The 72089-nt window shown below is 41.3% G+C and overlaps 1 long non-coding RNA gene and 1 pseudogene across 1 annotated transcript; both read right to left on the bottom strand.

Annotated features, from left to right (window-relative positions):
- Positions 1 to 57944: 57944 nt before the first annotated feature.
- On the bottom strand, positions 57945 to 58652 carry LOC145165028 (secreted RxLR effector protein 161 pseudogene; annotated as a pseudogene).
- A 2841-nt stretch (positions 58653 to 61493) lies between these two features.
- Positions 61494 to 61978, bottom strand: LOC145163202 (uncharacterized). The gene is made up of 3 exons (XR_013739637.1): positions 61835 to 61978; positions 61695 to 61744; positions 61494 to 61612 (listed from the first exon to the last, which is right to left on the bottom strand). It is a non-coding gene; the product is annotated as an uncharacterized LOC145163202 (long non-coding RNA).
- Positions 61979 to 72089: the final 10111 nt, after the last annotated feature.

Here is a 72089-nt window from a genome sequence, read left to right as displayed (position 1 = left end):
GAGGCAGAGGATAACGATTTTTGACGGTCAGTTTGTTGAGCTCCCTATAGTCGATACACATACGAAACTATCCGTCTTTCTTCTTGACGAACAAGACTGGAGCTCCCCAGGGTGAGAAGCTTGGTCTTATAAAGCCCTTGCTGAGCAGTTCGTTAAGTTGACAGGACAGTTCTTGCATCTCTGTAGGTGGTAGTGTTGGATTAATGTCTAAGTCCATAACTATAATTGGTAAGACTTGACCCGACCCGGCATGGTCCATTTGGGTTGCATGGCATCATGCATTTGGATAGACTATAATGAGAGAAATAACACTTAAGGTTGGTTAATATATTATAAGTTCTAATATATTAATAAGGTTATTTAATTAGTATTGATCAAGAATTAATTTGGAATTAATTAAGTGATCAAAAGGAGACTAATTAAATATATGGGTTGATTGTGTAAATCATTCATTCTTATATATGTGGGCTTGTGATCCAAGATTCCTTATGTTGGACTAAGTCCATGGGGTGACCCATGGATACTCCATGGAGGTTAAAATCCATGGAGCATAAGGAATGGGTAAAGTTATGAGTTACATGGTGTAACCCTAATAGCCACCTTATAAAAGAATCCCATGGCTCAAGAAATCGTGCACTAATGTGTGAGTGTGAGGGCTAGACGATTTCAAGGAGTGTTCAAGTTTCTCTCAAGTTATTCCAAGTGTATTTGGTGTTGTGTGAACCATTTGAGTTGTCACACTTGGGGAACTAGGAACTCAAGCTTCATGAAGACATTCTACATCAAAGAGGTATGTATTCTATCTTGTTATATTTATTATTTTGTATGCTAGATTAGGATAATACCTTGGATGTTCATAATTGTATGTATAATAGAGAAAGCATAGATCCAAGGTATTTAGGGTTGCATGTACACTTAGGAGTGTTAGAATGCTCATAACCCAACAGTGGTATCAGAACCTAGGCTTGTTTTCTTGTTATACTTGCAAAAGTAGCTGAAAAATCGAGTTGGATGCATATATTCGATTGTTTTGGCTGGAATTGGACTAGGAACATTACCCTAAGATGTTTTTGGACTTATAAACTTGTTTTTGATGTGGTAATGTTCATGCTAATCCAATTTCTAACATAATTGTCATAATTTCAAGATTTGTATTAGTTTGTATGCTCATGCTAATTTCTTGAAGATTGATGATTCGAATTATCTTGTTCTTATGAGGTTCTTAGATTAATAGAAAAGTTGTGTGAAATAGTTGTTTTCAATCCATTTTAATCTAAGAGTTGATTCCAAAGTGTGTTTTTGTAACTTGTCCTCAAGTTATATGAAAAGTCACATTTAAGAATCATAAAACTCATAAAAGTTGGCAAAGGTTACAAAATGAAGAGTCTAGTTCTAATTTAATGGTTTTATGACTCCATAACTTGTCCTCAAGTTATGGAGGTTCAAGAGTCTCTTCATTAAATTAAAAAAAAAGTGTAACCTTAATTAGTTCCATAAGTTACAATAAAAAAAAAGTTATTTTTTTTATTAATTAGTTTAAAGTCTTCCATAACTTATCCTCAAGTTATGGAACTTGAAGAGTTTTTTTTTTTTTTTTAATTAAAACTACTTTAAACTCATAAGTTATGGAATTAATTAGTTTTGAATAGTTTCAAAACTTGCCCTCAAGTTTTGGAATTTGAAAAGTTTTCACTTATGAATACTTTAATTCCAAGTTAGCCCTTAGAATTTTAAAAGTTAAAATTCAACCCTTATACTTTATAATATTATAAGTTAATAATATTTATATATATGTAGAAGAGTAAAGTCAGTCTTACCGTTAGTAGGCCTCATTCACGAAGCCGGTCTATAAGAGGGGTATAAGGTTACTGCCTATAAAATGGCAGTTTAATGGGTGTCCACTCTCACCTACCGCTTCCTTGACTGGTGGAGGGTCGTTAGCCGAACGGGTAGGACAAGGACTATAATTCTCCTTTCATTAAAAGTATTAATGATAAATACTAAGTAACTTAGGAAAATGTGAATTTGGTGCTAACCCATGAAATTACACTTTGCACTTTGCTTAAGTCGTTAGTGGAGCGTGTGTGGTTAACCGGCACACTAACCTGGACTTAACAAGGTAGGCAAAAGGTAACTTAATATTTATCATAGTATCGGTGGAGCGTGTGTGGTTAACCGGCACACTGATTAAGGGGTAAATATTAAGGGTACCAAGTATATTTGCATGGTTATTCACACCTTGTTTTGTGATCCTCGGCATCCCAGTCACAAAACCTGAAGGACACACTCGAGATTGAAACATGCCTTTGAACAGTTCAATGAATCTCAAAGATCTAGGACTTTCAAATCCAATTAAAACCTAATAAATTATTTCGTTTTTCATGGTGGAAATTGGTGAATCGTCATTCACCTACCTTCAAATATTTTATAGCTTGGATTACGGCATCCCTCTTCTAAGTTATAAAATAGTTTGTTGGGTCCTAGCCTTAATATTTCATATTGGGTGTCATATTAAGGACTTTAAATCAACTATCTTGAATATCTCCTAAAAAGATGTTTGGTCTAGACATTTATGATCTTCCCAAATCTCTTGAAACAAGCTTTCCTAAATGAAGATGATGTCCCATGGATATCATACTTCTTTCACCTCCTCCAATTATTCTCCCTAACCCACAAGTTCCTAAAAAGTTTAAGGTCACTCAAGCCCTATTGGCAAGGCAAGGTCTAGGTGTGATAACATCTTGGAGATGTAGTCACATATTGACAAGCTGGGAGAGTTGGGTGTCAAAGTCTTGAGAAAGTTGGTGGCTCAACTACTTTCTAAGTCACATAGTGAGTTCTTTTGGGAATACTATGAAACAGACTAAGACAAGACCCTTAATGATCTTATCTATTTGATAAGATCAACTTCCTAAAACGCTATGGAAATTGACAATGATGACATTGGATATCCAGTAAAGCTCTCTCTTCCCAATGGAAAGGGATCGGCCATAGTCAACTCGGTTGACCCAACGGTAAAGAGAGAGGCGAAGTCTGAGATAGTCCCATTATCAAGGGTCCATAGGTAACTATTGCCAAAGGAAGAGGCATTGGTTACGAAGCTGCCAAATTTACCTAAGGATGTTAAAGTCAATAAGTTTGGCTCTACTTCAGGTAATTTGGCTCAGAACATTGCTGACCAAATGCACCAAATGCGAGTTGCGGTTGCGAGAGCGGAGCAAGAAACGCATGAGGTTATCAGGGATTTTCACATGAGACAGGAGATGTGGGAGGCCCGAATACGGGACGCCGAGCGACAGGTGGCTCGACTTCAAGGTGCATCCACTTCTTCAGCACCACCTCCTGACGCATCTCGTCACGACTAGGATCCGCTCCCTCACCTACTAGTATCTTCATGATTTTCCTTTTTATACGTATGCTACTTTATGTATTATTGACCTTATGTTTAAGTGGTTACACTACTCATAGGGTCGTCATGCTGTCAGATTATATGTTTCCCCATGTACTGTATGCCTTCTGGCAAATTTTCATGTATTAAAAACAATTAGTATTAACGGAAATGCTTTATGTTTTTATGGTGATGTTGTTATCTGCTATGTGTTTTATTTCTTTGTTTTATGTTAATGCATTGAATCACTCAAATGCACACTCGATACGCCGATTCTATGGAATTCTAAACTCGGAATACGATATGTACTCAACATCTTTCCGTTCTTTGACAGAAAGATGCCTCAAAGACCCAACCGTGGAAACAACCCAACCCCGACCCCGCCAGAAATAAACTCAGTGGCATTCCAAGTAGCACTTGCGCATATTCGCAATGGAAACAACGGAGAAGGCAACAGACAGGGAACCAGAAGCACAAATTAAGGAACAAACCACAGAGCCACACGAACCTGCACCTACAAGGACTTCACCAACGTCAAACCTCAAACCTTCAATGGAACAGGAGGCGTAATAGCCTTGAAGCAATGGATTGAGAAGGTGGAATCAATTTTTGAAATTTGCGGGTGTCTGGATGGGTGCAAGGTCAAGTTTGCGGCCTGCACATTCATTGATCAAGTTCTCTCCTAGTGGAATGGCCACGTAGAGGCCATGACACTCCCGGTAGCGAACGCGATGCCATGGCAAGAGCTTAAAAAAATGATGTTGGCTGAATACTGTCCAAGAGGCGAAATTCAGAAGATGGAACAAGAGTTATGGAACCTCATAGTTTAAAACTCCGTTATCGATGCATACATATCCAAGTTTAGTGAGCTATCTCTCTTGTGTCCCGGAATGATCACCTCAGAAGGGAAAAAGATTGAGAGGTTTATCTGGGGATTGACTGCACCTATCCAAGGGAATGTCATTGCGGCAAACCCTGAGACGTTTGATAGTGCCAAGAGGCTGGCCAAGAAATTGTATGATCATGGCAACAAAAGGGGTGCCAAAATAGGAGAAGCGGAAGTTAAGAAAGAAGGTGAGAACAAGAAAGGGAAAAACAACAAGCGAAAGGGAAAGCAAAACCCTGAATCATCAAAGAAACATCAAATTGTGACTGTCCATGCTGCAACTCAAGCTACCACCACACCACATGCTCCAACCTCATCCACGCCAAATGCTCCAAAGCAGTACTCAGGAAATCTCCCCAAATGTAACAAATGCAACTTCCATCATCAGGGGGAATGCAAAGAGATGATTTGCACAAGGTGCAACCGGAAAGGCCATACAACAAAGTACTGTAGGACTCAGCTTCAACAGAACCAGACGCCAAACAATAACAACAACAACAACAATAACAACCATAACAACAACAAAACCAATGTTGGGGCCAATCATACCTGTTACGGATGTGGGAGAACCAGACATTTCAGGAGCAATTGCCCCAATGTTAACAATCAAGGAGCCGGGGGATCGGGAAGAGTTTTGACTTTGGGACAAGGTGAAGTTGTCCAGGACCCTACCATTTTCACTGATAAGTTCCTACTTAACAACACATATGAATGCATCTTATTCGACAATTGAGCAGAGAAAAGTTTCGTTAGTAACAAGTTTAAACATTTACTAAGACAACGACCCCATAAGCTCAATGAAACCTTCACGGTGGAAATGGCTAATGGGATGACTGAATCAACTAAAGATATCTATATATGATGCACGTTAACACTAAACAACCACTCTTTCCAAATAGATTTGATGCCTGTAAATGTTAGGAGTTTTGATGTGATAATTGGCATGGATTGGTTATGCCCCCATCATGCTGATATTATGTGTCACGAGAAGGCCGTTCGCCTTCATCTTCCCAATCACGAAACCCTAATAATTTATGGAGATAAACCCGACACAAATCTTCGCCTTATCTCATGTATCAAGGCACAAAAGTGTCTACACAATAAGAACTACGCATTCCTCGCTCATGTCGTAGATAAAACCAAGGAAGATCTTCAAGGAATACCCCTAGAAAAGCACGTCGAATTTCGAATCGACCTCGTGCCTGGAGCCACTCTGATCGCCAAGTCATCCTATAGGTTGGCTCCCACTTAAATGCAAGAAATATCAAGCCAACTGAGTGAACTCTTGGTTAAAGGATTCATAAGACCAAGCTTCTCTCCATGGGGAGCTCCGGTTCTTTTCGTGAAAAAGAAACACGAATCCTTCAGGATCTGCATTGACTATAGGGAACTTAATTAGCTCACCATCAAAAACTGATATCCCCTTCCACGAATCAATGATCTATTTGACCAGCTTCAAGGGGGCTAGTTACTTTTCGAAGATAGATCTAAGATCCGGTTATTACGGATTTGTCGTGATGCCCTTCGGTCCAACAAATGCCCCTGCTGCATTTATGGACCTCATGAATCGAGTCTGACGCCCATTCCTTGACAATTTCGTGATCGTTTTCATCGATGATATTCTCGTATACTCTCAAAGCGAAGAAGAGCATAGCCAACATCTCCGACAGATCTTAGAGACCCTGCGGGCTGAAAACTTGTATGTGAAACTCTCCAAATGTGAGTTTTGGATCCGCATTGTAAATTTCATGGGTCTTGTTGTCAGCAAGGAAGGAATTCATGTAGATCCTTCCAAGGTCAAAGCCATTGAAGGTTGGGCAATTCCGACAACACCAACAGAAATTCGCCAGTTCTTGGGTCTTGCAGGCTACTATCGAAGGTTCATTCAGAACTTCTCCAAGATAGCCAAACCTCTCACTACATGGACACAAAAAGGCGTACCTTTCAACTAGACTGAGAAGCAAGAGATTGCCTTCCAAACCTTGAAGCAATCCTTACCAGAGGGAACTGAAGACTTCGTAGTCCACTGTGATGCTTCGAATCAAGGTTTAGGTTGTGTCCTTAAGCAACGCGGGAAGGTAATTGCGTATGCGTCCAGGAAACTAAAAACTCATGAAGTAAATTACACCATCCATGACCTCGAGTTGGGAGCTGTGGTCTTCGCCTTGAAAATTTGGAGGCACTACCTTTATGGTACCAAGTGCATCATTTTCACCGATCGTAAAAGCCTCCAGCACATTTTAAATCAAAAGAAACTAAACATGAGGCAGCGGAGATGGGTTGAGCTACTAAATGATTACGAGTGTGAGATTAAGTACCACCCAGGCAAGGTTAACGTGGTAGCCGATGCCCTGAGCCGGAAGGAGTATTCAAGTCGTCGCGTGAAAACTCTATCAATAACCATTCAATCTCACCTAACCTCATAGATCAAGGAAGCCCAATTGGACGCATTGAAACTGGATAATGTCGCTAGTGAATCACTACGGGGAGTGGATAAGGGATTTGAAGTTAAAGAGGAATACCAAAAGCCCTCGGGATTATTGCGCCAAAGTGAAAGTGGAATACCAAAAGCCCTCAGGATTATTGCAACAGCCATCGATACCCAAGTGGAAATGGGAAAGGATTACTATGGACTTCGTGACCAAATTACCAAAGACTACAGACGGGTTGGATGCTATCTGGGTAATTGTCGATAGGTTAACAAAATCCGCTCATTTCCTACCAATAAAAAAATCCTACAAGATGGAAAAGATGACCCGAATTTACATCAAAGATCTCGTGAGACTCCATGGAGTGCCAGTGTCTATTATCTCAGATCGAGATATTAGGTTCACTTCAAGATTCTGGCAATCTCTTCAGAAGGCAATGGGAACACAGCTAGATATGAGCATTGCTTACCACCCTCAGACGGATGGCCAAAGCGAGCGAACCATCCAAACACTCGAAGATATGCTCGACTTCGGCAAGTCATGGGATACCCACTTACCGCTAATCGAGTTCTCATAAAACAACAGTTATCACACAAGCATCAAGGTTGCTCCTTTCGAGGCGTTATATGGTCATAAATGCAGATCGCCTCTATGATGGGCTGAGGTGGGTGACATCCAGCTAGCAAAAGGGCAATCACCGAACAGTACTTTAACAGGGCCATAAATTATTCATGAGACGACAGAGAAGATAATCCAAATCAAAGCTCGACTCCAAGCATCGCGAGACCGATAGAAGAGCTATGCTGACAACCGGCGAAAGCCATTAGAATTTCAAGTCGGGGATCGCGTGTTATTCAAGGTCTCTCCTTGGAAAGGAATGATCCACTTTGGGAAACGGGGAAAACTGAACCCGCGATACATTGGACCGTTCGATATTCTTGCCCGGATTAGTCCAGTGGCTTACAAGCTGCAGCTACCTGCCGAGCTCAGCAACGTACACCCCGTGTTCCACGTCTCGAATCTGAAAAAGTGCCTATGAGACGAAACTCTTGTCATTCCTTTGGAAGAGATCGAGATAAACGAGAATCTTCTGTTCGTCGAAGAACCAGTCGAGATTATGGATAGGGAAGCGAAGCGTACGAAGCAAAGTTGCATTCCAATTGTGAAGGTTCGATGGAACGCTAAGCGTGGACCGAAATTCACATGGGAACGTGAGGACCAAATGAAGAAAAAGTACCCTCACTTATTCTCTCAGTCATAATCCTAGTTTTCAAAATAATTTCGGGACGAAATTCCCTCTAACGGGGGTATGTTGTCACAACTGGCATTTTTGCCAGGAAATTCTGTGATCACGTAAACGTCATCTATGATAATATTTGTAACTCTAACTTGATATCTTGCACTATGTTCATTCTATGAAAACAAACTTAGTTAATATTTACAATTGAAATTCAAAACTCTATGCAAAACATTTCAGAAAGTCAATTAGGAGTTGAAAACCCTAAAAATCCCGGTTCAAGTTCTTTATGGATTAGGATTTTCTTATTGGGCCTAATGGACCAATAAGCATTCAATTCGACTATTTTGGGCTTTGAAGCCCTATTTGGATTCTAAATGGACCCAATTCATAAATCTATAACATTTTGGACCATAAGGGCCTAGACTGATTCATTTAAACCCTAATGGGCCTTAATGGGCCATAAACTCCATATCTTTTATTCAAATGGGCCGTGAACCATCCTAAGGGCTCAATGGGCCGAAAAATAATATTGGGCCTATGAAATTCGATCAAAGCCAAGGATTTGAGCCCAAAGCCAATTCACCTTCATTCATTGAGCCCATTCTCGGCCGAATGGGTTTATAAAACAAAAAAAAAGAAAAGGTTGTGCATGGAGTTAAATGGTGCCACCTCGAGTTTACCTTGTGGTTCTCCATGATAATTACCCACTAAACAAAAATATAAGTTCACATACATCTAAGAACCCATCTTATCTTCACCTCTATCTTCTCTCTCTCTTTTCCTCCATTCGGCCGAGAGCAAGAAACACACACACACACACAATATCCAACTCTCTCCAAATACACTTTCAAGAACATCTCTCCCCTTTCATCAAGAATTTTCGAGATTTAGAGCATTCCAAGGAGGTTTTTCATCCAAAAATCACTTCAAGTTACACTCTAGTGGTAAGATCTCACAAAACTAAGTAACATACTTTCTTTTTAAACTCATTCTCTCTTCTTACCACCCTAATTTTGTGATCATACTCTTAGAAAACCTCATAAGCTCAAGATCTACTCATAGAAAGCTTTCTAGAACAGAAACCTCTCTCTTTTCTTCACCAAACCGAGATCAAAGAAGCAAGGTGAGTTCATACCCCCTTGTTTTTGGTTTTTACATGCTTTTGGGGGAGAATACAAGTGTTCATGTGTAGATCTATGTATTATTGCATGTTGTGTGTGATTTTCTTGGTTTATGTTGTGATTTTGTGATAAATCTTGATGAATCTCGAATACTCTAACAAAAATGGGTGAGATTCATAAACTAAAACACTCTAAACATCATAAGAATGTTATACATGCTTTAGATGTGAAAAACAAAACAAAATTCTTGTATAAGGACCATTTCTGACAAGTAAACAAAAGATTGGGATAATTTTTACCACTCACGGTTTTTGTAAGGATCGAAAGGGTCACATTTGTATAAAAATGAGTTTTTATAGCAACAATACTTTCCAAAAGACCAAAAGTGTAATATTTTGCATTATGGGCCTCAATTTGGGCCTTACGGCTTTTTGGGCCCAATTTGCAAAAATATCAATTTTTGGGGATTAAAATGTTATTTAATCAAAACTTGAGCAAAAAATGAGAATAAACGAAAATAAGGGCAGAAAATGACACTTATTTCAAAATTGGGCCAAAAATGTAGATTTTGTAAAGTTTGGGCCGATAATGTCATTTTATCCAAATAATGGCTGAAAATGTAATTTTCTGCAAAAATGGGCTGAAAATGTCATTATATGTATTTTTGGGCCAAACCCGTCAATTACTAAACATTTGGGGCGAAAATATAAATTTTTATAAATTTATGGACTAAAATGTTATTTTTAATTTAAAATAGACCAAAATGACATTTTATGTAGAAATAAGCCTTTAAATGTTCAAATTAGTTCTTAAGGGACCTAAAGTATTATTTTTAATAAATACGGGTTGAAATGATAGAATTTTGACGTATCAAACTAAAAATATCATTATAACAAACATTGGATTATTTATAACATTATGGATAAATGTTTCAACTAAATGAACTATACTATAGCAAATAAACGAAATACAACAACGGTACGATTATTGGGCCTAGTACTTGCTATACATGCTTATTGGGCCTTCGTGATCCATTTACATGCTTATTGGGCCCAATATATTCATTACATGTCTATTGGGCCTTAGTGACCCAATTACATGCTTAATGGGCCTAAATTAGTCTTTACATGTCATTGGGCCTTATGTAACACCGGGTTCATGGTATGATTTTATTTAAGTTTTATCTTAATTTTGCCACGAACTCGGCGAGTCTGCGTCCCGAGTCGCCGAGTAGCAGCAGGGTGGACACGGGATTTGAGCGGTGAACTCGGCGAGTCGATGTATGGACTCGGCGAGTCCACTTGTCTGGATTAAACTCTATTTTCAGACATTGCACCCTATTTTACCCATTCTAAAACACCCATTTCGTCCTATTCTCTTCCAGAAGAACTGTAGAGCGAAACCCTAGCCCATTTTGATCCTTGTGAGTGATTTTGTCTTGGTGAAGGAAGTTTGAAGCTTAGAAGAAGAAGGAGGAAGTTGGAGGGTGCAAGGAAGTGTGGTAGATCCGAAATCTACCCTGGGAGAAGCTCCTAACCAGGTAAGAAAGCTCTTTCTTGATCCTTAGTAAAATAGATTTCCTTTTGTCCCTTATATGTGGATTGCAAGCCCTTAAACCTCCCAAACTCCGTGTGTTTATGCCCTAGGAGCTTAGATTTATGGTTTGGAACCATTGCATGTCTCAATTTGGCCAGAATGGGTGAAGAGTCGAAGAGTGTGGGCGAGGCCCGTATCTCTATGGGTGTGGGCGAGGCCCGTATCCCTTAGCTATTCATTATATGATTGCATGGTATGTGGCATTATGGGGGAACTCACTAAGCTTCGTGCTTACGTTTTATAGTTTTGTTTTCAGGTATCCCTTCAGCTAGGGGAAAGGAACTGGCGTTGTAGCGGCATATCACACACACTCTTGTTTCCGCACTATGGATTTTCTGGGACGTACTCTGAATATTTTACTATGATGTTACCGGTTTTCAGTCATAAATTAATATTATGAATGTTTTGTAACGATGTTTTTATGTATTAACCTAATTTAAAAATGAAATTTTTAGCTGGTATTTTTAGGATGTTACACATCCAAAGTTGAAGCAATCAGGAATTGGGAAGCACCAAAGAAGCCAACAGAAGTGTGTCAATTCCTAGGACTTGCTGGCTATTACCGTAGATTTCCATGGGGCGAAGGACCCCATTGTGGCCAGACGATGGATCGCAGACATTGAGTCTGCGTAGCTGACCAGCTTCTGCCCCGAGGGGTCGAAGGTGAGGTATGCAGCAGGATGTTTGAGAGACCGAGCTAGGGATTGGTGGGAGTCTGTTGGTGACTCATTGGGAGCATCGGCTGTTGAGGCTATGACGTGGCCGGACTTTGTGACCCGGTTCAGAGCGGAGTTCGCACCTGCAGTGGAACTCCAGCAGTTAGCCAGAGAGTTTTTGGATATGAGACAGACGACGGAGACTGTGGCGGAGATCACCGCCAAGTTCCGTGAGAGGGCGTTACTGGTGCCCCAGTATGCAGGTGATGAGGATATGAGGAGGACCCGCTACCATGACATGCTGCGAGCCAACATTCGGGAGCATGTCAGTTTTTCAGCTTGCCCTACCCTGGATTCTATGATTGCTAGGGCGAGGGAGAAAGAGATAGATCTGGAGCACATCCAGAAGAGGAAGGCAGAGGAGGGACAGACGATATGGGCTTCGGGAAAGAAGCCCAAGGGATCAGATGGTAGGCCGAAAGGCCATTCAAGACCGGGCCGTTGTAGGAAGTGCAGCAAGTCGCATGAGGGAGCGTGTAGATTAGGATCGACAGGCTGCTACAGGTGCGGCAAGACGGGACACTTCAGCAGGGATTGCACTGCCCCTGCTCCGGTTATTCAGACATCTGAGTTGCTGTGTTTCCACTGCAACCAGAGGGGCCACAAGAGGGCCAACTGCCCCCAGTTGACAGCAGCAGCGCCAGTACAGGCGCCAGCTCCAGCGACCCTGCAGATTACAGATGGCCGGCAGGGCAAGGCAGAGGCTCCGGTGGTCAGGAGCCGGGCATTTCAGCTGACAGCCGAGGAGGCACGCGCTGCACCCGATGTGGTGACGGGTATGATTCTTTCCCTCTGACCTATTTATATGAGATTTATGATATTGATATGTGCTCTGTGTATATACGTTTAGGATCGTTCCATGTGAACGGTATTCCAGTCCAGGTGTTGTTTGATTCGGGGGCTACCCGATCCTTTGTTTCTCTTGCACTTAGCAAGAAGTTTCCTGAGTCCTCGGGCATGTTGGATTGCCCTTTAGAGATCGAGATTGCGGACGACCGGTCGGTGCGAGCATCAGAGGTCTTCCGAGATTGTGTGTTAAGGTTGTTCGAAGAGCGGTACTTGGTTGACCTAGTTCCCATTCCATTGCAGGGAAACAAGGTCATTATTGGTATGGATTGGCTGAGTCCCAATGGGGCAGTGATAGATTGCGCGCAACAGTTAGTACGAGTCAGAGCCCCAAGTGGGGGAGAGTTAGTAATTCAGGGTGAGAGATCACAGCGAGGGCCAGCCTTCTGTTCGGCAGCGAGGGCAAGGCGTTACCTTCAGCAGGGTTGCGCAGGATATGTCGCATATGTCATGGACACCCGGGAGGCGGGTAAGGCGACGATGGGCGATGTCCCCGTATTACGAGAGTTCACGGATGTATTCCCCGAGGAGCTGCCTGGGATACCTCCAGAGCGACAGGTGGAGTTCAGGATCGACCTAGTCCCTGGTGCGGCTCCGATAGCCAAGGCACCGTATCGGTTGGCTCCTCCTGAGATGCAGGAGTTGTCTACACAGCTTCAGGAGCTGTTAGACAAGGGTTTCATTAGACCGAGCAGTTCACCATGGGGAGACCCGATTCTGTTTGTGAAAAAGAAGGGCGGGTCGCATCGAATGTGTATCGATTATAGGGAGCTGAATAAGGTAACGGTGAAGAACCGCTACCCACTCCCGAGGATTGACGACCTCTTTGACCAGCTTCAGGGAGCATCTTGGTTCTCCAAGATAGATTTGCGTTCAGGGTATCACCAGGTGAGGGTCGGAGAGGAGGATGTGCAGAAGACGACATTTCGGACACTTTATGGCCACTATGAGTTCGTGGTGATGCCTTTCGGGCTCACCAATGCTCCTGCCGCGTTCATGGACCTCATGAACCGCGTGTGTAGACCGATGTTAGACCGGTCGGTGATAGTATTTATTGATGATATCTTGGTTTACTCCAAGACGCGAGAGCAGCATAAGGAGCATTTGCGGGAGGTTTTGGAGACCTTGAAAAGGGAGAACTTGTATGCTAAGTTCTCCAAGTGTGAGTTCTGGTTGCGTGAGGTGTAGTTTCTTGGGCACCTTGTCAACCAGAAAGGGATTTCGGTGGATCCGGCCAAGGTGGAGGCCGTGATGAGATGGGAGGTTCCGAAGTCTCCATCTGAGATTCGGAGTTTCCTGGGATTAGCTGGCTACTATCGGAGATTCATCCAGGATTTCTCCAAGATAGCATTACCCCTGACCAGGTTAACGAGGAAGGATGTAGTCTTTCGTTGGGGGCCTGAGCAGCAGGCAACATTCGAGACACTGTGACAGAGATTATGCGAGGCGCCAATCTTAGCCTTGCCAGAGGGCATGGAGGATTTTGTTGTATACTGCGATGCGTCCATCTCAGGTTTGGGCGCAGTATTGATGCAGAGAGGGCATGTCATCGCCTACGGGTCGAGGCAGCTGAAGCCTCACGAGGCGAACTACCCGACGCATGATTTGGAGTTGGGGGCTGTTGTGTTCGCCCTCAAGATTTGGCGTCATTACCTCTATGGGGTTCGCTGTACGATTTACACGGACCACAAGAGTTTGAGGTACCTCATGGAGCAGCTAAATCTGAATATGAGGCAGCGTCGGTGGCTTGATGTGGTAAAGGATTATGATTGTGAAATCCTTTATCACCCGGGGAAGGCCAACGTGGTGGCCGATGCGCTTAGCCGCAAGGCGGCGCCGATCAGGGATATTTGCATGCGGATGACAGTGGTGACTCCGCTTTTGGAGCGGATCCGGGAGGCTCAGCAGGAGGCTATAAAGGAGGAACATCGGAAGAGTGAGCGGATTGTGGGACAGGTTTCCTCCTTCGACCATGACAGCAGGGGATTATTGACATTACACCGCAGGGTGTGGGTTCCATACCTCGGAGGCGTGCGCCAGGTTCTGATGGAGGAGGCGCACAAATCCCGATTCTCCATTCATCCAGGGGTAACGAAGATGTATAGGGATCTTCGTCTGGACTATTGGTGGCCCTGCATGAAGCGGGATGTAGCATGGTACGTTGAGCGGTGCCTGACTTGCAGGAAGGTCAAGGCCGAACACCAGAGACCGCACGACAAGATGCAGCCGTTGGATATCCCGCTGTGGAAATGGAAAGACATCACGATGGATTTCATCACCAAGCTTCCCAGGACCACGCAGGGAGTGGATTCGATATGGGTCATCATCGATCGATTGACCAAGAGCGCCCACTTTATTCCGATTCAGGAGAGCATCTCGGCCGAGAAATTGGCCGATATCTACATCAGAGAGGTGGTGGCACGGCATGGGGTGCCAGTTTCAGTGATTTCGGATAGGGATGTGCGGTTCACTTCCAGGTTCTGGAAGAAGTTTCATGACGAGCTGGGTACTCGTCTGCATTTTAGTACAGCCTTTCACCCGCAGACGGATGGCCAGAGCGAGCGGACCATCCAGACTCTGGAGGATATGCTGCGGGCGTGTGTTTTAGACTTCGGTGGTAGCTGGGATACCTATCTTCCTTTAGCCGAGTTTTCATATAACAACAGCTATCACGCGAGTATTGACCGCCTTCCCTTTGAGATATTGTACGGGAGGAAGTGCAGGACCCCGATATGTTGGGGCGAGGTTGGACAGAGAGTCATGGGGAGCACCGAAGTAGTGCTCAAGACGACAGAGAAGATTCAGCAGGTCCGGAGCAGGCTTCAGACTGCTCAGAGTCGGCAGAAGAGTTATGCCGATAGGCGCCGATCATACCTGGAGTTCCAGGTCGGGGATATGGTTCTCCTGAAAGTGTCGCTGTGGAAGGGCGTCATCCGATTCAGGAAACGGGGCAAGTTGGGTCCCAGGTATACTGGACCGTTTAGGGTTGCAGCCCGAGTGGGCAAGGTGGCATATCAGCTGGACCTGCCAGCCGAACTCAGTCAGATCCACAGCACTTTCCACGTCTCCCAGCTGCGGAAGTGCCTGGTGGACGATTCAGCAGTGGTACCTTTGGAGGACATCCAGGTTGATGACAGCCTGAATTATATCGAGTGGCCTGTGGCTATCCTAGACCGGAAGTCGAAGGAACTGAGGAACAAAAGGGTGGAGCTGGTGAAGGTGCAATGGCAGCATCGGAAGGGCTCGGAATGTACTTGGGAGCCCGCAGATGAAATGATGGAGCATTATCCGGAGCTGTTCCGGAAGGGAGCGGCAGACTTCGAGGACGAAGTCTAAAATAAGTGGGGGAGATTTGTAACACCGGGTTCATGGTATGATTTTATTTAAGTTTTATCTTAATTTTGCCACGAACTCGGCGAGTCTGCGTCCCGACTCGCCGAGTAGCAGCAGGGTGGACACGGGATTTGAGCGGTGAACTCGGCGAGTCGATGCATGGACTCGGCGAGTCCACCTGTCTGGATGAAACTCTATTTTCAGATATTGCACCCTATTTTACCCATTCTAAAACACCCATTTGGTCCCATTCTCTTCTAGAAGAACTGTAGAGCGAAACCCTAGCCCATTTTGATCCTTGTGAGTGATTTTGTCTTGGTGAAGGAAGTTTGAAGCTTAGAAGAAGAAGGAGGAAGTTGGAGGGTGCAAGGAAGTGTGGTAGATCTGAAATCTACCCTGGGAGAAGCTCCTAACCAGGTAAGAAAGCTCCTTCTTGATCCTTAGTAAAATAGATTTCCTTTTGTCCCTTATATGTGGATTGTAAGCCCTTAAACCTCCCAAACTCTGTGTGTTTATGCCCTAGGAGCTTAGATTTATGGTTTGGAACCATTGCATGTCTCAATTTGGCCAGAATGGGTGAAGAGTCGAAGGGTACTCGGCGAGTGCCAAAGTGCACTCGGCGAGTTCCATGAAGATGGCCTTAGACTCGGCGAGTTGGATAAACAACTCGGCGAGTCCTATGAAGATTGTCTGGTACTCGGCGAGTCGTTCCTCAAAGACGGCGAGTCCCTTGATTATAGCCTTGAACTCGACGAGTTGTTCTTCCAACTCGGCGAGTCATATGACCAGTCACTAGGATAAGAAGGGTTTAAGTGTAGGAAGTCCAACCCTCCGTAGTCGCACGTGGAATTAGCAATTTAACGTGTAGCTATAGTCCCAGAATCTCCAAATCTCCAAGGTTGATGTTCTGATGGAAGATTGGAGCGATTTGTGAGATCTGTTCGTCGGACTCGACGAGTCACCCCCTTGGACTCGGCGAGTCCAGTCGCGGGTTTGTTAGTTGTCCCCGTCTAGCGAGTCAGGCTGACTCAGTGAGTGGGAACAGGGACCCGATGAGTCAGAGTCGGGCTAGACATAGAAGGACTCGGCGAGTCGCCGTATGGAATCGGCGAGTCCAGTCAATCAGAAGGCTGACTTTGACCAAGAAGTTGACTTTGACCAGTCATTTGACCTTAGGGGTATTTATGAGTACCTAATCCACGTTTACGGATTTATAGCCGGAGGGATTACCGGTGCGGCAGCCGGGCGTAGTTTGAGCGGGTTTTCAGCAGCTACTCTCGAGGTGAGTTTCCTTCCAGTAGGGACGGGTCTAAGGCACCAAGGCCGGCCCGTATAGACGATATGTTAGTATCGGAGTGTGGGCGGAGCCCGTATCTCATAGCTGAGTTTGATTGTGTTATATGCCAGTATGATAGAATTGCTTATACTTGTTGTCTGTGTGATACTTGTATGGTATGGTTTAGTAGTGGAGTATGGGCGAGGCCCGTGTCTCCATGGATAGCAGAGTGTGGGCGAGGCCCGTATCTCTCAGAAAGTAGAGTGTGGGCGAGGCCCGTATCTCTCAGAAAGTAGAGTGTGGGCGAGGCTCATATCTCCTAGCTAGTAGAGTGTGGGCGAGGCCCGTATCTCTATGGGTGTGGGCGAGGCCCGTATCGCTTAGCTATTCATTATATGATTGCATGGTATGTGGCATTATGGGGTAACTCACTAAGTTTCGTGCTTACACTTTATAGTTTTGTTTTCAGGTATCCCTTCAGCTAGGGGAAAGGAGCTGGCGCAGTAGCGGCATATCACACACACTCTTGTTTCCGCACTATGGATTTTCTGGGATGTACTCTGAATATTTTACTATGATGTTACCGGTTTTCAGTCATAAATTAATATTATGAATGTTTTGTAACGATGTTTTTATGTATTAACCTAATTTAAAAATGAAATTTTTAGCTGGTATTTTTAGGATGTTACACCTTAGTGGCCCATTTACATGCTAATTTAGCCTGGAATAATTCATCGTATGTTTAATGGGCTTTAATGTGTCCATGACATACATAACAAGCCTAAAAATAACTTACATGTCTAATGGGCCATAATTGTCATTTCTTCATGTATGTTGGGCCTTATCCCTTCATATTCATGTATCATCTGGTATTTTAAATTCTAAATACATATAACGTATACATATTCATGTGACAATAATTGTAATCTAGTGACACTTGTCGGTTCACTCCATTGAGTGTGAGGCCGTAGCCTGTAGTTATAATCAGAGTCTCCTGGAGGGAGAGCGAGAGTTTGTGTATAGACTAGGCCAGTCTAGGGTGACAAAACCTTGATCAAGACCGGCGTTTGGAAAATGCCAAGACAGGCAAATAGTCACTATCATGCATGGTTATAACGACTCACATAGAGATCCATTATCATCAGTACATTATGGGAATTCAAGTGCTTAAATCATATTAATACGAAACAATTCGTACGATAATGCAAGGACTACCACACTTTTATAAATCAGGAAATATCGGATTTTCTGGGGGAAATACTATTTTTCATTACCTTCTACTTACAACAGATATAATACAAATAATTTTTGGATCGTTTACTTATACATGTTACTACTATGAAATTCACACATGCATCTATACTCGATTTTCACATCATTTTTCAGACTTTTACAGAAAATATCGGATTTTCTGGGTTTTAAAAACAATACAATGAATTTCATTCAAACATGCTTATGAACCCACCAACATTATATATATTGACCGTTTTCAAAATAACTTGTATTTTTAGGTAACTGTTAAGCAGAAGAACCCTCAAGTGTGTAATAATTTGGAATTATGTAACCTAAGACAATGTACTTGATGTGCACAATACCAGTTGTAATATGTAATGTTTGGTGATGATTGTGTTATGTTTCATGTACATTCATTGTGATGATATTTCAATTGATAGTCACACGAGCCCTCGGACGTTTCCGCCGTCTGGTTCGGTGGTGTGACAGAACAAAACAAAAGTATTTAGATGTTGGACACTACTGGTCAAACCTAGACAGTTATGTAATCATATCTGGGATAAATATAGCATGATTAACTATATATATTTGAGATACGAACAACATATGTTTGGGAGTGATAGTGGTATTGCAACAAGTCTGAAACTTACCAACTTTACATACAAAGGAACACTAGAACCAAACATAAAGTTAAAATTCTATAGGAGTATTTTATGATACTATACAATAACAACAAGTATAAAAACTTATCAACTTCATATACCAAGAAACTCTAGAATCAAACATAAAGTTAAAATAATATAAGAGTATTTTAAGGAACTATAAATAACTTATGTGAAAACTAAAATACCCTTACTGGTACATCTATAATTGCTGAGTGTATACGCTAAGGTTATATATGATTAAGATTTTATAGACTTAGAATTTGTGATTTTCGCTCTACTTCTTGTTCCTTGTTTGGTTGTGGTCTTAGAGTAGGATCACTTAGTCGAAGGTCTATTCAATCCTAGTTATATATAACTGTTATGCACTACGTAATTATAGAAGGACCCGATAAGGATCACCCCATTAAAACTATTTTCAATAGAAATGTTTTACTAACCTCATAGATTCTTTAGACACCCCTATTCTCATACAAAGGACACATCTAGACATCACAACCCCACTACGACAGTCAGCAGAAGTGTTGAGGAAGAACCATAAAAGGAGTTCACGAGGTGGATCCCGAGAAGGGATGAGACGAAGAGAAGGGAGATGGATAGATCATTAACGAACCTTACCCTATCAGGAACAAGCTACAGAGCACCTTATGTGTCACACTAATTATTAATAAATTAATATAACCTAGTGAGTTAGTGATTACACTACTCACACTCTGTGCTACGCTTATCGCCTCTTTCGTAGCAACAAATACTACTAAATCAAGTTACAAAATTTCATTTGAGGGTGGTCACTATTAAAAATTCATAAGTCTATTGTACATAGACCTCTGTTATGAATTGTTTTCAAAACACTATAAAAGTCGGAACATGATACACACAAAACTAAGATAACTTAGTTCGAACAACACTCGACTAATAACCACTACTAAGGACTTACCACCATTGCATCTTTGAAAAACCTGATGGTAGAAAGATGCCTCCCCATAGACCTATAAGGCGCGCGCCCTCAACAACACGTCAACAAATCCGCCACTCTACAACATTGTTGTCTTTCAGGCTGCTGTAACAACCGCCATGACTCAAATCCACACAAGTGGTACCAGTGGGTTGGGTAATGGTGCTAACCATCCTAACCACGAAGAAATCCATGGGCACCCATAGTCTATTTTAGTAAGCCTAACACTTGTAAAATACCTACTTCTACTCCCTACCATAAGTACATCTCAGGGATGTTAGCAGGAACATTGAGAAAAGTTCAACAAAATGAAAAATTTATATATTTATACATATAAATAGATAGAATATGACTTGAAACGACCATAGTTACTAACGACCTCGTTTCTCATCATGCAACAGAATCATGCCTTCACAAAGAAGTAACCAGCCAACCAGCGAAACACCGATTTTACAGATAGACTCCGCCACTTTTCAAGCTGCGGTCACGGCCGCCGTGGCAGCCGTCATGGCACAACTCAATGCAAACAACACAAACGAAAATGGAATCGGTGTCGACAATTCCAATCTTAGTAATAAGCAAGGGCACCAAGGAGTTTCTGCCGACAAAGACACTCCAAAACGCAAACCTAAGAACTATAAACGAAAGGCTTGGAGTGTAACACCGTAAATTTACAAACAAAATTTTCAATTTAAAATCACATAATTCTCATAAAACATTTCACAAAATCCCAATTATTTAATTTACAAAACGCAACTCCATAATTGTTTGATTAATAATCCAGGATCCTCGAAACATAACTCTTTCTCTGGTGTGTACAATCGAACCGGCTCCCTCCCGCGATCCTGAGAAGAACCTGAAACACATATCACATAACACGGTAAGCACGAAGCTTAGTGAGTTCCCCAAAATACCACATACACAGATAATAAGCCTCTCATGGCTGTGGCTCGTTGGACCCTCCGCTCAGGTGTCAGTGTGGACCCTCCACTCTGGTCTCCGTGTGGACCCTCCGGTCTCACGGCTCGTTGGACCCTCCGGTCCAGTCTCAGTAACATATAATTTAACATACATATATCACACAGACAAGATGCATAACTCAAGTAAGCACATAAGACCCTCCGGTCACTCATAGATACCACTCATGGTAAGTATAGTGAGAAGACTCACCTCGGATGATGAACAGCCCCTATAAATGATGCTGCTACGCACCGGCCTCTAACTCTGAGCCAAACCCACAATTAACCCAATTAGGAATTAAGTCCAAACTCTCACTCATTATGTCTAAAGGTAGTATATTAACCAGCCCATCAATGACCTAAAACCCATTGGGCCCACCAAGGCCCAATAATCAATGGGCTCTCCTGAGGCCCAACTCTCAAATAGAAATGGCAAGCCCAACTCAAGGGCCCAAAGCACACACACACACACACACACACATATATATATATATATATATATATATATATATATATATATATATATATATATATATATATATATAATCCTCTGCTCCAAGACTCTACTGCAACAAGCCTAAACTCTAGGCCCAACACTCTAGGCCAAAAATGAGACTTCGCCTAAAAATCCACAGTGAGGTTACGCGGGGCATAGCTCTCTTGGTACGCTCAACGTACTCACGAATCTATATTGGCCATCGGGGACACTGGGGCAGTACATGGGGCGTACAGGAATTACGCTCAGCGTACTCCCCAGATTCACTCTTTCTACTCATTTGGTCTTAATCTGTTAAGACATTACCATAAATCCCAGATCTGCACTCCCTAATGGCACTTACTCCATAAAGTCAGTGACTTTAAGCCTTTGCATGGCTGAAAAGGTCACAAACACCCAAAACACTCACTCCCTTCTCTCAAAAATCTCATATCTCATGCATGGCTTGATTCCAACGTCCAAGATTGGATTTTTATGACATAACACCACTAAATACACTCAAAGGGTTGATCATAGTCTTCGGTGCTCAATATCTCATAAAGTCTCCACCTTTTGGGACAAAAACCCTAAAATACTCTAATATGATGCTCAAAACAAAAGAGTGAGAAAGCTTGAAGCTTTATACCTCTATATGAAGCTTCCAACTCAAATATGCTCAGATCCAAGGCCTGGACTATTGGGTTTTGAGCATTCTAACACTCCTATGGTCTACATGCAACCCTAGAAACCTTGGATCTATGTTTTCTCTAAAATAAATGCAAATTTGATTTCCAAAGTTTACAACCTAACTAGAATGTTATGGGGTACTTGTAATATAAAACTTTAAGTAGAATAACATACCTTTCTTTTGTGGTTGATTGCTTGGAGTTTTAGAGCCTAGCACCAATAGTGTGGGCTCAAGTGGTGTCACAAATCACCCAAAAAAATTTAGAAATACTTGAGAGAATATGATGCTTTCTAGAATCGTCCTACTCTTGTTTCTTACACATACTCGTGCCAATTCTAGAACCAAGGCCCTCTTTATATAGTATGGAGGATTAGGATTACACCCTAATACCCATTGACTCTTCATTTACCTAGGATCCATGGGTTAAAATCTCCATGGACTATACATGGACTTCCATATACTCTTAGCCCATCCTAAATAAATCTTAGCCCAATCCATATTATGAAAGAGTCCATATTTAATTAGCCTCTTTTTGATCATTAAATTAATTCCAAAATCAATTGTTGATCAACACTAATTAAATAATATTAATATATTATAACTTACAATATATTAATGGATCATAAACATCTTATTCTCAAAAGTATATCCATACAAACTGTTAGGTGAAGTGCAACCCAAATGGACCATGCCGGGTCGGGTCAAGTTCATACCAAATATAGTTACGGACTTAGAAACCTTATCCAACAGTCTCCCACTTGGATAAGTCTGATAACTATAGTTGAAAGTATAACTTCAGGAACCAACCAGCAATCGTAGCTCTTTAAAACTCTGACGAACTATGAAGCCCCATCTTAAATAAGTGATCATATAATCCTCCGTTCTCAAGATATCAGCCGGAAAAATACATGGAACAATGTCATACTTATTGTCCAGTAGTTGTTTCTCGATCTCTGATTTGTTTGACATAGAATAAAATTGAACACATCAATTAGGTTCTGACTGGGCCCGAGACATAAGCCAAAACCAAATCATCGAGGGGCCCAGATATCGCTTCTATTGCTAGAAGGAACATATAAACTTCGGCTCATATGCTTGTACTAACTACTAGTTGAATTATGCACAAAAGCACGTTTTATGACATCATGTTACTGATGCGTTTTCATACAATCAATGGACAACCAACTGATAGTAAACAACTCATATCTCTAGGTTTGAAGATATATATGATATTACCGTCTCACGATCACTCGAGATAAATTCCATGAAGTGATACAAGTGAGCGTGGGTTTACTCCAATACTCTGACCTTATTAGTACTCATGAATGTTGTAGCAACCATTTCAATGTCTAATTCACCTTATAGAAATCATACAACTCAAATTCATGACAGTCTTAAGTCAATACCTACTTCCAACGTATGCCCGACTGTGGAGAGTTTCGAATAAACTAATTATTCAGGAAGTCAAAACATGCAAAATTGAAACAATAGTAAACGATCAACATAGGATAGTAACACTTTACTCATAAATAATTAACAACTTTTATTTAACCATCAAATGTCAATTACATTTTACAAGTATCAAAACTATCTAATTATTAAAAGTAATATTGTCCCTCAGCTCGATGCTTCGTGCATGCTGCAAATGCCTAACCCTAGTCAGTCCCTTCGTGAGGGGATCTGCAGGATTCTCTTCTGACGATACCCTCTTTACCATGAGGAGTCCTTCCTCTATCTTGTGTCTTATGAAGTGATATTTTCTGTCAATGTGTCTGGATCTGCCATAATCTCTCGGTTCCTTGGCTAAGACAACCGCACTATTGCTGTCACATAAAATCTCCATAGCCTCTTGTATAGCTGGTACAACTCCAAGGTCTCCAATGAAGTTCTTCAGCCATATTGCCTCCTTTTCCGCTTCACTTGCTGCTATGTACTCTGATTCACAAGTAGAATCAGCTTGTGACAACCCGAAATTTCTATCTTGTACAACCATTCACTTCAATAGAAGTCATAACTGTTTCTGCTAACTTTTGAGCTGTGTAGAGTCAGTTTGAGTGTTCTAAAGCCTAGTACTTACAGCCGTAAACTCTAAGGAGTATAAAAGTGACACTTAGTCATTTTTACCACTTTTTCACACTTTCAAGAACTAGAACTCAAATCGTCTCAAGTATCATCCGATTTTCCTTCTTGATCTTCAACTTTTTAAGTGTTTCTTGCCCTAATTAGTTGATATCTTACTTAATCTAGTGATCTTACGTGATTTCATCCGTGAAATCATTCCATTTGTGTAGATCTTCAAGTGTTCTTAGTTTCACCAAGAACACCAAGAACACACACTAGTGTTCTTGGACTTTTAACACCCTTTCAAGCTCCTTTAATGTAAATACTCTTACCCTAGTGTGTTATAAGGCTTGTTACACTTCTTAATCAACTAGTAAACAAAAAGAAACACAAGATCAAAGGTGTTTACGGTCCAACATGTTCTTGGATCGTAAACCCTAATGAAAGGGCCATTGTGTGCCCTAGTCCCTTACCAAGCCTTGGATACTAGTCTAGATCATATCCTTGAAGTGCTTAGGACCTTAAACATCAAAAAGACCATGAACCATTAGAGTTTACGGCCGTAAACTCATGGAGAAATGGTCCATGGGCCGTAAACTCTACAAAGGGGTGAAATGATGCCACAATCACTTCCTAAGGCTTAGACTTGAAGTTAGGATGCTTCCTTATGGCCTTTAAGTCTTCAAAACACAAAATGGTAGAGGTACCATGAGTTTACGGCCGTAAACTCATGGGTTTACGACCGTAAACTCCAAGGGAATTGGTCCCAAAACCTTAAACTCACAAAGAGGTTACCCTTGGACCCTAAACTCAAAAGCCAAGCCCTACAACCCTTAGATGCAATCCTTAGTATTTATAACACTTAAATCAAGTGTTTTTCCTGTCCTATGGTGTCTTAACTTGGTTAATTAGTTTTTTAATGACTAATTGGTTACATATATGTGTTATTATATGTTAACTAGGATCCTTGTGTGTGCTCAAGTCTTCACTTGACACTTAGCATCCTATAACATTCCGTTCATCCAAACCACTCACTACTGGTGAGTTCATACCCCTTAATCAACCTTTTAAATGATTTTATATGCTTTTATGGGGGGGGGTACAAGTTGATCTATTATAGTTATTATATCAATCACATGTGATTAATAACTACCAAACAAGTGGATTTCTTACTTTTCAAACTGTGTTATCAAACAAACTACTTCAAACTGTTTTACAAACTCTTTTACATATCAAATACTTTTACAAACTCTCTTACATGTCAAATACTTTTATTAAACTCTTTGAAACTTATATTCTGTTATATTGTCAAATGCATGCCTATATATGTATAGTTATATAAGTAATGCTTAAAGGACTTAGGACTGCTAACCCGCTTTAATTCCTTTTCCTTGTTTGGATGTGGCCTTAGGGTATAGGTTATTTGACCGAGGGTCGTATAAATATTAGTTATATATTATGTATACCTATATAGACATAAAAGTTCCTTCTTTCTATTCAATACCTTTGGGTAGCAAGGGTATACAAACATGTTCATACATACAAACAACATCACTAGTAAACTATAATAGGCATAGTTTAGGAAGTTACTAATACTATTACTAGAACAATGAAACATAAATTACAATACAGTTAGTATATACTATACATTACAATACAGCTAGTACATACTATACATTACAATACAGCTAGTACATACTATACAATACAATAAAACATACATGCTAGACAGAGAGAACAAACAATACCATACAGAGAGAACAGACTTACATACTAGACAGAGAGAGAACAAACAATATCATACAGAGAGAACATACATACATACTAGACAGAGAGAGAACATACAATACAACTAGTATATTCAATACATACACAAGTACACTAATACAGTTATGTGAGCCACGTAACGGGGCACGACATCACCTGTCATGGCTCGTTTTGTATCCAGAATCTCCTTAAATGGAGAGCATTGAGTTTGTGTATAGATCTATACTGGATTGACTATCCTACACCTTGCTGCTCGCTACAGTCGGACTTGCAAGTCTATGGGTTCCAAACGTCATTCCTTCCGACATCTTACATCGTCGTGTTTATAGTCGGTAGTATGGTACAGGCCGATCACATGGTACTTTAAATAATAATTGGATTAAGGTAGTTAGTACAACAGTAGTTACTTAATACAACACTACAATACTATTTCATTTTCCCATTGCATTCACTTTGTGATCTTCACACAATAAACAGTAATGTAAAAACTATATTTTTGGTTAATGATAGTCAGATTTATGAAAATACATACTCTTACAAGAGACACACACATAGATACTTGATGCCTTCGTAGAAGGCTACTTTTAGTAGAAAAACAAAGGGTTTTCTAAGAGATTCAAACCTTTTACAAACATTCACAAACTTTTACAAACTTACACATCACATACTTACAAACACTTTCATACAAACACAGACACTAAAATACTTATGTTCTCACCAGCTTTAAAGCTGATAAACTCTTTCAAAATAACTTGTATTCTTAGGTCGCCAGTAGACAGGTACCGATGCCAGGTTTTGAGAAGATGGAGCTCGTTCAAGACTCATCTTTTATTTTGATTCATATTTTTGGTGTCTATTAACTTGACAGAACACACTTGTATTAAATTATATTATTAATGCAATGGATGATGTTGTTGCTTGTTTACTACTATAGATTGTTGTGATACTGTACACGACGTCCTCCACCCCCGAACGATTATGCCGTTCCGGTTTTAGGGTGTGACACAGCTACTGTCTCCTGCTTGGAACTTTTCCAAGTAATTGCTCCTCCATTTAGGCTAAAGACCCAGCCTGACTAAGCGCGGAAATTATCCCTATCAGTCTGAAAACTAGCATCGCTATACCCTACTACTCTCAAGTCATCACTCACACCGAGGGTAAGAACCCAATCCTCAGTCCTCCGTAGGTACTTGAGAATATTCTTTACTGCAGTCCAGTGAGCCTTGCCAGGGTTTCCCTGGTATCTGGTGACCATGCTCAAAGCAAATGCCACATCAAGACGAGTACAAGTCATAGTATACATGATTGAGCCAACAGCGGAAGCATATGGTAATTGACTCATCTCAGCTATCTCAGCCTCTGTACTCGGACTCTGAGTTTTACTCAGTCTGGCATTGTGCTGGATCGGTAACTCTCCTTTCTTGGAATTCTCCATGTTGAACCTCTTCAACACTTTATCCAAGTAGGTACTCTGACTATGTCCAATTAGTCTTTTACTCCTGTTTCTCAGTATCCTTATCCCTAGGATATAGGCAGCTTCTCCAAGATCCTTCATAGCGAAACACTTCCCAAGACAGGACTTAACCTCCTGCAGAGTTGGGATGTCATTTCCTATGAGTAGTATGTCATCCACATACAGTACCAAAAAACTAACTATAATCCCACTACCACTAACATATATACAAGACTCATCCTCACTCCTCGAAAAGCCAAACTCGTTGACTTTCTCATCGAAGCAAAGATTCCATCTGCGAGGTGCTTGTTTCAATCGATATATGGATTTCTGAAGCTTACACACCCTATTAGGATATTTAGCATCGACAAAACCCTCTGGTTGATTCATGTAAACATCCTCAGCCAACTTTCCATTAAGGAAAACAGTTTTGACATCTATTTGCCATATTTCATAATCATGAAATGCAGCAATAGCTAGCATAACCCTAAAAGACTTGATCTTTGTTACTGGTGAAAGGTCTCATCATAATCAACTCCCGGAGTTTGAGAAAAGCCCTTTGCAACCAATCACGCCTTATAAGTGTGTACATTACCATCCATGTCGGTCTTCTTCTTGAAGATCTATTTGCACCCAACTGTCTTACGACCTAGTACATTGTCAACCAAGTTCCAAACTTGATTGTCATACATGGAATGTATCTCGCTGTCTATAGCCTCTTTCCATTTAGCAGCCTCAGGGCTGGACATGGCTTCCGTGTAGTTGTTAGGTTCATCCAGACTTACCAGTGTACTATCACTGATAAGCGTATCACATTCTGCAGTAATATGGAAACCATAGTAATGCTCAGGTGCATTCCTAACTCTTGTGGAACGCCTCAGAGGTATGGGCTCATTAGTTGGATCAACAGGAGTTTCCTCTACAGGTTGATTACGATGGTTTGAGGTTCCTTCTCCACTTGACTCTTGAATTTCTTCAAGGTCAATTTGCCTCCCACTGTCTCCTTGGCTTATGAACTCTCTCTCATGAAAGACTCCTCTTCTAGCTACAAAGACCACATTCTCACTGGGTCTGTTGTAGAGGTAACCAAAAGATTTCTATGGGTAGCCGATGAAAATACACCTCTCACTTCGAGGTTCGAGCTTGTCGTGAGACTCGCGCCTCACGAAAGCCTCGCAACCCCAAATCTTGATGTGGTCTAAGTTAGGAACTTTCCCAGTCCACATGTCATGAGGTGTTTTGGCAACCTTTTTGGTAGGGACTAGATTAAGGTTATGGGCGGCAGTCTCTAAGGCATACCCCCAGAATGATATTGGTAACAAAGCTCGACTCATCAAGGAACGAACCATGTCCAACAAGGTTTGATTGTGCCTCTCAGCCGCACCATTCAGCTGTGGTATCCTAGGAGGTGTCAATTGTGAGGTAATCCCACATTCCTTAAGTTGGTCAAGGAACTTAATACTAAGATACTCTCCTCCCCGATCAGATCGGAGCATCTTGATGTTCCTGCCCAGTTGATTATCCACTTCCTGCTTGAACTCTTTGAATTTTTCAAAGGTTTCTGACTTATGCTTGATTAAGTAGATATATCCATATCTAGTATAATCATCAGTAAAAGTCACATAATAGCGATTAGCATCCCTTGTGGCAGTTTTGAAGGGTCCACACACATCTGTGTGTATGAGGTCCAACAACCTGTATCAAGCACTTAAGAATTAGTATTCAATGAGTTATTACACAATATAGTGTAAATACCTGCATGGGTGGGTTTAGCTTTCCCAACCTTTACATCCTGCAAGTATTTAGGGCGACTTCGCTTCCAGTGCCCTTTTTCCTGGCAGTAGAAGCATTTTGCTTCCTTTGGGCTTGAAGAAGGAGGAATCAAACCTTTCTTGGTTCCACTTGAAGAGGAGCCATCAAGGGGCTTTCCCTTGGTACCCGTCGAACGGGGGCAGTAGTAGAAGTAGGAGTAACAACTGATGTACTTTTAAGGCCAATTTCAACGGTCCTTAAAAGTCATTGAAGCTTGTTGAGTGTGACTTCCTCCTTATTCATATGATAAGTCATGTGAAACTGACCATAACTTGGAGGTAAGGAATGAAGAATGATGTCAATCGCCATGTCCTTAGGGAAGTCCACATTAAGCTTCAATAACCGGTCCACGAACCTATGTATTTTCTGCAAGTGGCCGGTGATGGGTTCACTATCCTTCATCCTAGCTGTTATCATCGAGGAAATGACTTCATACCTCTCTTGACGAGCACTCTGATGGTACCTATCCATCAGATCTTGGTGCATCTCAAAAGGGTAGAAATCTTCATAGGATTTCTGGAGTTCTGCTGTCATTGTGGCTAACATGATACAAGACACCTTAGTGGCATCTTTCTCATGGGTAGTGTACTCAACAATCTCCTTAGGAGTAGTAGTTGACTCATCGATAACCTTTAGCTCCTTATCGATGACATACTCTTTGCCCTCATAGCGAGTTGTCATTTTGATGTTCCTAATCCATTCATTGAAATTGGAACCATCAAAAGTGACTTTCCCACACAAGTTCATTAGGGAAAAGGAGCCTATAGGGTTTGAGCCAGTAGCAGTGTTGGAAGACATCTGAAAGAAAGAAAGACAAGTTTTTTAGATAAAGAGTCCTTAATAAGTCACCCAAATGAAATATTAAGGCAAGGACCCAACAACCTATTTATAACTGGAAGAGGGATGTCGTAATCCAAGTTATAAAATAGTTGAAGGTAGGTAAATGACAATTTACCAATTTCCACCATGAAAAAACGAAAAAGATTATTAAGTTTTTTTATTTGGATTTGAAACTCCTAGATCTTTTGAGATACATTGAACTTTCAATGGCATGTTTGAATCTCGATTGTGCCCTCTCAAGTTTGTGACTGGGATGTCGAGGATCACAAACAAGGTGTGAATAACCATGCAAATTGACTTGGTACTCTCAACTTTATCACCTAATCGACGTTCCGGTTAAGCACACGTGCTCCACCGATCTATGATAAAATCAAATTACCCTTTGCCACTCTTACTAGTCCTTGTTAGTGTGCCGGTTAACCACACACGCTCCACTAACGACTTGGTAAGGTACAAAGTGTAATTTTATGCGTTAGCACCTATTTTCATATTTTCCTAAAGTAACTAAGATTGGGAATTAATAAAGGTTTAGTTACTTTATAATTTCATTATACTTTTAATGAGGATTAAGGTCCTATCCTACCCGTTCGGCTAACAACCCTCCACCAGTCAAGGAAGCGGTGGGTGAGAGTGGACACCCATTAAGCTGCCATTTAATAGGCAACAACCTTATACCCCCCTTATAGACCGGCTTCATGAATGAGGCCTACTAACGGTAAGACCGACTTATTCTTATACATATATATAATAATTAAAATTTTAATATTATAGAAGTATAAGGGTTGAATTTTAATCTTTTTAAAAAATAAGGTTCAATTTGGAATTTAAAGTATTAATGTGTGAGACTTTACAAATTCCAAACTTGAGGGCAAGTATTGAAACTATTCAAGACTCTTCATTTCATAACTTATGAGTTTAATGGTCCATTAATGTGAAGACTCTTCACTTTATGTAACCTCTTATTCTTTAACAACACTTTTAAAGAAGTGACTTTTGGTTATCCATAACATGAACATTCATATCAAAATTTCAAGAATCATATTAACACATATAAAACATGGAATTTTGATATTATCCATTGTAAATGGATTAGCATAAGCATTACACCAACTAAAACAAGTTTTAAAACACCAAAACAGTTTAGGGTAATATTTCTAGTCCATTTCCAGTAGCAAAACTCAAAAATCTGCATTGAGGGGTTCCTACTCGTCGAGTGCAAAAACCTACTCGACGAGTAAGATGAATTATCACATGGACTCGTCGAGTCCCGCCATGGACTCTGTGAGTTCATGCATCAGATAGCATATTTTTGAGCTTTTTCAACAAGTTTGCATCAAGTATCAAGAAAACAAGCCTAGGCTCTGATACCACTGTTGGGTTTTGAGCATTCTAACACTCCTATGGTGTACATGCAACCCTAGAAACCTTGGATCTATGTTTTCTCTAAAATACATGCAAATTTGATTTCCAAGGTTTACAACCTAACTAGCATGTTATGGGGTACTTGTAATATAAAACTTTAAGTAGAATAACATACCTTTCTTTTGTGGTTGATTGCTTGGAGTTTTAGAGCCTAGCACCAATAGTGTGGATGCCTCAAGTGGTGTCACAAATCACCCAAAACAATTTAGAAATACTTGAGAGAATATGATGCTTGCTAGAATCGACCCACTCTTGTTTCTTACACACGCTCATGCGAATTCTAGAACCAAGGCCCTCCTTATATAGTATGGAGGATTAGGGTTACACCCTAATACCCATGGCTCTTCATTTACCTAGGATCCATGGGATAAAAGCTCCATGGACTATCCATGGACTTCCATATACTCTTAGCCCATCCTAAATAAATCTTAGCCCAATCCATATTATGAAAGAGTCCATATTTAATTAGCCTCTTTTTGATCATTAAATTAATTCCAAAATCAATTCTTGATCAACACTAATTAAATGATATTAATATATTATAACTTATAATATATTAATGGATCATAAACATCTTATTCTCAAAAGGATATCTATACAAATTGTTAGGTGAAGTGTAACCCAAATGGACCATGCCGGGTCGGGTCAAGTTCGTACCAAATATAGTTACGGACTTAAACACCTTATCCAACATGGAATTCTCACTCCTTCTTCTCCAAAGCTCCTTATTTACTCCAAGAACACACCAATATCACTTAAGGCTCTCAAATGCACTCACAAGCTCCATGAACGAAGGATTAGGTTTTTAGAGGGTTTATTGACTGAGGATGGTGGCCAGGAATGAGTCCATCTCATTCTTTATATAGGGACACATCCAAAGTTAGGGTTTCCACTCTGTGCCTAGTACGCCTAGCATACCCTCTGGTACGCCCATCATACTAGGTGGCTCCGCTTAAAAATGACGCACATGAGTACGCTAAGCGTATACACATGTACGCCCAACGTACTCCGCTGTCACCTTTTTCAGTTAAAGGACATATCCTGCCATAACTTCAAACTTCCATTGCTTCCTCGATATAACTACGTTTCCAATGAATCTCATATCCTCGGAAACATGACGAGATGCCCTATGCTCCTAGTAACTCGTCGCAACCCCGAGACATCCTCATGCCCAGGCTGCGGTCCATGAACCCTAATTACGGGCGATCCAAAACATGATGTTACAACTCTCCCCCACTTGAATTAGATTTCGCCCTCGAAATCTCTCCTTATTACCACATATATCGGACCCAAACCCGAGAAGCACCACCGAAAAGACCCCATATCCTACAACAATCTCATCCAAAAGCACTTGAACCCAACAGGGACTCCTGACCCCGAAGAAGGACAGACCCAACTGTCGCTGCGGTACTCGATGTGACTCTCCAGAACTTGAAAACTGTAGTGGTCTATCTCCCTGCCAGACCACCCTCGCAAATCATCATCCTGCTAATCGCTCATCGACTAACAGACTCTAAGAACACGCTTCCAACTCTGATTCTCTAATCGATCCCGATCGTAACTCAAAGGAACAGAAAAGTCATAATCCCCCTTAAGGACCCACTGCCTGAACAACTATCAGAACTCATCGGAAAGAATGAACCCAAAAACTCTGACATCAAACACAAGAAAAGATCATGCTCGCCTGGAAGTACCCTCTGACCTCTATAGACATTGTTGGGTCGAATAGTGTTGCGTCTTAGGCTCGGTCGTTAGCCCAGTTTTGTTATCCGGTTTGGGCCTGTCCAACCGTGTTTGTTTTATTAGGGTTTAGTATTTAAGGTGCATGCATGCATCCTTTATGGTCAGCGCTTTCATTATGATTCAAAGTATTGTACTACAAACCCTAGCTCGCCTCTACAGTGGAAGTTCTTCATCGAGCTCTGCTGAGGCGTGACTACATTTGAATCATTAAGCATTATTTGATTCTATATTGTGTTTACAGTTTTTGTTTGATTTTATTGTTTAACCTGTTGAAGATCTAATCGATGTAAGAGTTTTTCAACTCATCAGACATAATCCCCAGCTCCCGCTATAAAACCCCTCGGACCTCTGTGGTCTACCAACTATTGATTCCATGCGTCTCGCGGTTCTTCCCATACCCACGAAACTGACTCACTCTGGTCTAAGACATTTGATGGAGAACAATACCCCTCAAATTGAACCCATCTATGAATCTGAAACCTCATCTCGCCTACTCAACACACGAACAAATCTAGACTCAAGCTCGAGAGTCTGATTCAACAGCAGAATTGGAACCACTCAATTCCAATCTGGAACTCAAATCATTACCTAAGATTCGCGAATTTATGAACACATCTTCTCTCAAATTCCTTCCGATTACGATAATCCCTTCTCAACCCGGGATATAACAATTATTGACTGTCACGGAGACCCCAGTCTCGCCCCTGGTTCGACAATCAAGTTCTCGAAGACTCAAGTGGTAAGGCTGCCCAAGCCTATGAACTCCTCTGCGTCATACTCGGACTAGTGAATACTACAGCTCACAGCGGGACAATATTCACCTTTATCGACTACTGAGTGCTACGGTCTCCCTCGTAGTATCACAACACTCTCTCTTTAACCAGTCAATACTACGGCTCCCCGCAGTATCGCGACACTCTCTCGCTGACTAGTAAATACCACGACTCTCTGCAATCACACGATACCCTTTCTCTCACCGACTCATGGTTGTTACGACTCCCCGTAGTGTTACAGCACTCTCTTACTCACTGAGTCGCCATGGGCTCACTCCATGGTTTTTCCCGATAATCCTAAGTAATTACCCCCCACTCGGATCCACTTGCTCTCTCATCACCTCATAATCTCATCATCAAGTGATCACTACACTGAGTTCACTAACTCATGCTCCACAACCAACATAGATAGGTGCACACACCCACTCATCTTATGCACCACCACTCCTGATGTAAATTCTCTTAAGCCAAGGAATTTTCTCAACACATGTACATCCTTAGACAGTCTCGCTCTGGTGACAATTAACCGATGGGTTCCCACTGGAACAATAGTCACTCGATACTCCACTTGGAACTCAAATCTCAAAATATTCCAGAAATTTAGGGCCTCATACTCAGATACCCCGGTACACCATCGTAAAGTCTCACGATGTATTGTCTCATACGCTGATCTTCCACTCACATAGCTCGTAACCTCGAAATACTCCAACTCACAAGTTGAAACCCGGAGGAATCGTCAATGTCAAGAACACGTTGACGACCATCCGATACCCCATCCTCTACAGCTCAAAACCCATGCGAGAATACTCATACCGACTCTGAAGTCGACTGCCAAACAACTGTGGCCCCATCCTGGAGTGCATATAATAACCCATATATTGAACTAGAAATTATCCGTAATCGAAACCGGACCTCAACGAGCCAACCGCCTCGAATCTCAACCACTACAACTTGAAAAGCTACTAACCATGATAAAATCCCTTCCCAACGGCTACTTACTGTGGTTGCATTATCTCACTCTGCACCTCGTCTCATCCACCAATGACTCAAGTTTCATAATTCCCGTACCGCAGATCTCCATAATCAGTTCTTTTACCGTACCTGAACAAATCTCTAATCCTCTTAATAAATTATTCAGTTCTCCCCTACTCACGGTTCGAACCATCACCAATTGGCATACCAACAGTCTACTCCACATATTATTTCACTAGGTACATCACACTTGATTCTTGGATTCGTACAACGTAACACTTGATGATATTCCGATGAAAACAAAACAACTCTAAATTCTCGTAACTCATACAAAAATCTTAGAATCCTCTCGACATGACTGCCTCTAGTCATCCCGAAGCCTCAGACAGACACACCACCAGATACCCTAACTGTTCCGAATTAGTCATGACTCTCCATCTGGAAATAATGCACTATTACGCACCTCGTTTCTGATTCCTCTACCAGCCTCCCATCGCACAAATCATCATCGAAGCAAGAGACCTCACTCTCACAGTTGATACACAATGTAGACGACGAGGGCCACCGCCCCAGTATACTCCTCTTGATCACTTGAAACCGCTGCTGAAAGCATGCCTGAGTCGACTAAGGCATCGCTTTGTCCTCATCTCAGTCTCTTTTAATAGCTCTTTCGTGGTATCAGGAATACCTCACAGCAAACATACTGCCCAAATACTCTGGTGAAAAGGTTGCAACCGTATGCTACCCCACGGGGTTTACCTCCAACTCTGAAACCGAAAGCTCAATATCTCGTTTTGCTTCTCCTGGGAAACGGGAACAGCGCAACTCTTGTCACAGAAAGTAACATCTCAACTATTAGCCAATTGCTCAACTCAGGACGAAATTCTCCATAAAGTCTCATCTCCACTCACCCCTGTGTCTTGCGACTTCAACTGGCATCTCACCAAAGAAAATCTCTCATTCTCCATAAACTCTCATCTCCACTCACCCCTGTGTCTTGCGACTTCAACTGGCATCTCACCAAAGAAAATCTCTCAAAACTAACTCGATTTCCCTCTCCAGGTATGCTCTATCTAAAATCGCTCGACATGGCCCTCTGGCCCCACACTCTATCACATCTAATCTCAGACTGATCAATCATACCGGGATAACTGGTAAACCAGAAACACTAACCGCCACGAATCATGGCACTCGAATCATGTGATCATCTCTCGATCTGCTATGAATCATGGTACTCGAACCATGTTATCTCTCTTCTCAATCTGCTTCTTAGAACCTCTGGAATTCTTCCTGTTTCGAGTATGGGTCCTCTACTTTCAGTAGTATGGGTCCATACTACCTGCCACATCTACCCATACTTTCCACACAGATCGTCCCAGATTTCCTAAGTAGCTGCTCAACCTTCTCGATCACCAATCCTGCTACACATGTTCTCCCTCCAGCGAATACCCTCCTCTATCAGCGTACTCATCTGACTCAAGGCCACTCCTTAGGCTGTTCCTAGGTTCTCTCACTTCTCTGCCATTAGCTGCTGAAGAACTCCTTATGATGCCAGCCATCTACCTCCTGAATATCGTCATATTCACTTAGTAGCTGACTCCCATCATCAAAAGTTCCACAAAGCACAAATCAATCATCATTCGGGCATCGAATAATCTCTACCAACACGTAAAACCACTCTAGGTTACCACTCCACTTGTTCTACTCACACTCAAAAGGTGTCACCGAACTCAAGTAACTCTACCCCACACGGGTATCTAACTACTCTCTCAGTAGGCTCCTCCTCTGCTCATCTAGGTATCTCTCCTAGATTACTCCTATACTCAAAGCTCTCTCTTTCTAAAAGATTCCTGCTGGATATTCTTACTCCGCACATACTCAAAGCACATCACAGATAGCAAAATTCCTAGGCTAAGGCATCACAAATCAGGCAACACTAGCCCTAAGATATGAAATTCCTAGCCTATCTTCTATCATGCATCACTAATATCTAAATAATAACTCACAACACAAATAAGTAAGGGTATTTTGGGAGATCACCGTTCAGGCTCTGGCTTATTGTACACACTGCTCCTTCTCATTTTTCTCTTAGAAACTCTTGCTCATTTTAGAAAAATCATTTCTTTTGAAAATTTTTCTCAAATCCTCAGTTTGAGACCAGATATACCCGAAGGTGCATCCGAATCCCTCAAACCAAGGCTCTGATACCAACTTGTAACACCGTAAATTTTCAAACAAAATTTTCAATTTAAAATCACATAATTCTCATAACACATTTCACAAAATCCCAATTATTTAATTTACAAAACACAACTCCATAAATGTTTGATTAATAATCCAGGATCCTCGAAACATAACTCTTTCTCTGGTATGTACAATCGAACCGGTGCCCTCCCGCGATCATGAGAAGAACCTAAAACACATATCACATAACAGAGTAAGCACGAAGCTTAGTGAGTTCCCCAAAATACCACATACACAAATAATAAACCTCTCATGGATATAGCTCGTTGGACCCTCCGGTCCGGTCTCAGTATGGACCCCCGGTCTCACGGCTCGTTGGACCCTCTAGTCCGGTCTCAGTGTGGACCCTCCGGTCTCACAGCTCGTTGGACCCTCCGATCCGATCTCATTAACATATAATATAGCATACATATATCACACAAACAAGATACATAACTCAAGTAAGCACATAAGACCATCCAGTCACTCATAGATACCACTCATGGTAAGTATAGTGAGAAGACTCACATCCGATGATGAACAGTGCCTATAAATGCTGCTGCTACGCACCCGCCTCTAACTCTGAGCCAAACCCACAATTAACCCAATTAGGAATTAAGTCCAAACTCTCACTCATTAGGTCTAAAGGTAGTCCACTAACCAGCCCATCAATGACCTAAAACCCATTGGGCCCACCAAGGCCCAATAATAAATGGGCTCTCCCGAGGCCCAACTCTCAAATCTAAATGGCAAGCCCAACTCAAGGGCGCAAAGCACACACACACACACACACACACACACACATATATATATATATATATATATATATATATATATATATATATATATATATATATATATAATCCTCTGGTCCAAGACTGTACTACAACAAGCCCAAACTCCAGGCCCAACACTCAAGGCACAAAATGAGACTTAGCCCAAAAGTCCGCAGTGAGGTTACGTGGGGCGTACCTCCCTTGGTACGCTCAGCGTACTCACAAATCCATATTGGCCATCGGGGACACTGGGGCAGTACGCGGGGCATACAGGAATTACGCTCTACGTACTGCCTAGATTCACTCTTTCTACTCATTTGGTTTTAAAAGTTAAGACATTACCTCAAATCCCAAGTCTAGACTCCATAATGGCACTTACTCCATAAAGTTAGTGACTTTAAGCGTTTGCATGGCTGAAAAGGTCACAAACACCCAAAAGACTCACTCCCTTATCTCAAAAAGCTCATATCTCATGCATGGCTTGATTCCAACGTCCAAGATTGCGTTTTTATGACATAACACCACTAAATACACTCAAAGGGGTTGATCATAGTCTCCGGAGCTCAATATCTCATAAAGTCTCCACCTTTTGGGACAAAAACCCTAAAATACTCTAATATGATGCTCAAAACAAAAGAGTGAGAAAGCTTGAAGCTTTATACCTCTATATGAAGCTTCCAACTCAGATATGCTCAGATCCAAGGCCTGGACTTCTCACTCCTTCTCCAAACCTCCTTCTTTACTCCAAGAACACACCAATATCACTTAAGGCACTCAAATGCACTAACAAGCTCCATAAACGAAGGATTAGGTTTTTAGAGGGTTTATTGACTAAGGATGGCGGCCAAGAATGAGGCCATCTCATTCTTTATATATGGACACATCCAAAGTTATGGTTTCCATTCTGTGCATAGTACGCCCAGCGTACCCTCTGGTAGGCCAGCGTACTAGGTGGCTCCGCTTAAAAATCACGCACATGAGTATGCTAAGCGTACACACATGTACGCCCAGCTTACTCCGCTGCCACCTTTTTCAGTTAAAGGACTTATCCTGCCATAACTTCAAACTTCCATTGCTTCCTCGATATAACTCCGTTTGCAACAAATCCCATATCCTCGGAAAGGTGACGAGATGCCCTATGCTCCTAGCAACTCGTCGCAACCCCGAGACTTCCTCATGCCCGGGCTGCAGTCCATGAACCCTAATCACGGACGATCCGAAACAGGGTGTTACATGGAGCAAGAAGAAGGAACAACCAACACAAGAGCCCTGGAAGAGGCAACAGATTACGGCAGTTCATGCTGCCACAATATCCGCCACTCCAGCACCAGCCAGTCGATATGATGGAACACTACCAAAGTGCAACAAGTGTAACTTCCATCACAAGGGAGTCGGCCGGGTGTTGCATTGCAAGAACTGCAACAAGAATGGTCATACTGCTCGCTTCTGTAGGACTCCGGCTCAACGCATCACTTAAACCACCAATGTCGTAGAATGACCAGTATGCCATGCATGCGGTGCAATAGGACATTTCAAGAGAGATTGTCCAACAGAGAGGAATGACGGAGGAGCGGGAGCAGTTTAATGGTAGGACATGTCGAAACAACGAGGAAACCTTCTGGGATTTTTGGTACGTTTCCAAACAATAATCTTTACAGCTTAAATCTTTACTAAGACTGGTACCAATTAAAAAGTAATTAAATTGCTCTCTCGTCCGAACAAATCACAACATTCATATAAAAACTAAGGATCCTTACAGGTGAGCTATGATGGCTTAGTGTAAACATTAGGGTCATACATAGTTAAGATTATGTAGGCTTAGAGTGAGTAATTCCGCTTTATTTCCTGTTTCTTGTTTGATTGTGGATTTAGGGAGAGTTACTCAGTCGACTGTCTTCTCAATCTTAACTATATACGATTTGTTTACACCAAGCGATTACAGAGGGATCTGGTAAAGATCTAATTATGAAATTTCATCACTAAAATTTCGGAGCACTCTTACTACCTGTACTTGCTAAACGTGGTACCGAATGTTCGCAGTAGTAATAACAAGGATAAAAGTAAAATCATTAAAAATGTACACGTAGAATGCATTATCGCTCTGAACAATCACTCTTTCCGAATCGACTTAACACTTGTTACAATAAGAAGTTCCAATGTTAACATTTGACATGGTTTGGCTTGGTCCTCACCATACCAAATTCATGTACAATGAAAACACCATTCGCCTTAACCGACACAGACCTCAAAATCACCTCTCGCTTCAAAACTCAGAAGCACCCACACGAGGGGTACCATGCCTTCCTAACCCATGCAGTAAATGAGAAGCAAGAAGCGAAAAACATCAAGGATGTTCCAAAAATCAGTAAACCCCCCGAAGTCTTCCTAGGAGACCCCCCAGGAATACCAATCGTATAACAAGTCAAGTTCAACATTAGGGACTATAGAGCCATATGGTTTACCTATCACTACTAGGAGTATCGTGAGGGATGTATATAATTAAGATTCTACGAACTTAGGTTGTGTGATTCTGCCTTAACTCCTGTTCCTTGTTTGGTGGTGGGGTTGGGGCAGAATCACTTATCCGACAGTCTTCTCAATCTTAATTATATACGACTTGTATGCACAAAGCAATGATAGATGAACCGAGTATGAGTCGTACTTTGAAGTTCATAACCAAGTCACCCAAGGCAACGGGTGGTCTCAATAACATTTGGGGTGATAGTTGACAGATTGGTAGACTACATGGAGTGACAATATCCATTATCTCTGACAAGGATGGTCAATTGACCTCGCGATTATAGCAGTCACTTCAATACTCCTTGGGAACTAAACTCGACATGAGTACAGCCTACCACCCACGAACCAACAGACAGAGTGATACAAACACTAGAAGACATGCTAAGAGCTCGTGTGATCTATTTTGGTAAAGCATGGGATACCCATTTGCCACTCATCGAATTCTCATACAATAACAGTTATCACACTAGCATCAAGGTTGCTCCATTTGAAGCCCTCTATGGCCAAAAGTGCAGATCATCGTTGTGCTAGGCTGAAGTGGATGACACTCAACTAGCTAAAGGAAAAGTTCCTAACAACACTCTTACCATCCTGGATATCATAAGAGAAACGACCGAGAAGATTGTCCAAATTCATGAACGACTGAGAGCTTTTAGAGACCGACAAAAGAGTTTTGCCGATAAAAGAAGGAAGCCCTTAAAATTCCAGGATGGGGATCAGGTTCTGTTGAAAGTCTCACTCTGGAAAGGAATAATGCGTTTTCGAAAACGTGGTAAATTAAATCCAAAGTATACCAGGCCGTTCGAGATCCTCGCTAGGATTTGCCCGGTAGCGTACAAGCTTCGATTGCCACAGGAACTAAATAACTTACATCCTACCTTTCATGTGTCCAACTTAAAGAAGTGCTTTTACAATGAGACTCTCGTCATCCCTCTTGATGAAATAGAAAACAACGAGAGTCTCCACTTCGTAGAAGAACCGGTAGAAATCAAGGATCGAGAGATCAAAGGAACGAAACAAAGTCGCATCCTTAGGATGAAGGTCCGATGGAACGCTAAACGAGGACCCTAGTTCACCTGGGAACGCGAAGATCAGATGAAACAACAATACCCACATCTTTTCCAAATCCATGAAGTCCCACTCGAAATGCTAATTTCAGGACAAAATTCTTTCAAACTGGGGGATGATGTGACAACCGTCAATTTCTGGTCAAGTCAAAGTCAAACAAAGTCAACAAGTCAAACCGGTTAACCCAACTAGTACTTGTATGTTAGGGCTCACTCTATGTTTACTAATGTAGAACTCTCTATCTTAATATAAAGTATCACTCAGAAGTTTCAAATGTTCAGAAATTCTAAACCCTAAACAGGGTGAGTGATGTGACGACTCTATAAAGAACTATTACATACCCTTCGGGGGCGTATTACACTCATAACTAGGCGTAGTGGAGTTTATAATCCTAGCACAACGGGGCAAAACCCTAGCAAAGTCTACAAGTGAAATCTATCTCAAATCTCTCCCAATCTCTCCCAAACTCTCTCAAACCTCTTGGTAATAAAAATCATATTTTCCATCGTTTATATGAACATCCATACCATCCCGAACCTTCCCTTGGTCGAAAACAGATTAAAACAGAAGAAGGAAGTCAAAAAGAGGCCTGAAGGTTCGCAGGTTACTGTTCACATGTGAACCCTCGCAGGTCCTTGCAAGGCTCTTAGCCATGTTCATTTTCGGGTGAAGGTTTGTTTCTAGCCGGGAAGTTTCACATCTGACCCTCTCACAAGCAAAACCAGGGATTTGCGCATGCTACCGACAAGGTTCGCTTCTAGCTGGCAACGTTCGTTCCTACTCGACAAAACTCGCATTTGTAGCCCTTTCGGACCGAGAGCCATACCTGTGAATCGGGGACTCTCGCAGTGAAGCCTTCTCTCGCATCGGATACTTTCGCTTTTGGTCAGATACGTTCTCATTCGCACGACGAGGTTCTCATCGGACCCCTGCTTTCAGAACAAGCCTCACCATCGCATTTGGTCTGGCTTCTCGCAACGAACCCCACACTCGCATTAGCATCCCTCGCTGCGAACCTCCTCTTAGCGTCTAACCCTCTCAACTTCGCAGATTCGCTTCTCAAGTCCGGTTTTTGACCAGTTTTGCATTTCGAGTCCGTTTTTGATGATTTTGACGTGGGATTTTCACCCAATTCATAATCTTGACATTTTTGACCTTCTAAACTCATATCTTATCCATGTGATGAATATTTATTAATTATAAATTCTATTTTTGTTTAGGATAATATCAAGAGGACATAAAGGCACTCTTTGACTTTTCTCATAAAGTTATGACACAAGCCACCTTTACATCTACTTTATGTCACTCTTCGCACCCCACCTAGTCAAATCATTGTCCTTTTATGTTTCTCCCAACACTCCATCAGATTTCTTTAAACAAATCTAACCAAGAAATCTTCATTCTTCTTCTCCAAGATTTCACTTTCTCTCACCAAAAGCAAACTTCGCCCTCTCTCTCTCTCTCTCTCTCTCTCTCTCTCTCTCTCTATCAGTCACGATTTTTGCAAGGGCTGTTCTTGAGTATTTCCTCCATTTTTGGTAAGTATCTTCTTTCAACTTCTACACAATCTTCACATATTGATATAAATTGTAAATCGTTACATAACTGTCTTCATATTTGTTCTTAGGATCTTCAAATCTTCAAGCATCTTTCAAGTGTTCTTGGCTTGAAATCCTTCATCCTCAACCCTCCATTCTACAAGAAATCTCTCAAGGTGAGCTCATACCCCTACATTTTCATGTTTTTTTTCAAGTTTTATGGGGGGGATACAAGTTATAACACCAAAAACATAATCTAAACTTAAACATTAGCTTTCAATAGAAAAGTTATGGTCTGTTCACGGATTGTTTTGACCACCTCAAACATAATATTTTTCAAATTTGTTTTATATACAAGTAGCTCAGGCTTATACCTTTCTAAGAACTACTTGCACGCATTCATACGAGTTTTCTACAATTTATGGAGATTTTTACAAAACTGCCTATCATTTCAGAAATGATTTCAGACCAGTCCGTAAATATTAACATTTTCACACTAGTTAGAGACCACTAAAAATTATAATAAAAATTCTGAACAAAGTAAACTCATTTTCTAAACTCTCAGAGTTTACGGATTCAGATTTCCACTTTCGATGATTTTTCTATAAATTTTATAAAAACAGGAATATAAAAGTTAAAACTAGAAAAATGGTTTACAAGTTCATTAACACTTTGTAACATGTTGAGCAAAGTGTGTAATATCATAGAGATACAAAATGATTATTTTTCATACTATTTTACACACATGAAAAGAGTAATAATCATACATATATGGGTTTTCTTCTCTACAAAACATTAATGATAAACTTTTGTAGGTATAGTTTATGTTTCATTTACACCACAAACTTACTAGGAAAGGTTCGTTTCATTACAAAAAGGATTTTTCATTTCACTTTACGTAAACCTGTTAATGAATAAATTTGTGAGACATTCTGCTTCATGGTACTTTGAAAGTACTGTATTAAAGTCCTGTAATTGTAACCAGAGTCTCTTGTAGGGAGTGCGTGATAGTTGTGCATAGATCTATATTGGGTTTGACAAACCCACACCTAAGCTGCATGCACTGCTAGACCGGCATGTCTGGGGTGACAAATGTCACAACGATTCCGATGCCTGAAGAATGTCGTTACAAGGTTGACTGGGTCATAGCATGGTTGTAATAACTCACACGGGGTATTAACAATCCATATGGTTTACGGGGATTTAAAAATCACATAAAAAGGGTTTTATTATCATCATAAAACTACATTACACTGTTTTCAAGTACAGAACAACTTTCATTTCGGAAATCATACATCCAAATGGCTTTTATATAGATTAAAACTACGCAATATTACTAATTTAGAGTACAATAACATTTATACATTTTGGTCTGAAGGGCCTCAGACTACATTCCATTTTACTAAAAAAATATAGAACTTTCTGAACGAACACACTCATCACATAAAGGGATCATTATTTTTAACCCTGTGATTACCTAGTGAATATGTTAGGGTTATATTTAATGAGGATCCGATAGATAGTGGAATGTGTGATTTCCGCCTTACTTCGTGTTCCTTGTTTGGTTGTGGGCTTAGGGCAGATCTACACATTCAACTGTCCATTCGATCTGGATTACACAAAACTTGTATTCACTATGTGATTGTAGAAGGAACTGGTATGGTCACGTTACTTATCATCACTTATTAACAAAATATAGGATTTTCTGGAGGAACACGCGAACATTTTCATGGAACAAAGAACTTATTCTCTAAAACAAAATGCTGATGAACTCACCAACTTAAATGTCTATAACCTTTCAAAATCAATTGTATTCTCAGGAAACTAGTAGACAGGCACACACTCAGGTTTCGAGAAGATGGAGCATAGTAGCTTCAAGTCTTTGTTTTGCTATTTACTTTTGGAGTTAATCAAACTGTGATTCGAATACAATGTAAACTCTATATTATTAATACAATGGTTGTTGTTGCTTTGATTCCTATGATACAATTGTTGTGATACTGTACATGACGTCATCCGCCCCCGAACGTTTCCGCCGTCTCAGTTTGTGTCACACCCCCAAACCAGAATGGCCGAAAATTCGGGGGTGGATGACTTCACGTAGTATCATAACAGTTGGATATTTGTAAAGAAAGTAAACACAACCATCATAATATATTTTGAAAGTTACAATGTTGCATGTGTTACATGTCTCAAAAGAGTATTACAATATGATGATTTAATAAGTTTTGAAAATTGATGCCTTAGTGTCCCTTCTCCAAAGTTGTTGTTTTACCTGTATTAATGATTCCCTAAGAAATACAAGTAGTTTTGAAAAGTGTCAACAATTAAGTTGGTGAGTTCATAAGCGTTTTTGCACTAAAATTGAATGTCTTTCAAAAAATAACTGAGCGTGTTTCTAGAAAATCCGATATTTTCCATGTATGTGTGGTAGTTTGAAAAGTTCCAAAGATTAGAATATATAAGTATCTTTCGTACTAAAAATGGTGTAAGTGGATCTATACGTGTATAATGTAATTACTGAATACATTTAATAGTCTCGTAAATCAAAAATATTTTGATACTACATGTGAGTTTTATAACCATGCTATTCACCCAGACTGCCTGTAACAACGTTCTTCAGGTGTTGCAGTGCTATGGCGTTTGTCATCCCAGACTTGCCGGTCTAACTGTAGCTAACAGTTTAGGTACGGGATTGTCAATCCCGTATAGATCTATACACAAGTATCATGCTCTCCCTACAAGAGATTATGGTTTATAATACAGGACTTGAAATGCGTACTTGAGAGTACGGTGAAGCCGGATGTCTCACAAAACATAGTATCAAAGGATTTACGGAATGAAAAGTCAATTTTCCTTGTGAATATAAGTATTTTCTCTTTTGTGTAAGTATTTCCTTGTGAATATAAGGATGTTATGTATTTAACATTTATATATAAGATGTAGGTAAAGCATTTAAACTTATAAGTATTTCAACGTCAGTTTTTATCGTGTTTCACTTGTATTTCCCCCTAAAACATGAAAAGACGTGAAAATGTAGGGGTGTGAAGTCACCTGGAACGTGTGCTGATTTGATGAAACGAGACTTTCTCGGGTAGCACCTCGACCGGGAAGTGGTAAGTTTCTCGAGAATCTCAGAGCTTCGGACCTTCGTCGGATCATGGACACGGAACCGTGGCGTCAGGGTATCTTCGAAAGGCTTGGAAGTGGAAAAATGGGGGAGAGATAGTGAAATTGTGCAAGAGAAGTCGGAACCCTCGCATCTTATTTATAGGGTGAAATTTCAGGACTCATGTCGTGAGCATGGGATGGCTCACGTTGTGACTTTGGTCCGTAGATGCGATGTCTGGTGGTCTAACTCTGGCACACATCAGTCATAGACTCACGTCGTGAGTCTCTAGCTCACGTCGTGGGTCTTCGGATAAGGTTTGGTTTGCGTTCCCCGAACTTCAGAAATTCATATATCTCACATACAAGCTCCGATTTCGACGTTCTTTATATCCACGCGTAGGTGAGATTATGCTCTACAACTTTCGTTTAGACTCCGTCGGCTAACTTTCATTTAAGTTTTTAATATTATATTTTTAACAGGCCGGGACAGAAAAAGTCCGTTAAAATTTCATATCTTCTTCATCTGACGTCCGTTTTCGTCTGTCTTTTTTCCGTTGTACTACTATTGTCGATATCTTCAATTCTCGTTTAGGTTGCGTCAGCTAAAAGTCGCTCGATCTCTATTTCGAGTTTTTAGTTGTCTACTGTTATATCCGAAACTTAGAAGAATCATAACTTCCTCATACGAAGTCAGATTTGGACGTTATTTTTATACACGTTTGCGGTTTAACATAATCTACGATTTTCGTTTAGATACCTAAGGCTAAAAAGTATTTTATTGAAATTTCACTTTTTACACTTGACAGCGGTTTACCGATTTTGTCGCGAATCCTTGATTAGTCATAACTTCTTCGTTATAACTCGGATTTGGGTGTTGTTTATATTTCTAAAAACCTTGACACGATATCTAACATTTTATGTAACCCAATTGCGACTTTTGAACAATTCGTTTTTGACGGTATTTTTATTGATTCCAACAAATAGATTATAATATTTGACTTTAGATCATTACATTGTCTTAAAATATCGGGTTGTCACATCATCCCTCCGTTAGAGGGAATTTCGTCCCGAAATTTAATCTAAGATAGATTTCATGGACTAGGAAAAAGATGCGGGTACTTTTGCTTCATCTGATCCTCGCGCTCCCAGGTGTATTCAGGACCTCGCTTGGCATTCCAACGGACCTTCACAAAGGGTATGCGACTTTGTTTAGTTCTTTTAATTTTCCGATCCATGATTTCTACTGGCTCTTCTACGAAGTGGAGACTCTCGTTGATCTCAATTTCTTCCAGAGGGATGACGAGGGTCTCATCGGACAAGCACTTCTTTAGGTTTTACACGTGAAAGGTAGGGTGTACGTTATTGAGTTCCTGCGGTAATCAAAGTTTGTATGCTACCGTGTCGATCCTGGCAAGGATCTCGAATGGTCCGACATACCTAGGGTTTAGTTTCCCACACTTTCTGAAACGTATTAATCCCTTCCAGGGTGAGACTTTCAATAGTACCCGGTCCCCAACCAGGAATTCCAAGGGTTTCCGTCTTTTATCCGCGTAACTCTTTTGTCTGTCTCTTGAAGCCTTTAGTCGTTCTCGGATTTGGACAATCTTCTCGGTAGTTTCCCTTATGATTTCCGGGCCAGTGAGAGTGATGTCGGGTACTTGACCTCTAGCTAGTTGTGTGTCACCCACTTCAGCCCATCACAGAGGTGATCTGCACTTGCGGCCATAGAGGGCTTCGAATGGAGCAAATTTGATGCTAGTGTGGTAGCTATTGTTGTACGAGAACTCGACCAATGGTAAATGGGTATCCCAAGCATTACCAAAATCGATCACACAAGCTCTTATCATGTCTTCTAAGGTTTGAATGGTTCTCTCACTCTGACCGTCGGTTTGTGGGTGGTAGGCGGTACTCATGTCTAATCTCGTTCCTAAAGATTTTTGCAGTGACTCCTAGAACCTCGAGGTGAATCTACTATCTCGGTCTGAGATAATGGATATTGGTACACCATGCAGTCGTACAATCTCCCTGATGTATGTTCTAGTTAGTTTCTCCAGTTTATCTCTTTCCTTTATTGCTAGGAAGTGTGCGGATTTGCTTAACCTGTTGACGATCACCCAGATAGTGTCAAGTCCACTCGCTGTCTTGGGTAACTTGATTATGAAATCCACGGTTATCCGCTCCCACTTCCACTCGGGTATTTCAGGTTGTTACAATAACCCCGAGGGCTTTTGGTACTCTACCTTGACTTTGGCGCAAGTCAGACATTTACCTACATAGGTAGTGATGTCAGCTTTCATGTTTGGCCACCAATACAGTTTCTTGAGATCCAGGTACATTTTCTCTGAACCGGGATGTACGGAGTATCGAGTCTTATGAGCCTCATTCATGACAACATCTCTGAATCCGCCAAACTTCAGCGTCCAGATCCGATTAATGAAGTAACGAACTCCGTCATCCTTGACTTCAAGATTCTTATCCATTCCTCTTAAGGCTTCACCCGCCGCATTTTTGGATTTCAAGGCTTCTAATTGATCTTCCTTGATTTGTGTGGACATGTTTGAATGGATCGTCATGGTTAAGGATTTCACTCGGCGACCCGAGTATTCCTTTCGGCTGAGGGCATCAGCTACTACATTAGCTTTTCCGGGATGATAAAGAATTTCGCATTCGTAATCGTTTAGTAGTTCTACCCATCGTCTATGCCTCATGTTGATTTCCTTTTGATTGAGGATGTGTTGAAGGCTTTTATGATCGCTGAATATTGTATATTTCGTGCCGTAGAGATAGTTTCTCCATATCTTTAGAGCAAAAACGACTGCTCCCAGTTCGAGATCGTGCGTGGTGTAGTTGAACTCGTGTGTCTTGAGCTGTCTCGAGGCGTATGCGATGACTTTTCCTCATTGCATTAGAACACATACGAGGCCCTGGTTTGACGCATCACAGTAGACCACAAAGTCTTCTGTTCCTTGTGGAAAGGATAATATAGGTGCGCTGCATAGGGCTTGCTTTAGTGTTTGGAACGCGGTGTCTTGTTTTTCTCCCCAGCTGAAGGTTACACCTTTCTGAGTCAGGGTGGTAAGTGGCTTAGCAATCTTCGAGAAGTTTTGTATGCACCTTCGGTAATACCCAGCAAGGCCCAAGAATTGCCGGATTTGCATTGGAGTCCTTGGAGTTGTCCAGTTCTCGATTTTCTTGATTTTGGAAGGGTCCACGTGTATCCCTTCCCTGCTGACCATATGGCCTAGGAAATCTACTCTCCGAATCAAAAATTCGCACTTTGAGAATTTTGCGTATAGCTTCTCCGTCCGTAATGTTTCCAAGACCTGTCGGAGGTGTTGGTTATGTTCCTCTTTACTCCTTGAATAGATGAGTATATCATCTTTGAACACGATCACAAATTTGTCCAGGAAGGGACGACATACTCGGTTCATCAAGTCCATGAATACCGCCGGTGCATTTTTCAATCCGAAGGGCATCACTACAAACTCGTAGTGACCATAGCGAGTTCGGAACGCCGTTTTGGGAACGTCTCCTTCCAGGACTCGCAGCTGGTGATACCCAGATCTTAAATGGATCTTTGAGAAGTTGCTCACTCCTTGTAGTTGGTCGAACAGATCGTCTATGCCTGGTAAGGGATATCGGTTCTTGATCGTGAGTTTGTTTAGTTCCCAGTAATCGATGCACATGCGAAAAGATCCGTCCTTCTTCTTTACGAACGGAACCGGTTTTTCCAAGGTGAGAAGCTCGGGCTGATGAATCCTTTGCTAAGAAGTTCGTTCACCTGGCTGGATAATTCCTGCATTTCTGGCGGTGCTAGACGGTACGACGATTTTGCTACTGGGGTAGCTCCGGGAATCAAGTCGATTCTGAACTCGACTTGACGTTCTGGTGGAACTCCTGGAAGATCTCCAGGGAAAATGTCGGTGAAGTTGCAGACTTCCGGAATGTCTTTAATGTCTTTTGTTTCTTGTTTCTTATCTACCACGTGGGCTAGGAAGGCATGATTCTTTTTGCATATATTTTTGGGCTTTGACGCAAGAGATGATTTGTAAATTGGTACTGGGTTTGTCACTATAAATGACAAGAGTTTCGCCACTTGGCAGATTAAGGCGAACGGCCTTTTCGTGACACAGTATATTGGCATGGTGAAGGCTTAAACAATCCATACTGATGATGACATCAAAGCTTCTTATAGTGATCGGCATTAGATCGATTTGGAAAACGTGTTCGTTTAGAGCTAGTGTGCAGCCTACATACAAATCGTTTGTGCTTTCCGTTTTACCGTTTTCCATTTCTACTGTAAATATCTTATTGAGTGCTTGGTGTTTTTTATTAAGTAAGTGTTTGAACTTATGGCTCACGAAACTTCTCTCCGCACCACAGTCAAAGAGTATGCATGCATAAATGTTGTTGAGGAGAAACGTACCCGTAACCACTGTGGGATCGGCTCTTGCTTCGTTCTGCCCTATTGCCAACACTCTTCCTATGTTGCCAGCATTCTTTGCCTTAGGGCAATCCCTCTTATAGTGCCCAATTTCCCCACACCCATAAAATGCCTGGCTCACCCCAGTACCAGGAACTTGGGTGATTGGTCGTGCCGGTGCCGTACATAAACGGGTAGTGTGCCCTTTCCTGTCGCAGTTTTTACAGTGCATCTCCCGACAATTTTCATGGTGATGGTAATTGCATTTGTTGCACTTTGGTAGGTTCCCAGCATATTGTTATACTGGCGTAGGGGAAACAAGGGCAGCAGTGGGGGTAGTAGCGGCATGGACCGCCACTATCTATTGTTTCTTTGAAGGTTCTTGCGAAGATTGACCTTTCCTCTTGTTCCAAAGTTTCTTGTTGTTGTTGTTGTTGGCATCATTGTTATTGTTGTTGCTTCCTCTGGTTCGCTCTGGGACGACGGTCATGACGTCTTGGCAGACTCCATGATCAACGAGGGATTGTTCCAGTTGTTTGGCACTATCGAACGTCGTGGGTTTGGAAGCTAGCACACTTCCTCGAAGCTGGGGCGACAACCCCCAGATATACCTTTCCACCTTCCTTCTTTATAGGTCCATCATCCCTGGGCAAAGTATTGTCAAGTCACTGAACCTATTCGTCTAGGTTGTGATGTCCGAGCCCACCATAGTAAGGCCCCAAATCTCCTGTTCAAGTTTCTGAATTTCGCCCCTTGGGCAGTACTCTTGCAGTAGCATTTGCTTCAGGTTCTCCCAACCCATGGAGTTTGCCACCACCAGAGTTAATGACTTGACGTGGCCATTCCACCACGTTAGGGCTCCTTCAGAGAAAGTGCAGGCATCAAATTTTACTTTGCTCCCTTCGGGGCATGAGCAGATCTCGAATACAGCTTCTGTTTTCTCTATCCATTGGGATAGAGACATAACTCCTCCAGTACCATTAAAGGGTATGAGTTTGCTGTTGGCGAAGACCTTGTAAGTACATTCCCCGGAACGACCCTGGTTTTGGCCATTAGTAGAGCTATTTATGCGTCCCCCTGATCCGTTGTTACTCATTTGTCCCATTGGTGCGATTACGGCAGCCGTTACAGCAGCCTGAAAGGGAGCAGCATCCATCGATGGAAGTGGTGGTTGAGGTGGTGTTGGTGCTCCTGTAGTATTGAAGTGTTGGGGATTCCTTCTTGGCGGCATGATTCTGCCATAAGTTAAGAGACGAATTCTTGATAAGTCTTCAGAAATGATTATGGAAAGTCTTAGTATTATATGTTTTGCGTTCCGAACATTACCTGAATTTTGTAAGTTAATGGAAGCTTACAATAATAAGTGTTTCATTTCCTTAGTATTTTAAGAACTTAATGGAATACTCAAAGAAATAATAAATACGTGTCAATCTCATTGTATTAATATTAGATACAACGAAAAGGAAAATTTGACCTTACATAGGTCTAGGGTACATCAATGAAGGCGGGAAATTTTTGACATCATTCAGACCCCCGAATTGTGCACTCACAATCTGTTGGGTTTATATTTATAAAAGAAAGAGTAGCGCCAACACATAGTCGATAAGTATATACATAGCGCCAGAAGTACGTGCTCTACTCAGAACGGGTGGTACGCTGCGGACCATGGTATGTGGTTGTGGAAGTTTGAGCTCGGGCTACTGGATGTTCAGCCGCGATGATGTGCCTTTCCATTGCGGCTTGGCTTTTATGAAACTCCCTCACTTCGGCTCTAGTAGCAGTAATATTCTTCTGAAGGGAAAAGGTGTGATCTATCGTTCGCTCATGTTCTTCGTCCAGACGACGAAGACATACTGCAGTGACTGCAGCGGTGGCCCCAATGTCCAAGAGTTGGCTGGCATTCACTCTTGCATCCTCGCCTTAGTTTGCGATGCGAAGAATCATCACAGGGAGTGCCCTGTCAGCGGAACCTCCATTGCTGAGGTTATAAAAGCCTTGTCCCATGCCGTAAGGCGGGCATTGTCCTTGTTCCTTGCTCCATCGCTTCAGGTCCACAGCCCAACGGGGCGCCGGGCCTTGAAAGTTCTGTCGGAGATTTGCCGCTTCCCAGGGAGGATTGTAGACCTCCAGTTCCGAGTCAGTGCTCCCACCATCTCCTTCCACTTCTGAATCCTTGTCTGGGTCTTCCTCGGGATCCTCTTCGGGATCCTCTTCTGGCTCTTCCTCGGGAATCTCTTCGGGATCTTTTTCTGGGTCCTCCTCCATCCCACCTCCATTACCCTGGTTAGGGTAGTAAGGATCCCCGGGAATGTGAAATCCTGCCATTTCGTCTGATCAAGAATAGAGGTAAGAGGATTATATATATAAAAATTGGGAGTAAAAAGGGTAATTTTTGATAAGTATAATTCTATTTATTTGACGATTCCTATTTCCAACTAAATCTCGAGGTTCGCACGATTATTACAGTTCTCAGAGTACCATAAAATACTCCTATAGTATTTTAAATTTGTAAGTTTGTTTCTAGTGTTTTCTTTGGTAAGTTTTTGACTTGTTGCTCACTACGACCATTCCCCGACATACGTTGGTCATATCTCGGATAAATATAGTTGATCAGGCTATATTTATTCTTGATCGAATTATATACCTCGAGGCCAAATCGTAGTGTCCAACTTGCCTTAATGCTTTTGAAATTTTTTTGGCTATGATAGTAGACCGATGCATGCATGTACTAATACTTTTATAAAACTAGTATTTTATTTTCTTAAAAGTATAGTTTGTGAAAACGTTTTGTCAGAGGGTTTTAGTCCCTTTGCATTTATAGTTTGTATATCTTATGTGGTTCGATATACTTAGTTCACTATAAACAATGCTCTGATACCAATCTATCACACCCCAAACCAGAATGGCGGAAACATTCGGGGGTGGATGACTTCACGTAGTATCATAACAGTTGAATATTTGTAAAGAAAGTAAACACAACCATCATAATTTAATTTGAAAGTTACATTGTTGCATGTGTTACATGTCTCAAAAGAATATTACAGTATGATGATTTAATAAGTTTTGAAAACTGACGCCTTAGCGTCCCTTCTCCAAAAGCTTATGTTTTACATGTATTAATGATTCCCTGAGAAATACAAGTAGTTTTGAAAAGTGTCAACAATTAAGTTGGTGAGTTCATAATTATTTTTGTACTAAAATTGTATGTCTTTCAAAAAATAATTGAGCGTGTTTCTAGAAAATCCGATATTTTCCATGTATGTGTGGTAGTTTGAAAAGTTCCAAAGATTGGAATGTATAAGTATATTTCTTACTAAAAATGGTAAAAGTGGATCTATACGTGTATAAGTATATTTCGTGAGCATGGGATGGCTTACATCGTGAGTTTGTTCACGTCGTGGGTCAGGGTATCTTCGAAAGTCTTGGAAGTGGAAAAATGGGGGAGAGATAGTGAAATTGTGCAAGAGAAGTCGGAACCCTCGCATCTTATTTATAGGGTGAAATTTCAGGACTCATGTCGTGAGCATGGGATGGCTCACGTTGTGAGTTTGGTCCGTAGATGCGATGTCTGCTGGTCTAACTCTGGCACAAATCAGTCATAGACTCACGTCGTGAGTCTCTAGCTCACGTCGTGGGTCTTCGGATAAGGTTTGGTTTGCGTGCCCCGAACTTCAGGAATTCATATCTCTCGCATACGAGCTCCGATTTCAACGTTCTTTATATCCACGCGTAGGTGATATTATGCTCTACAACTTTCGTTTAGACTCCATCGGCTAATATTGACTTAAGTTTTTACCGTTGTACTACTATTGTCGAGATCTTCAATTCTGGTTTAGGTTGTGTCGGCTAAAAGTCGCTCGATCTCTATTTCGAGTTTTTAGCTGTCTATTGTTATATCTGAAATTTAGAAGAATCATAACTTCCTCATACGAAGTCAGATTTGGACGTTCTTTTTATACACGTTTACGGTTTAACGTAATCTACGATTTTCGTTTATATACCTAAGGCTAAAAAGTATTTTATTGAAATTTCACTTTTTACACTTGACAGCATTTTACCGGTTTTGTCGCGAATCTTTGATTATATAAATATTACATTTATATAAATATAAAATGGTTTTCAAACTGTTTTGTACTATTTAAGTACAAACATTGGATTTCATAGAATAACACTATTACAGATTCTTACAAAAGTTAACAAAGGTTTTCATTACAGTAAAACAAACAATAAACTATAATAGGTATAGTTTAGAGAACTTATTCATTGGTTTCAAGGTACAAAATACATAACAGAAAACAAACAGAGTACATAACGGAAAACAAGTAGAGGACATTTTTCAGAAAACAAACAGAATACTTTACTGATAACAAACATATAAATCATAGTTTATGAAACTTACTTACAGTGTATTTATTTCAAAGTAACTTTTCATTATTTTACACATAATCATCAATATAGCAATTGTGATACAATCTTCACATACTTTTCTAAGTACCAACCAAGTCCTGAAATTATAACCAGAATCTCCTGGAGGGGGAGCATGACACTTGTGTATAGATCTATACGGGATTGACAATCCCGCACCAGAGCTACTTGCAACAGCTAGGTCGGGAGACCTGTGGTGACAAATGTTGTAGCTTTTATGACGCCTGAAGAACGTCGTGTTCAGTCCATCTTAGGTAATATAGTATGGATATAATATCTCACAATTTGGTATTGAATAAAATGATTAGTGTATGAATAAGGAAACAACTTCACATAGTTTTATTAAAATGAAACGATCATACAACATTTTACAAGTATAAGTACTAAATACTATTTCAGTACAGAGAAAACATACTTTTCATGAATTCTAGTTAACTAAATTACAATTCACCACATTAGAGTACAATCACTTTCACACGTTTTACTTACATTATACTACACCAGAAAATATAGGATTTTCTGGGAAAAAGATGATTACTTTATCAAAAAACAAGATAAACAGACTTCAGTTATAAAAATACTTATGCACTCACCAATTTAATTGTTGACACCTTTTCAAAACTACTTGTATTCTCAGGGAAACAGTACACAGGTACATCAACAGCTTTTGAGAAGACGGAGCTATATAAACTCATGTCTTTTAAACTTACACTTTTGGTGTTATACATACTATGTTTTGAACTCAGATGTAAAACTTATAACTTTGTAAATACAATGGTTGTTCTACTTTGATTACTACTATGCATTGTTGTGATACTGTACATGACGTCCTCCGCCCCAAAACATTTCCGTCGTTCCGGTTTGGAGGTGTGACATTTGACAATCAACATGATTGGGTGACTCAATGTCATATCAATAGATGCTCTTGTTGATGTGACACTTAGACATATTTAGGCACATTCGAAAACATGCTTCTAGGGAGAAGAATTGTCGATTGTTACATACTTGGCTTACGAAATGCCACAGTCAAATCATGATAGGTAGAATGATTTTTAGAATGTGTGACCTTACCAGATGAAGCATATGTCTCAACTTCAAAAATCATTACTACCAGCTTTTCAATTTCAGGTCAGTTGCCTTGGTCAAACTTGATTTATCCCTTATGCTTTCGATTTAATTGCTTGAGACACTTTGTAAGCACAATATATGATCATAAATCATGACATTTCTCGTCTGTTCCGTTAAGATGGTGCAATAAAATTGCAAATATTGAACCAAATGTGTATTGACACATTTGGTAGACCATCACCAAGACCCATGTAAAACCATCTAAAAACAAAACATGATCAAGCATTCATGTTATATCTTGTTTAACTTCAAATCAGTGCCTGAAACCAAGGAACTTTGAACACACAAAAAATACATAACTGGTAGGAGCTTTGGGGGGGGGGGGGTAAATAAGTTCTAATGTTCAAAGATATTTGAACATCAGATACATCGTTAAGTTTTTCCCCCAGAAATAGGAGGGGTAAGGTAATATCTTAGTCAATCACGGTAACAGTGAGACACATAATTGACATGGATTTTATCTTTTTTTATATTTTATTTTATCCAATTTATATATAATTAAAACTTTGAAAAACGAATTTATTAATAAAAGGAAAACTAATTGGAGCTTTAAAAATACGATATTTTTTTCATCATTTTTTATTAACTAACGAAAGCTATTCTTTTTTTAAAAAAAATAACAAAGAAAATGTTGTTTTTATAATTTTTATTTTACAAAGCTTTGAGATGGTAGGAACAACCATGAGGCTTGCTGTCCAATTTCACAACTGGAGTTTAAGCTTTTGGCAACAGCTGTTCATCCCTCTTTTTTATACCTTTTCTGAATTAAGAACCCCAAGCTACTTTCCATTTCAGTAAATGCAGTAGAACATTGCCACACGCAAACAGACAACAACACTTTCTCGATAGCTTTTTGACATTCACGCACCCCTGTTACGCATTGAATTTTCGGTTGAACTGATGAACTTACAACCTCGTGCATATCACTTTTTTGCATCTTCCTTTAACTTGTTAAGAAACCTCTTACATAATTTCACAAATCAAATGGAAACTTTGTATGCAAAAACATAACTTTTTAAGAAACCTCTTCCATAATTTCACAAATCAAATGGAAACTTTGTATGATTTGACCAAACTTCCCTTGTATTGAGTTTATTCTCGGAAGTGGCTATTTTTTAGACTTGATGATGTCGCCTTGTCCATTCCTTATTTCCTTTTCTTTGTCTATAAGAGAGACACACTACTTTGTGCCTCCATATATACATTAACAGTGACAATACAATGAGAGTAACATGCATTCAACAATTTTCTAAAATCTTTTAGCTTTCTCTTGAACATTTTCACAACGTGGGATCACATCAGCTGCAACCTTTTTTTTATTTGTATAATAAACAAAAAACCTCTTATTGTTCATGAAAAATCAAAATGATTTGACATCAAGTTCTTGTCTTTTTCTATCCAACGACTCGTGTGAAGAGAAAATAAGAGAAACCATACATATAGTCTTTCCCTTGATGTTACCATAATGCCCTTGACATTGATTTTTTTTTATACATTCCAACCGAAAACACTTGAACAGAGCATCAAGGAACAAAAGGCAACAAATTTTTTTGTCATTTTTTTATTATTCATGTAATGACAGGATAATGTAGTCTTTTCTCAAAAGCTCATATATCACCAGCATAGAACAATATTTAACGTAAAGATGGAGGAGTTTCAAGAAGCTTAGTACAGAAGAACTTGTGAGGTCTGTTGGTTTAAACTTCTTAAACAATGATGGTTTACTATCTTTAATATGATGTTATGAATCAGAAACAAAGCAAGAAGAAAGCAATAAAAAAAGAAGGAAAATTGACAGGAAAGAAAAAAGCGTGCATGAAAATATGAAGAAGGAAGGAAAAGAACTTTACTACTTTTTCTCTTATTATTCAAACTAAAAAGAACTATAACTATTTATAGGCAAACAAAAAATATGTAACTTTCCTAGTTGTACTAAACTACGAATCCAGATTATTCAAACTAAAAAGAACTAAACTACTAATCCGGATTATTCAAACTAAAAAGAACTATAACTATAACTATTTATAGGTAAAGAAATCCTAGTTGTACTAAACTACTAATCCGGATTATTCCTAACGTTCTCCCCTTAATCCAGAATCTTCACATCTTTTACTCTAAGGAACTTTCGCATTGCTTCAAACTTCACTTTTTTCATAGGCTTAGTCAAGATATTAGCTTTCTGCTCATTAGTATTCACATGATTTACTATAACATTGCCTCTTTCTATATGCTCACGAATGAAGTGATACCTTGTATCAATATGTTTACTTCTTCCATGAAAGACTGGATTTGTCATCAAATCCAAAGCTGACTTGTTATCTACATTCAATTCAAATGGACCAAGATTTCTTCTAGTCAACACACCAAGCAACCTACTTATCCAAATGCTCTGACATGTTGCATTATTAGTTGCCATAAAATCTGCTTCACATGATGACAATGCAACACACTTTTGCTTTCGTGAACTCCAAGTAACAAGATTGTTGTCTAAGTAAAACGCCATTTTACTTGTACTACTTCTATCTTCAACATCTCTTGCTAGATCATTATTAGTGTATCCAATCACGCTATTCTTTCCACCTTTCGTATATGACAAGCCATAGTCCACAATTCCTTTAACATACGTTACTATGTGCTTCACAACTAGTTTATGTTGGTTCGTTGGTTTCTCCATGAAGCGACTCACAATGCCTATAGAATAAGCTATGTCGGTTCGAGTGTGAGTAAGATATCTTAGGCCTCCTATGATTCTTCGATATGAGGTGGGGTCGACGAGTTTACCTTCTTCATCCATAGTCAATTGTAGCTTTGACTCAATAGGGTACCTTCAAGGATTACATTTAAACATTCCATCCTTCTTTAGGATGGTGTTAGCATAATTCGTCTATATCAAAGTGAGACCATTTTTATGTTGATTAACCTCAATGCCTAAATAGTAAGCAATGATCCCAAGATCACTCATTTCAAACTCCTTGCTAATTTGTTGTTTGAACTTGATTATCTCATCCTTGTGACTTCCGGTGACAATTTGATCATCAACATAGACACAAATTATTAGTATGCTCACCTTCTTTTTCTTTGTGTAAACTGCATACTCTTGTGGACACCTTTCAAACCCCATATCTTTCATGCATTGGTTTAAGCGAAAATTCCAAGCTTGTGGAGCTTGGCGCAAATCATACAATGCTTTTGCTAATTTGTACACCATTTTTGGTTTATATTTCTTCACGAATACCTCCGGTTGTGTCACACAAACTTCTTTTTCGAAATTCCCATTTATGAAAGCCGATTTTACATCAAGATGATGTACATTCCATCCATTTGAAGCAGCACAAGCAAGTATGATTCGAATGGTTTCCAAACGAGAAACCGGTGCGAATACTTCATCAAAATATATGCCTTGTTTTTGTACGTATCCTTTAGCGACTAGCCTCGCTTTATACTTAAATATTTTTCCATCCAGGTCTTGTTTGATCTTGTATACCCATTTTAAACCAATGGGTCTTCTATCATAGCTTCCATCCATTCTTTACTTTCAATTGAACTTGAGAAAGTTACCGGTTCTTCTTCATATTTTAATAACATAAGTTCATCACTTTCTTCATAAATATCGGCCAAACTAGTATATCTTTGTGGAGCTTCGCTTTCGGATGAACTATCAAGTGATAATTGAGGCGTAACCGGGCTACTTTGTGGTGTATAGTCTTCATCAAAATTTGGATGGATATCTGTGGCAACCCGAAATTTTCATCTAGTGCTATTATTCAAATCAATTAAAGTTAGCCTCGTTTTTTGCTATTTACTAGCTTTGTTTTGAGTCATTTGGGTGTTCTAAACCTAGTAAATGCAAGTTAGAAGTTTGGATTTGTGTTCCGCAAGTTCACCATACGCAAAAAGTGGCCAAACACTCCAACATTAGGAGTGTACGGCCGCACACTTGGGTGTGCGGCCACACACACCCTCCTGGCAGCACACAAGAGTGTATATGGTAAGAACTCATCCTTCCTTACACTTTTTTCACACTCCTAATCCAAGAACACACTTCTCTCTCAACTATCATCCGAATTTTCTTATAGATCTTCAAGTGGTAAGTGTTTCTCCTTATGTTAAGTTGATTCAATACACTTCCTAAGTAACAACACCTGATTTCATCCATGAAATTCCTCTTTTTGTTTAGATCTTCAAGTGTTCATGAAGAACGCCAAGAACACCAAGAAAACCTACTAAGTTCTTGAGCTCCAAACACCCCCATACACTTATACACTGTAAGTACCCTACTCCTACATATGTTTAGCTATATTTGAGCCTTGTTAAAAGTCCAGAACTTGATCTGCAAGGAGTGTGCGGCCGCACACATTCATGTGGCCGTACACCCCTTATTTTAGTGCTTTAAGGCCTCAAACTCAACTAGTATGCTACCAAACGATCAAACACACTTAAGGGATACAAGATATAACCTTAAAACATGTTTTTGACCATTTTCCCTAGGAGTGTGCGACCGCACACTCTCTGACCGCACACACCTGGCCTCACACCCAATGGGCAGCACACCAGGTGGCCGCACACGACCTTGTACGGTCGTACACCCACTTCAGAAGACTTTTGATGCTTCTAACACTTTAATCTAAGTGTTTTCTAGGTCCTAGGGTGGTTTCCTTTCATGATTAGTGGTATATGGACTAATTATATTCATATATATGCCAATATATGCTCATTAGGGTCCGTTGTGCTCAAGTCTACACTTAGCACTTAGCATCCTACAACCCGATCTTTCATTCGCACCACTCACTACAGGTGAGTTCATACCCCTTAATCAACCTTTTAAATGATTTTAAATGCTTTTATGGGGGGGGGAATACAAGTTGAAACATTATAGTTATTATATCAATCACATGTGATTAATAACTGTCAAACAAAGAATTTGCTATTCAAATAGCTGTTTTAACAAACAAATTACTACAAAATGGTTATCAAATACTTTTACATGTTAAATACTTTCTATTCAAACTCTTTTAAACTTATATTTTGTCAAATGCATATCTATATAGATATAGTTATATAAGTAGAATTGAAAGGACTTAGGACTGATAGCTCGCCTTGCTTCCTGTTCCTTGTTTGGTTGTGGACTTAGGGTATCGGTTATTTGTCCGAAGGTCGTTTGAATCTTAGTTATATATTATGTATATGTGTATAGATATAAAAGTTCCTTCATTCAGTTCAGTGCCTTTGGGTAGCAAAGGTACACCATCATGTTCATACATACATACAAATAGGAATGGCAACGAGGCGGGTTCGGGGCGGGGCATGGTGTCCCAAACCCGAACCCGATTTTTACATATGTACCCGAACCCGACCCGATACCCGACGGGTTTCTTATCGGGGCGCCCCGTCGGGGCTGAAACTTTCCTCGAACCCGACCCTAAACCCGAAACCCGATAATTACCCGAAAACCCGACCCTAAAACCCGAAATATGGCAGAAAAAAAGAAGAAGGAAAAACTACAAATACATAATGATAAATTAAGACGTTGCATAGGCTTAAAATACCAAATAAGTTCTTAAATCATTTAACCAAATAGAAATTACTAATACTCTAATATTGTAACATCAACCAACCAACCAAAAATCCAAGTACACAACATGAAAAACTAATTCATCACAATAATACATTACCAATTAACATTAAAACAAAGTTACAAACTCAAAATCAAACAAAATCATCCAAACTTGTTGTCCCGCTTTCTTTAGTGTTTTCCTACAAAATATTAAACAAACTCAAAATCAAACAAAATCATGGAAACGATATAAAATTAATATTTTTAGAAGTGTCGTTTTACCTCTTCCACATCATAATCAAATTCAACAGAACGACAATATGCCTCGGTCTCTTCAGGACAAGTTGCTGCATAAAATTAATATTATTAATATGCAAAAAAAAATCACAATTTCATATAATTAATATAAAATAGTATACTACCTCGAATTTCATTCAACAACCAACTTTGAGCACACATTAAAGCCTCCAATGTCTTTGGATGAAGTCGACTACGATGAGGACTTACTAATCTTCCACTAGTGCTGAAAGCTGATTCCGAGGCAACAGTGGAAACAGGAATAGCTAATATATCTTTAGCTATCCTTTGTAGTGTTGGGTACTTAATCCCATTTGTTTTCCACCATGCCAACAAATCAAGTTCCATATCTTTAGGCAACAATTTCTCCTTCAAGTAGTTATCCAACCCACTCATACCTCCTGATTCATCATCATCTCTAGTAATAGAAGCAATATCCGATAAGAGCTTTTTGAATCCAACACGATGACCGGAAGAGATACTAGAACCAAATGAAGATGAACCAGGAACTGAACCACCATAAACACCTAATGTTTATTATAAAAATGTTAATAATTTAAGATTCTAAAGGTTCAAAACGTTATTCAGATTTCTAAATAAGAAATTGATTTACAGATTCTAAAATAATTCAATTTCCTTAGTTTTTATTATAAAACAAATTACTTTACAGATTCTAAAGGTTCAAAACGTTATTCAGATTTCTAAATAAGAAATTGATTTCAAGAATCCAAATTACCACAGGGAATGAAAGATACAGTAGGACACATATTCTAATTTCTAAATAAGAAATTGATTTCAAGAATCCAAATTACCACAGGGAATGAAAGATATAGGGTCACAGGGAACGATTGAAGAGAAAGATAAAAGTAGTGATCGATTACATATGATCAATTTCAAGAAAAATGAAGAGAAAGAAAGATGCGATCGAATGATCGATTACCTGTGATTGTTTCTTGTGCGTGAGCGCGTCGATCGAAGACAAAGTTGTTCGATTTGTGGGTTGCGTATCGTCTGTCGTTGCCCGTTGGTCGCACTATCGTCTATCGCAAGCTCGTAGCTTGCGATTTGATTTCAGTCGATTTGGAATGTCGACTCGGCAATTTGGAATGTCGGCTGTAACCTAGAAGAGTAGAAGACGAAGAGAAGAGTGAGAAGTGTGATTTGTGAAGGAGTTTTGTTAGGGCTGAAGTGTAATATTAATATATATATATATATATATATATATATATATATATATATATATATATATATATATATATATATATATATATATATATATATATATATATATATATATATATATATATATTCGGGGCGAGTCGCGTCGGGGCAGACACAATCCACTCCCTGACCCGAACCCAGAAAAAATACCCGATATGAACCAGATACCCGGTCCGATACCCGATAGTACTGACCCGACCCGACCCGAAAACTTCGGGAATCGGGTTTTCCCGTCGGGTTCGGGTTTTTTTGCCATCCCTACATACAAACAACATTACTAGTAAACTATAATAGGTATAGTTTAGGAAGTTACTAATACTATTACTAGAACAATGAAACATACAATGAGTCAGGTCATACTTGAGTGAATACATACTATAACGAGAAACAGATAGAGAATAATATGATGAGAAACAAACATAACATACTATGATGAGAAACAAACATAACATACTATGATAAGAAACAAACATAACATACTATGATGAGAAACAAACATAACATACTATGATGAGAAACAAACATAACTTACTATGATGAGAAACAAACAGAACCTACTAGACAGAGAGAACATACTTTACACTAGTACATACCATGCATATACAAGAACATTAAAACAGAAATGTGAGCCACGTAACGGGGCATGGCATCACCTGTCATGGCTCGTTTTGTATCCAGAATCTCCTAGAAGGAGAGCGTTGAATTTGTGTATAGATCTATACTGGATTGACTATCCTACACCTTGATGCTCGCTACAGTGGGACTTGCAAGTCTACGGGTGCCAAATGTCATTTCTTCTAACGTCTTTCATCGTCGTGTTTTAGTCGGTAGTATGGTACAGGCATATCACAGGTTACTTTAAATAACAATTGGTTTAAGGTAATTAGTACAACAGTAGTTACTATAATACAACACTACAGTACTTTATTATTTTCCCATTGCATTCACATTGTGATCTTTTCACATAAAAGATAATGTAAAACTATATTTTTGGTTAATGATAGCCATACTTGGGAAAATACACACTTTTACAAGAAACAATAATGCATTTCAATTGATGCCTTGGTAGAAGGCTACGTTTACTAGAAAATATAGGATTTTCTAGGAGATACAAACATTTACAAATTTATACATCAAGTACTTACACACACGTTCATACAAACAATGTCACTAAAATGCTTATGAACTCACCAGCTTTAAAGCTGATCAACTCTTTCAAAATAACTTGTATTCTCAGGTCATCAGTAGACAGGTACCGATGCCAGGCTTTTGAGAAGATGGAGCTCGTTCAAGACTCATCTCTTATTTTGATTTACATTTTGGTGTCTTATAACTTTACAGATTACACTTGTATGAAATTATATTATTAATGCAATGGATTATGTTGTTGCTTGTTTACTACTATACTTTGTGGTGATACTGTACATGACGTCCTCCGCCCCCGAACGTTACCGTCGTTCCAGTTTTGGGGTGTAACAATATCCTTCTCCTGCTCAGCTTCAATATCAAGCATGATATAAAAGGTGAATGTTCCATTTCTCATGGCTTTGAACTTTGTTGTAGGTCCCCACTCCCACTTAGCATCTTCCTCAAAAATCACATCTCTTCCCACTCGAATTGCTCAAATTTCTAGATCAAGTACTAGATAACCTTTTGTACCTTTTTCGACTCCCAAGTGTACTAGCTTCTTACTACTATCATCGGGTTTTTTTTAAGGTGTGGCTACTATTTTTCATAAGAAACACACCCAAAATATCTCACATGATCAATGTTTGGCTTTCGACCAGTCCATATGTAACCACATAATTTTTCAAAAATATTTTTCATTTTTAAATCATACTTTCAATCACACGATAATCATATAACATAATGTATTCACTGTGTCATAACAAAACATGTCCCAGAATCTCAATAATATAAACTCCATAAGTGTTTATGAATCATGCCGGCGCCTTCCCGCGATCCTCGCTAGTACCTGGAACACATATCATAACAACTGTAAGCATAAATGCTTAGTCAGTTCCCCAAAATACCACATCCCACACATACGCCTTTCCAGGCCATAACTCTGTAGGATCTTCCGATCCATGTGTCTCAGGGACTTCCGTCCTAAATCCCGGTAGACCTTCCGGTCCTACCCGTATCGACCTTCCGGTCTGTAACCTCTTGACCTTCCGGTCCATATCATCTTGACCTTCCGGTCCATACCATACATAACATACATAGCACATACATATCACATAACCACATATAGCACATACATGTCATAGCATACAAGACCTTCCGGTCACACATAAGTACCCTTCCAGGTACAGTATAGTGAGAAGTCTCACCTCGGGTAACTCGGTAATCTCAAACTCGGTAAAATCTGCTCTAGCCTCCGCCTAATCACATGGAATAAGCACTCTAATCAATACAACTCTCAAGGCTAGACTGTTCCCTCTCTTAGCACTCTCAGAAGGGTAAAAGACCATTTTACCCCTCTCATGGCTCAAAGACCCAAATGTTGACCAAACCCTAAAAGTCAACAAAAGTCAACTCTTCGGGTTATGATGCGCGTACCGAACCTGTACGTTGGGCGTACCCGGTGACCTCACAGAAACGGGGAACGGCACCCCCTACGCCGCGCGTACTGGGATTACGCCCAGCGTAACTCCCAGTTTCAGACTCCTTAGCTTTTGGGGTCTTAAACAGTTAAGAGACACGTCCAACTTTCAGATCTGACCATCCCTAAGCCTCTTAATCCATAAAGTTCATGACTTTAAGCCTTTGCATGGATGTATGAGTCACCAAGACCCAAATCATTCCACTTTCAACACTTAAAAGCCCATAACTCAAACATGACTCCATAATGACGACCAAGTTGGGATTTTTATGGATCTACAACACATATATCACTGAAATGGGACAGATCTAGGTGCATGGAGTCCCTTATGCTCATACAGTCTCCACCTTTGGGACTTTAACCCTAGAAATGGTCAATGGAACACCAAACCAAAATGAAGAGGAAATTTTTGAGCTTTTTACCTCTAAATGAAGCTCCTCCCTCTGAAGAACTCAGATCCAAACTTGCACTTCAAACCCTAGCCTCCACAAGCTCCTCTCCTTCTTCTTCACTAAAACACAAAGGCACTTTTAGCTTAGCTCACTCACACACAAGCTTTAGGACGAAGGAAATGCTCTCTTAGGGTTTCACTCTCTGATATGGTGGCTGAGGATAAAGCCTTAGCAATCCTTATATAGTGCACAAGCCAAAATTAGGGTTTGCATCTGGGCCCGCTACGCCCAGCGTACCTAGGCGAGTCCGCGTCCAAATTAAGCGCATGAGTACGCACATCGTACTCTCTAGTACGCCCAGCGTACTCATTTGCTACAAATTCCACTCAAGGGCTAATCTTGACAACTTGACAAAAGAGAAGGGTTAAATAGTTGTACCTGAATTTCGGGATGTTACAATTCTCCCCCACTAGAACCAGACTTCGCCCTCGAAGTCTCATGCTGTAAACAACTCCGGATGCTGCTCCCGCATCTCTGACTCTGTCTCCTAAGTCAGCTCAGACCCCCTCCGATGTTGCCACTGAACCTGAACCAGGGGCACCTCCTTGTTCCTCATAACCTTGATCTTTCGATCCCGGATCACGATTGGTCTCTCAGCATAATTCAGGCTCGCATGCACCTGAATATCCTCCAGTGGTACAACCGCCGACTCGTCGGCTATACACTTCCTCAACTGAGACACGTGGAAGGTATCATGAATATGGCTCAACTCCGCAGGTAGCTCCAACCGATATGCTACCTTGCCCACCCTCGCGGTCACCTTGAACGGACCGATGTACCGGGGCCCCAGCTTGCCCCTCTTCCTGAATCGGATCACTCCTTTCCAAGGGGACACTTTCAGGAGTACGAAGTCCCCCACCTGGAACTCCAGCTCGGATCGTCGCCGATCCGCATATCTTTTCTGACGACTCTGAGCCGTCAGTAACCTCTGTCTAACCTGCTGTATCTATTATGTCGTCTGCATCACTATCTCAGTGCTACCCATCACACGCTGTCCTACCTCTCCCCAGCAGATGGGAGTCCAACACCTCCTCCCATACAACAACTCGAAGGGAGGCATACCAATACTAGAATGGTGGCTGTTGTTGTAGGAAAACTCAGCCAACGGCAAGTACGTGTCCCAACTTCCTCCGAAGTCCAACACACATGCTCGAAGCATGTCCTCGAGCGTCTGAATCGTCCGCTCACTCTGTCCGTCCGTCTGGGGGTGGTAAGCGGTACTGAAGTGCAATCTTGTGCCCAACTCCTCGTGGAACTTCTTCCAGAACCTGGAAGTGAAATGTACATCTCGATCTGACACAATCGAGATCGGTACTGCATGACGCGATACCACCTCCCTCACATACAACTCTGCCAACCTCTCAGCAGAAAAGCTCTCACTGATAGCAAGAAAATGCGCGCTCTTCGTCAGCCGGTCCACGATCACCCAAATTGCATCGACACCCCTCGCGGTCCTCGGCAATTTGGTGATGAAATCCATGGAAATCTGTCCCCACTTCCACTGGGGAACCTCAAGCGGCTGCAACTTGCCATGCGGACGCTGGTGCTCGGCCTTAACCTTGCGACAGGTCAAGCACCTCTCGACAAACCACGCGACATCCCTCTTCATTCAGGGCCACGAATAATCTTTCTTCAGGTCCAAAAACATCTTCGTGGCCACGGGATGGATCGAGAACCTCGATCTATGCGCCTCCTCCATCAGAATGGTACGTGCCCCGCCTGCATGCGACACCCAAATCCGACCCTGAAAGGTCATCAGTCCTCGACTATCGGTAACGAACTCGGACACCTGCCCGATCACCCGCTCCCTCTTGCGGTTCTCCGGTATCACGGCCTCTGCCTGGGCCTCCCGAATGGTGTCCAACACCGAGGTCATCACTGTCAATCTCATACAAGTGCCTCAAATCGGGGCACTCTTCGCCCTACGGCTCAGCGCATCAGCTACAACATTAGCTTTGCCCGGGTGGTATAGGATCTCACAATCGTAATCTTTTACCACATCCAACCATCTCCTCTGGCGCATATTCAGGTTGGGCTGATCCATCAGATACTTCAAACTCTTATGGTCCGTGTATATGGTACACCGAACCCCGTACAAATAGTGACGCTAGATCTTGAGGGCGAACACCACTGCCCCCAACTCCAGATCGTGGGTGCGATACCTCATCTCATGAGGCTTCAGCTGCCTCGATGCATACACTATCACATGCCCTCTCTGCATAAGTACCGCACCCAACCCCGATATCGATGCGTCACAATACACCACAAAATCCTCCATCCCTTCCGGGAGGGCTAACACAGGGGCTTCGTATAATTTCTGGCGAAGTGTCTCAAACGAGGTCTGCTGCTCCGGACCCCATGAAAAAGCAACACCCTTCCGGGTCAACCTGGTGAGAGGCACGGCAATTTTGGAGAAATCTCTGATAAATCTCCGATAGTAGCCGGCCAATCCAAGAAAACTCCTGATCTCGGTGGGAGATCTCGGCACCTCCCAACTCATAACCGCCTCAATATTGGCCGGATCGACCAAAATCCCATCTTGGTTGACGAGATGCCCCAAGAACTGAACCTCCCGTAACCAGAACTCGCACTTGGAGAATTTAGCATAAAGCCTCTCCGTCCTCAATACCCCGAGAATCTCTCTCGGATGCTCCTCGTGCTGCTCTCTAGGTCTCGAATACACCAGTATATCGTCGATGAACACGATCACTAAACGATCCAACATCGGTCTACACACCCTGTTCATGAGATCCATGAACTCTGCCGGTGCATTGGTGAGCCCGAAAGGCATCACCACGAACTTGTAATGCCTATAACGAGTCCTGAACGCCGTCTTCTGGATATCCTCATCACGCACTCTCATCTGATGATATCCAGACCTCAGATCAATCTTGGAGAACCAAGACACTCCCTGCAACTGATCGAACAAATCGTCGATCCTCGTTAATGGGTAACGGTTCTTGACCGTCAACTTGTTCAGCTCCCGGTAATCAATACACATCCGGTGTGAACCAACCTTTTTCTTGACAAAAAGGATCGGTGCTCCCCATGGTGAGCTACTCGGTCGAATAGACCCCTTTCCCAGCAACTCCTGAAGCTGCGAGGATAACTCCTGCATCTCTGGCGGTGCAAGGCGATAAGGCGCCTTGGCGATAGGCGCTGCCCCCAGAACCAAATCAATGTGAAACTCTACCTGCCTCTCTGGAGGCACACCCGACAAGTCCTTGGGAAGAACATCTGGGAAATCACACACTATCGGAACGTCATCCATCGAACTTGGCCTCCCAGCGGCCTCTCGTGTGTCCATCACATAGGCTACAAACCCGCTGCAGCCCTGCTGCAAACTCTGTCTCGCTCTGGCGGCTGAACAAAACGCCGACCCACATCGGGTACCCTCGCCGTACACCGTAAGTACTCCCCCACGGGGGTCTCGTATCGTCACCAACTGTCGTTCGCAGTCTATGACAGCCCCAAATCGGCTCAACCAATCCATGCCTACTATGACACATACGTCCCCCATCGCTATCGGGACCAGATCTATCGGGAACTCAACACCGAAGATCTCGAGTACACATCCTCGAATCACATCCGTAGCATACACCGCTCGCTCGTCAGCTATGGAAACTCGTAAAGGTCGTCTCAACGCCTCTCGTCGGCTACTGATGTGTCGGCTAAACGCTATCGACACAAATGATCGACTCGCACCCGAGTCAAATAACACTAAGGCAGGTACCGAACTCACAAGAAAAGTACCTACGCATATCATAATATAAGCACAATATCTCATCTTAGCATAAATAAATAAATAATACGTACCAGCCACAACATCGGGCGCTGCGCGGACCTCCTCCGCTGTCAACTGGAAAGCTCTCCCACGAGCCTTCGGTGCCTCGGCCTTCGCTGGCCGAATCTCGGTAGCCCAAGCAGCAGGTGCAGATCCCTGTGCTGATCCCTGATGTAGCTGCGGGCACTCGGCCTTCCGATGGCCAGTCTGGTTGCAATGAAAGCAAACCATGAATCCCTTGGGGAAATCCTTGGCGATATGCCCCTCCTTGCCACATTTGTAGCAAGCACCCGATCGACAGACCCCATCATGTCCCTTGCCGCACTTCACACAAGTGCGGCCCTTCTGGCCTCCAGATCTCGTATCAGCGGACATTGCCTACTTGGCTGCCGGCTGAGACTGTGCCGCCGCCGATCCATCCTCTGAGACTCGGCCTCCTCCCTGGCCTGAGTCTCCAACTAAATCTCCCTCTTCCGGGCATTTGCTTGAAGCTCAGCAAATGTCCGGTAAGTCGAGTTCGACACGAACTCCCGTATATCCCTCCTCAAAACGCCCAAATATCGGCTCATGCGTGCCTGCTCAGTAGACACTTGCTCAGGGCAGAACATCGCCCTCTCGTGAAACTTCCTGGTTACCACAGTAACTGAATCAGTACCCTACTTGAGGGTCAAGAACTCCTGAACCAACTGTTCCCTCTCCACAGGGGGAACATACTTATCTCTGAACATGGTGGTGAACCTCTCCCAGGTCACCGCTGAAATCTCTGCAAGAGTGAAGCTCGTCGTCACGAACTTCCACCAATCCTTCGCTCCCAAGCGAAGCTGGTTCAACGCGAACCGTACCCTCAGATGCTCCGGGCATGAACACGTGTAGAAGCATCCCTCGATATCAGAAATCAATCTCATCGCAGCGATTGGATCCTGCGTCCCGTCAAACTCTGGTGACTTCGTGTTGCTGAACTCCCGAAGCAACAACGAGTCACCTCCCTGAGGTCTGGCAGCAGCCACTGCTGTAGTAGCCGCAGCAGCCGCAGTCTCAGTCACTGCTGCATACCGCTCATCAAAAGTCTCAATCAATGTGGTCTTGATAGACCCAAGCATCTCCGGAATCTCGCCTCGAATCGCCGCCGCCACCTCATCGTGGATCATCTGACGAAGCTCCTCGTCACTCACGCCGCTCGGCTCAGGTCTATGGCGTGTCCCAACCATAATGCCTCTGAAATACAACATAATAATATCAGAGACTCGCTCGAGTACACTCGCACTCGATAACTCAACTCTACTTGTTCTCTAGTACCCAAAGGATTCTTACTTAGAGTGCGCACTGCTCCGGTGTCTTCAGTAGTACGGGCCCTATACTACCGTCCACACCGCATCAGTATTCACCCTAAGTCCTCCTCCTTGGATCCCAGATCACGTTGGCATAGGCTATCCTTCGGTAGACCTGTCATTAGCTCCTCACTGCTACCTACTCGCTCTCAAGCATCACATAGCAGCAAAATCCTTCCTAGGCTAAGGCATCACAAAATCAGGCCACTCTAGTCCTAATATGAATACCTAGCCAACTCTAGCATGCATATCAAATCATAACATATCTCATAACAGATAATGTAAGGGTATTTTGGGAAATCACCGTTCGGGCGTAGGCTGATCGTACACACTGCTTCCTTCTGCCTTTCTCAAAATCTTTTGCTCTTTTAGAAAAATTGTTTATTTTATGAAAAACTTTCTCAATTCCTCAGTTTGAGTTCAGGTTCATCCGAAGATGCACCCGAATCCCTCAATCACACGATAATCATATAACATAATGTATTCACTGTGTCATAACAAAACATGTCCCAGAATCTCAATAATATAAACTCCATAAGTGTGTACGAATCATGCCGGCGCCTTCCCGCGATCCTCGCTAGTACCTGAAACACATATCATAACCACTGTAAGCATAAATGCTTAGTGAGTTCCCCAAAATACCACATACCACACATACGGCTTTCCAGGCCATAACTCTGTAGGATCTTCTGATCCATGTGTCTCAAGGACTTCCGTCCCAAATCCCGGTAGACCTTCCTGTCCTACCCGTATCGACCTTCCGGTCCGTAACCTCTTGACCTTCCGTCCATATCATCATGACCTTCCGGTCCATACCATACATAACAAACATAGCACATACATATCACATAACCGCATATAGCACATACATCTCATAGCATACAAGACCTTCCGGTCACACATAAGTACCCTTCCAGGTACAGTATAGTGAGAAGACTCACCTCGGGTAACTCGGTAATCTCGAACTCGGTAAAATCTGCTCTAGCCTCC

This window comes from Lactuca virosa, chromosome 3 (genome assembly GCF_052849685.1).
Source record: "Lactuca virosa cultivar CGN04683 chromosome 3, Lactuca_virosa_CGN04683_v6, whole genome shotgun sequence".
In the NCBI taxonomy this organism is placed as follows: Eukaryota; Viridiplantae; Streptophyta; class Magnoliopsida; order Asterales; family Asteraceae; genus Lactuca; species Lactuca virosa.
Note: the sequence above shows the minus strand (reverse complement) of the source record. Positions and strands in the feature narration are given on the sequence as shown.